At 44.0% G+C, this 72,089-nt stretch overlaps 1 protein-coding gene and 1 long non-coding RNA gene across 10 annotated transcripts; both read left to right on the top strand.

The window, feature by feature from the left end:
* Nucleotides 1-2,018: 2,018 nt before the first annotated feature.
* LOC125450244 (zinc finger protein 623-like) lies at nt 2,019-24,036 on the top strand. 8 transcript variants are annotated; one of them, XR_009446426.1, is made up of 5 exons: nt 2,038-2,080; nt 4,681-4,828; nt 5,260-5,330; nt 18,994-19,124; nt 22,456-24,036. XR_009446426.1 is itself a non-coding variant. In XM_059649608.1 (4 exons), exon 4 carries the CDS (start codon nt 10,364-10,366, stop codon nt 11,156-11,158), a length of 795 nt encoding a protein of 264 aa, XP_059505591.1. In that variant the 5' UTR covers nt 2,038-2,080; nt 4,681-4,828; nt 5,260-5,330; nt 8,969-10,363; the 3' UTR covers nt 11,159-11,242. The 8 variants fall into 8 exon arrangements, 4 of the variants coding, with proteins under 4 accessions (XP_059505590.1, XP_059505591.1, XP_059505592.1 ...); XR_009446425.1 differs by lacking the exon at nt 4,681-4,828 and having other exon boundaries at nt 2,019-2,080; XR_009446428.1 differs by lacking the exon at nt 4,681-4,828 and having other exon boundaries at nt 2,019-2,080; nt 18,994-19,116; nt 22,501-24,036.
* A 2,100-nt stretch (nt 24,037-26,136) lies between these two features.
* LOC132210184 (uncharacterized) lies at nt 26,137-40,556 on the top strand. Of its 2 annotated transcripts, XR_009446430.1 has the most exons (3): nt 26,137-26,646; nt 27,653-29,089; nt 38,016-40,556. It is a non-coding gene; the product is annotated as an uncharacterized LOC132210184 (long non-coding RNA). The 2 variants fall into 2 exon arrangements; XR_009446429.1 differs by having other exon boundaries at nt 26,137-29,089.
* Nucleotides 40,557-72,089: the final 31,533 nt, after the last annotated feature.

Consider the following 72,089-nt stretch of genomic DNA (forward strand, 5'->3'; position numbering starts at 1 on the left):
CAAAGGCTCCGCCACCTCCTCCCTGGCTTCCCAGACAATCCTCGGAAAAATCCCATATGGCCCAGGGCATTTAATCTACTTCACACCTTCTAGAATTGATCACACCTCCTCCTTACTAACCTTAATCCTTTCAATTCTAGTAGCCCGTAACTCAGTCATCTCCTCTACAATATTCTCCTGTTCCTCAGTGAAAACAGATGAGAAATAATCATTTAGCACTTCTCCAATCTCCGTAGGGTCCACACACAACTTCCCACTTCTGTCTTTGACTGGCCCTATTTCTACCCAAGACATCGTCTTATTCCTCACATGCCTAAAGAACGCTTTAGGGTTCTCCTTTATTCTACCTGCCAATGTCTGCTCATGTCCCTTCTTTGCTCTTCTTAACTCTCTCTTTAAATCCTTCGTAGCTAATCTGTAACTCTCCATCGCCTCATCTGAACCATCTTGTCTCATCATCACATATGCCTCCCTCTTCCGCTTAACAAGAGATACAATTTCTTTCGTAAACCACAGTTCCCTTACCTCAATCGCTTCCTCCCTGCCTGACAGGGACATACCTATCAAGGACACGCAATATCTGTTCCTTAAACCGGCTCCGCATTTCGATTGTCCCCATCCCTTGCATTTCGCTAACCCATTCTCTGCCTCCTAAGTCTTGCCTAATCGCATTATAATTGCCCTTCCCCCATCTATGACTCTTGCCCTGTGGCATGTTCCTAACCCTTTCCATTACTAAAGTAAACATAACCGAATTATGGTCACTCTCTCCAAAGTGCTCACCTACCACTAAATCAAACACCTGGCCTGGTTCATTACCAAGTTCCAGATCTAGTGTGACCTCCCCTCTTGTCGGCCCTTCTACATACTGAGTCAGGAAACTCTCCTGCACATATTGGACAAAAACCGATGCATCCGACGTACTAGAGTTATAGCATTTCCATTCAATGTTAGGGAAGTTAATGTCTGCCATAATGACCACCCTGTTCTTTTCACTCCTGCCCAGAATCATTTTGCCAATCCGCTCCTCCACATCCCTGGAACTTTGCGGGGGCCTATAAAAAACTCCCAGCAGTGCGGCCTCTCCTCTCCTGTTTCTGACCTCAGCCCATACCACCTCAGTAGACAAGTCCTCTTCAAAAGTTCTTTCAGCCACCGTTGTACTGTCCTTGGCTAACAAAGCCACACCTCCCCCTCTTTTACCACCTTCCCTGACTTTATTGAAAGATCTAAACCCTGGAACCTGCAACATCCATTCCTGACCCTGCTCTATCCATGTCTCCGAAACGGCCAAAACATCGACGAGAATGACAGACTAAAAGTTTCCATAAAATACAAGCTGTTGTTTTGCCGTACATTAGGAGAATCAGGAGTGGCCCATTTTATTTCCCATCTCGGGATGAACCCTCACCATCACTCACAGAGCAGATGAACAGCAGGAAAACCTGCACTCACCTATCACCTTCCCATCTACCTTCCTCAGCCCCCACTCTGTTTCTGTTTCAGTTCCCGTCCCCTCCCCCGTTTCTGAAGAAGGGTCCTGAACCATCAACTTTCCTACCCCTCTGATGCTGCCCGGCTCGCTGTGTTCCCCCAGCTCCACACTGTCTCATCTGTGACTCCAGCACCTGCAGCTATTGCTGTCACTCTGTGAGCAAGATAATAAAATGTGAGGCTGGATGAACACAGCAGGCCAAGCAGCATCTCAGGAGCACAAAAGCTGACGTTTTGGGCCTAGACCCTTCATCAGAGGGTCTAGGCCCAAAACGTCAGCTTTTGTGCCTCTGATGAAGGGTCTAGGCCCAAAACGTCAGCTTTTGTGCTCCTGAGATGCTGCTTGGCCTGCTGTGTTCATCCAGCCTCACATTTTATTATCTTGGAATTCTCCAGCATCTGCAGTTCCCATTATCTCTCTCTCTGTGAGCGATGTCAGCTTTGGTTCAATAGGAGCACGGGGCGGGGCTTGGAGGGCCCAATGGAAGCGGCCTACCCTCCAACCAATCAGAGCGAGTGAGATGTTTGTCTGTGTGAAAATCACGTGATCGTCTTTGTCCGGGGCACAATATCTCTGCGACTGAAGGTACAGTACACGGGATAAAAAGGAAAGCTGCAAAAAAACGGGAGGGAAATACTTTCGGTATTGACTGAGAGGTTTTAATAGCCGTTGATGCATGTCAGAAAACATAAGTTTTAACATGCCGGCCCCGTGTTTTGCAGCAAACGGAAAAACTGCTGCGGACCTGAGGCTGCGATAGGCAGAGGTAATTGCCACCATCTTTATTAGGGGCAGTGATCTTCGGGACTCATGCCGGATCGCCATATTTATAGGTGGCAACTTGCAGTGGAACGCAAGCGTAACCTTGATAATGAAATGTGAGGCTGGATGAACACAGCAGGCCAAGCAGCATCTGAGGAGCACAAAAGCTGACGTTTCGGGCCCAGACCCTTCATCAGAGAGGGGGATGGGGGGAGGGAACTGGAATAAACAGGGAGAGAGGGGGAGGCGGACCGAAGATGGAGAGTAAAGAAGATAGGTGGAGAGAGTGTAGGTGGGGAGGTAGGGAGGGGATAGGTCAGTCCAGGGAAGACGGACAGGTCAAGGAGGTGGGATGAGGTTAGTAGGTAGCTGGGGGTGCGGCTTGGGGTGGGAGGAAGGGATGGGTGAGAGGAAGAACCGGTTAGGGAGGCAGAGACAGGTTGGACTGGTTTTGGGTTGCAGTGGGTGGGGGGGAAGAGCTGGGCTGGTTGTGTGGTGCAGTGGGGGGAGGGGATGAACTGGGCTGGTTTAGGGATGCAGTGGGGGAAGGGGAGATTTTGAAACTGGTGAAGTCCACATTGATACCATATGGCTGCAGGGTTCCCAGGCGGAATATGAGTTGCTGTTCCTGCAACCTTCGGGTGGCATCATTGTGGCAGTGCAGGAGGCCCATGATGGACATGTCATCAAGAGAATGGGAGGGAGAGTGGAAATGGTTTGCGACTGGGAGGTGCAGTTGTTTGTTGCGAACTGAGCGGAGGTGTTCTGCAAAGCGGTCCCCAAGCCTCCGCTTGGTTTCCCCAATGTAGAGGAAGCCGCACCGGGTACAGTGGATGCAGTATACCACATTGGCAGATGTGCAGGTGAACCTCTGCTTAATGTGGAATGTCATCTTGGGGCGTGGGATGGGGGTGAGGGAGGAGGTGTGGGGACAAGTGTAGCATTTCCTGCGGTTGCAGGGGAAGGTGCCGGGTGTGGTGGGGTTGGAGGGCAGTGTGGAGCGAACAAGGGAGTCACGGAGAGAGTGGTCTCTCCGGAAAGCAGGCAGGGGAGGGGATGGAAAAATGTCTTGGGTGGTGGGGTCGGATTGTAAATGGCGGAAGTGTCGGAGGATAATGCGTTGTATCCGGAGGTTGATAGGGTGGTGTGTGAGAACAAGGGGGATCCTCTTGGGGTGGTTGTGGCGGGGGCGGGGTGTGAGGGATGTGTCGCGGGAGATGCGGGAGACGCGGTCAAGGGCGTTCTCGATCACCGTGGGGGGAAAGTTGCGGTCCTTAAAGAACTTGGACATCTGGGATGTGCGGGAGTGGAATGTCTTATCGTGGGAGCAGATGCGGTGGAGGCGGAGGAATTGGGAATAGGGGATGGAATTTTTGCAGGAGGGTGGGTGGGAGGAGGTGTATTCTAGGTAGCTGTGGGAGTCGGTGGGCTTGAAATGGACATCAGTTGCAAGCTGGTTGCCTGAGATGGAGACTGAGAGGTCCAGGAAGGTGAGGGATGTGCTGGAGATGGCCCAGGTGAACTCAAGGTTGGGGTGGAAGGTGTTGGTGAAGTGGATGAACTGTTCGAGCTCCTCTGGGGAGCAGGAGGCGGCGCCGATACAGTCATCAATGTACCGGAGGAAGAGGTGGGGTTTGGGGCCTGTGTAGGTGCGGAAGAGGGACTGTTCCACGTAACCTACAAAGAGGCAGGCATAGCTGGGGCCCATGCGGGTGCCCATGGCCACCCCCTTAGTCTGTAGGAAGTGGGAGGAGTCAAAAGAGAAGTTGTTGAGTGTGAGGACGAGTTCAGCTAGGCGGATGAGAGTGTCGGTGGAGGGGGTCTGGTCGGGCCTGCGGGACAGGAAGAAGCGGAGGGCCTTGAAGCCATCTCCATGCGGAATGCAGGTGTACAGGGACTGGACGTCCATGGTGAATATGAGGTGTTGGGGGCCAGGGAATTGGAAGTCCTGGAGGAGGTGGAGGGCGTGGGTGGTGTCACGGACGTAGGTGGGGAGTTCCTGGACCAAAGGGGAGAAAATGTAGTCCAGATAGGTGGAGATGAGTTCGGTGGGGCAGGAGCAGGCTGAGACGATGGGTCGACCAGGGCAGGCAGGTTTGTGGATTTTGGGAAGGAGATAGAAACGGGCCGTGCGGGGTTGGGGAACAATGAGGTTGGAGGCTGTGGGTGGGAGGTCCCCTGAGGTGATGAGGTCGTGAATGGTGTTGGAGATGATGGTTTGGTGCTCGGGTGTGGGGTCATGATTGAGGAGGCGGTAGGAGGTGGTGTCGGAGAGTTGGCGTCTGGCCTCGGCGATGTAGAGGTCAGTGATCTCCAGCATCTGCAGTTCCCATTATCTCGCAAGCGTAACCTTTTCTTGCTTGGGAGGGGAGGACTAATACAAGCAAAATGTTAGTTATTGTTTTTCTGGACTTCTTTCCCAGACTGAGACACGGCGTGTATTTCCTGGGAAGGACTTTTGACGCTGGTGGAGTACTGGTTTCAGGCAGTATAATTGCTGCAGTTACACGAGAAATGCTGAAAACGCGTTCAGAGCTTCATGTTCAAAAACAAAGTTGCTGGAAAAGCTCAGTAGGTTTGGTAGCATTTGTGAAAGAAAAAAAATAACGTTTCGGATCCGCTCACCCTTCCTTAGAACGCCATGTTCCCTGTTGCACTGTCACTGTAGGAAGTCCTGCTTTAAATATCTTGATCTATTAAAGCATATCCGTTTGTCCAATGTTCATATGATTGGGATCAAATCACTGAAAGTGCTCTGAGTCCCCTTGTGCTCCCTGGTCATATTTATTAATGTCTGGCTTCCTCAGTCTCTAATAATGGGTGTGTTTTACCTCTGCATCTTTCTGTGTCGGGGAGCAGGGTGATTTGAAGAGGAGGATTTATACATAACTAACAGAAACCAAGAGAAATGTTTGCCTTTTCCAGACAATCTTGCTGTGTTTTCTGGATTTCTATCCAGGGCTGACAGTTAGTTATTTGTCTTTTATGGATTTGTTTTACAGGATATTAATTAAAAATAATTTGCAGACCAGGATCACAAAGCAAGTTCTCCATTAAGCGGAGTGATCAGGATGTGAGTATCATTGACACTTAACTGTGAAAGGAAAGAGGTTTAATCATTCTATCTGTGGGAGAATACTCCTGGCAAGTTTGTAACTTGAAAGCAGAAAATTAAAATTTTTGGTTTCATCACCCCTGGGATAAGTGTTGAGTTCTATACCCTGCAGCTGAGAAAGGAGATATTGGCCTGAGAGGGGCAGATTTATCCAAACAACACCTTGCCTCTTTGAAAGAACTGTCATGTTTAGTCCCAATCGCCCACTTCATGATTTTAATCTATAAATTCTTCATTCTTGAATATCTGCAAACTTCCTTTTGAAATTCCTTATGGGCACAAATTCCAGCTCCCCTTCAGGTGGAATCTTCCATTTCCTGACAACTCCATTGATCCTGAAACTGCTGAAGCCTGTGTTGAGCCCTGAGGGTTATAGATTACTGCATTTAAAGTGAAGATGCTGCTCCCTGAGCTCCCATTGAGCTGCGTTGAAACAGTATGGGAGGCTGAGATCAGACTGGGTGTGACCAGACAATGAAAATGAAAAGGCTGCACTGTGAGTGCTGCTTGGCTAAATGAGAGTGCTTTGGAGTTGGGTGAAACAGAAAGAAAGTGAAACTGAAAGATTGAGTGTGATGCTCAGTCTCAGTTTGGGCAGTTCAGAAAGTCTCTCAGTCCAAACGGACACAGTCAATTGATATTTGATACCATAAAGAATTTTCTTACAGTTTTTAAAGTATATATTAGCTTAAATAAAGTTAGGGACTTTTGATTTATAATAGTAATGTTTGAAATGAAGGGGAAGGGCCTATCTTAATTAAATTCTCTTTAAGGCAGAAACTGGCTTAATCTGGAGGAAAGTCACAACAGAAGACCTCAGATTTGTCGTGTGCTCCTCTTGCAAAATAGAACATAGACCCTTGATGTTGCGTCGATCTGTGAAACCAAACTGACGCCCATCTAACCCACACTAATCCATTATCATCCATATGTTTATCCAATGACCACTTAAATGCCCTTAAACTTGGCGAGTCTACTGCTGTTGCAGGCAGGGCATTGCATGCCCTTATTACTCTCTGAGTAAAGAACCTACCTCTGACATCTGTCCTATATCTATCACCCCTCAATTTAAAGCTATGTCCCCTCGTGCTAGCCATTTCCCTCAGAGGAAAAAGGATCTCAGTGTCCACCCTGTCTAATCCTCATAACATCTTGTATGTCTCTATTAGGTCACCTCTTAACCTTCTTCTAATGAAAACAGCCTCAAGTCCCTCAACTTTTCCTAATAAGACGTTCCCTCAATACCAGGGAATATCCAGGTAAATCTCGTGGTCATCCTTTCCAGTGCTTCCACATCCTTCCTATAACGTGGCAACCAGAAGTCCAAGTGTGGCCGCACCAGAGTTGTGTACAGCTGCAGCATGATGTCATGGCTCTGAAACTCAATTCCTCTACCAATAAAACCTCACACACCGTATGCCTTCTTAACAACCCTGTCAACCTGGGTGGAAGCTTTCAGGGATCTATGTACACGGACCCCGAGATCTCTTTGCTCATCCACACTACCAAGAATCTTACCATTAGCCCAGTACTCTGTATTCCTGTTACTCCTTCCAAAGTGAACCACCTCACACTTTTCCGCATTAAACTCCGGGATATTACCAGTGTTCCTATTGGCTATTTGTGCAGGAAGTGTGTCCATCTGCAGCTCCTGGTGAACTGCTTTTCAGAGCTGGAGCTGTGGGTGCAGTCAGTATGGAGCATTCATGATACTGAGAAGGTTGTGGTAGCATTCCCAACAGATTGGTCACGTAGCAGGTGAAGATTACACAGACAGCAAAGGAATGGGTGACCATCAGACAAGTAAAAGGCTCAGAAAGGAAGTGCTAGAGTCATCCCCCTCAAATAGATATACTGTTTTGGGCACTGTTTGGTGGGGGGAGGGCTGCTGGTGGTGGTGGGGTGGCCACTCGGGAAGCAGCATCAGTCAAGTTCATGGCACAGAGTAACACCGCTGCATAGAAGGGGAGGAAAATGATGAATATGACTGTAGAGACAGGGGATTCGATAGTCAGGGGCACAGAGAGACATGAATCCGGGATGGTATGTTGCCTCCCTGGTGCCAGGATCAGCGATGACATGGAGCAGCTTCAGGACATTCTGGAGTGGGAGCGTGAACATCCGATTGTACCAGTGACATAGGAGGACCTGAAAGCTGAAGATAGGAAGATAAGAGATACACTAAAATACGAGATCTCAAATGTAGTATTGTCAAGCTTACACCCATTGCCACATTGTGGTAGGGAGGAGTTTTGTGTTGTGTTCAGTTGTACAAGCGACCTTTGTTCAGAGCTCAGTTACCGCATGTGTGGGAGAGGCCAGAGTCCACTCCAAACCTGGCTTTCACATGAGGCCTAATTCCCCTCTTAAATACAGCTCAGATTGGAAGAGTGGGCAATGACACTCAAACTTTCCCTGGCTGATCGTCATATTTTTATTCCTTTCGCTAGATGTTATTTACGTGCAATATTGTTGTCATTGTTAGCCACACACCCCAAATCAATATATCCAATCCAGTAAGCGAACAATCGTGGACGATGTTCAGTCCTAAACCCTCCTATAATCCCCTGAGGTTAGCTGGAAAACTACTTTGGGACCTTACATTGCTTTTGACAGTTATATTCCTCCTCAGACATTTGCCAGCTGCACCATTTTTTTGCCAAAAAACCAAAATAGTAGCTTATCAGTAAGAACATTTCAAAATTCTCTACTAACTGTAGTGTGGATTGTTTGGAATTGTGATTAAGTCTTTTAAACTCAACTCTGATATAAAGTAACTACAATTTTGTAATACAGTTGACAAGTTGTGGAAAATCCCTCTCTCACTTCAGCTTAAAAGATCAGACAAACAGTGTTTCTGACTTGCTGTTGCAGTTTACAACCCCAACTATTTGCATGATGTAAATGAATTTTAAACTGAAGTTTCATTTTCTACTCTAAGCGCTTTGCATTATTACTTTCTTGATTTAATAAAGAGCATCTATTCAAATTTCACCCTCGGTGGAATTCAGTCACTTTAGAGCTTTACCAAGCCATTAAGCAAAACTTGTTCAGATTTCATAAAAAACTAAGGCACTAACCATATCTTCACTTTGGATTTTGTAATCTATCTTTGTCACTCTTCAGTTAATCTTTGCATGTAAGAATTTATTCAAATTATCCATATCTACATTTCAATTGTTTTATCTCTCTGCAGCCCTGACTTCTCTCTTTATCATCTTTCTTTGCCCCTTCCTATGTTGTTGGTCTTTTAGAGGTTGTGTTTACACCATTTATTGCTTTGCCTTCCATAATGATGCAGTGAGCCGCTTTTATTGCTGACAAACATTTCCTTGAGGAATTCAACTAACCGTTTCACGTTAATTGATTGTTTGTGTTTCTGGTTACAATTACCTAAACAGTTCAGAATGCTGTAGGATCAGACTCTTGCTTCTACTTTTTATTAAGTAACAAACTTGTGATTGTGGCTGAACCAGGCCTTTAAAAACTTCCTCTTATTAAAATGCTTGTGTTTTGAACTGCCTGTTAACAGAAGCCCAAGTAAATTCCCTAATGTTCCTTCTCAACAGGACTCTTTTTTTTAATGACCCCCACAGGACCTTTCGTGATCTAATCCAGTAAGAGTGTGAGCTGCTACAATGCACGTGCTAGTAAAAGTGGGAATAAGAGGACAGATGAGATGGCTGCTTGGCTGGAGCTATAACTTGATGCCTCAGGAATCTAAACCTTTTGAGACTGTTTGTTTGTTGGTTACTGGGTAAGGTAGGACATGCACAAGCTTGACCAGTAGTCCTGGGCAGAGCTGGGACAGATATTCTTGATGCTTTTGCTTGTTCCACTGGTGAGGATTTAAACTCGTATGACAAGGGAATGGGAACCAAAGTATAGCTTTAGCAGTAAAAGACTCAGATCAGCAAATGGGACGTGAAATTAGTTCATGATGTTGTCGGTGGCTGAAAGATTAAAAGAAAGAAGGATTAATCAAGATCAAATCTCTTTTCATACATCAGTCCTGTGATCCCAGGAATTGGTCTGGTGAACCGTCTTTATGATCATTCAGTAGCCAAAGCATCCCTCCTTTGGAAAGGAGAACAAAGGTGCACTCTACTCCAGGTGTGGTCTCACCAAGGCCCTTAGAGAAAGACATCCCTCTTCCTGTACTCGAATCCTCTCACAATGAAGGCCGAAATATCATTTGCATTCTTCACTACTTGCTGCTGCCAGTTTCCTAAAAGAGAACAGGAGAGAAACACGGAACAAAATGGGGTCAGACACTGGGGTAACATTGTTGAACACACTGTCCCGACTGTATCGGTGCTGGCCATCAAGCACCTATTGAAGCTAGGCCCGTTTTCTGGCACTCGGTGTGTAACCTATATTATGGTGCAATGGATGATCATCTCAACACTTCTTCAAGATTGCAATGGTTCCTGCATCTATCACCATTTCAGATGCTGCCAGATCTGCTGTGTATCTCCATCTTTTTCTGTTTTTATTTCAGATTTCAGGTATTTTGCTGCGTCTTAGTCCTTCAGAAGGATCAGAGGGTATGGGGAGAAAACAGGAATTGGATTCATTTTCAGATGTATAAAATGCCTGTCCTGCATGTCTGTCCAAACTATCTCTTTTTGTAGTTTTGGGCAAACACTGACAGTTTCCCTTCCCTGAAGGACATTTAATGAACCAATTCAGTTTTACTGATAATCCAGCTGTGGCCCTCAGTGTTGGATCCACAATTGACCAGATTAATTTCTGAGTTTCACAATCTTTGTGTGTGTGTTCTTCTTCTGGTTTCTCTCTCTCTACTTTTCTGTTTGAAATTTTGATTGCATTCAGAGAAATCGAACAAAACCACATCCAGATCTGACACTGCAATCTGTTGTCATAACCTAATTATCTCAAGATTTTGAACATTGAAGGAAGAAGCACTGTTCACACCAGGGAGAAATGCGTATTGTCCGTGTGTCAGAGTCTGTGAAGATTCATCTGAAATGTTCAAACACCAGTGCAGTCACAGTGGGGAGAGACTGTGGAAATGTGGGGATTGTGGGAAGGGATTTATTTACCTATCCCAGCTGGAAATGCACCAACGCAGTCACACTGGGGAGAAACTGTTCGGTTGCTTTGATTGTGGGCTGGGATTCACTCAGTCAAACAACCTGCTGAAACACCAGCGAGTTCACAGTGGGAAGAGACCGTTCACCTGCTCTATTCGTGGGAAAGGATTCGCACAGACATCTCACCTGCTGAAACACCAGCGAATTCTCACAGGAGAGAGGCCATTCACTTGCTCTGTATGTAGGAAAGAATTTGCTTTGTCATCCAGCCTGTTGACACATCAGCGAATTCACAATGGGGACAGACTGTTCACCTGCTCTATTCGTGGGAAAGGATTCGATTTGTCAACCAACCTGCTGAGACACCAGCAAGTTCACACCGAAGAGAAATCATTCACCTGTTCTGTGTGTGGGAAAGGATTCACTCAGTCATCCTCTCTGCTGGAACACCAGCAAGTTCACACTGGGAAAAGACCGTTCATCTGTTCTGAATGTGGGAAAGGATTCACTCGCAATTCTAAACTATTGGTACACCAGCGAGTTCACACTGGAGAGAAACCGTTCACATGTTCCGAGTGTGGGAAGGGATTTGCTCACTCAACCAACCTGCTGAGACACCAGCGAGGTCACTCTGGGGACAGACAATTCACTTGTTCTATGTGTGGAAAGGGATTCACTCAATCATCCAAACTGCTAACACACCAGCAAGTTCACCACAACCACATTTGAAGGATTTTGCTTTTAAATCAAGGAACTTTGATCTTTGGCCTGTTTGTACTTGTGTCATTCGTCCCTGCTCAAAACTTGATCTTCTCTTGGGAAACAAGGTAGGGCAGGTGACTGAGGGGTCAGGGGGAGAAATATTTTGGGGCCTATGATCATAGTTCTATTAGTTTTAAAATAGTTATGGAGAAGGATAGACTTGGTCTAAAAGTTAAAGTTTTAAATGTGACTAAGGCTAATTTTGACACTATTATGCCCCTTAAAAGCACAGTAAGACTGCCTATGTATGGGAATGCGCAAGATGGGTGAGATACAAAACAAGTATTTTACATCAGTAATTACTGTGGAAAGGGATATGAAAGCTAGAGAACTTAGAAATGAATGTGTATCTTGAAAAGTTCCATGTTGTAGAGGAGGTTGTGCTGGATGCCTTACAGACCATAAAAGTGGATAAATCCCCAGGACCTCTTCAGGTGTATTCTCCAACTTTGTGGGAAGTTAGGCTTGCGATTGGGCCCCTTGCTCAGATATTTGCACCATTGACAGTTGTAGGTGAGCTGTTGGACGGGAGGTTGGCTAATGTGGTGCCATTGTTTAAGAAAGGTGGTAACATAAAACCAGGGAACAATAAACTTTTGACGTCAGTTGTGGGTAAGCTTTTGGAGGACATTCTGAGGGATAGGATTTACATGTATTTGGAAAGCATGGACTGAATGGGGATAGTCAACATGGCTTTGTCCACAGGAAATTATGTCTTACTAACTTGATTGAGGTTTTTTTTTTGAAGAAGTTACAAAGAAGATTGATGGCAGACTGGTGGATGTTTTCGATATGGATTTCAGTAAGTAAAATTCCGCATGGTAGACTGATTAACAAGGTTAGATCACATGGAATCCAGGGAGAGCTGGCCATTTGGAAAGGCCTTTGACCTGCAGTATGCTGCAAGGATTGGCACTTAGTAACTATAAATCCTACATTCACATCCAAATCATCTTTATAAATGACAGAAAGGAGTGGACCCAGCTCTGATCCTTGCGGCACACCACTGGTCACAGGCCTCCAGTCTACAAAGCAACCCTCCACCAGCACTCTGTCTTCTACCTTCAAGTCAGATCTGTATCCAAATGACTGGTTCTCTCTGTATTCCATGTGATCTGACCTTGCTAATCAGTCTACCATGAGGAGCCTTGTCAACTGCCTTACTGACATCCATATAGAACACATCCACCTCTTTGCCCTAATCAATTCTCTTTGTTCCTTCTTAAAAAAAATCAAGTTAGTGAGACATGATTTCCTACACACACATGCATGTTGCCTATCCCTAATCAGTCCTTCCCTTTCCAAATATTTCAAGTACTATCCCTCAGGATTCCCTCCAACGACTTGCCCACCACTAATATCAGGCTCACTGGCCTATAGTTCCCTGGCTTTTCCTTACCACCTTTCTTAAATAGTGGCATCACACTAACCAACTTCTGGTCCCTCATCTGTGGCTATCGATGATACAAATATCTCAGCAAGGGGCCCAACAATCTCTTGCCTTGTTTCCCTCCGAGTTCTCGGATACACCTGATCAGGTCCCAGGAATTTATCCACTTTTATGCGTTGTAAGCCGTTCAGCATCACTACCTCTGAAATATGGCTAATTTTCAAGATGTTGCTATTTATTTCCCCTCAGTCTATATCTTCCATATCCTTTTCTGTAGTAAATACTGATGCATAATACTTGTTTTATTATATTCCCCATTTCTTGCAATTCCACATATAGGCGGCATTGCTGCTTTTTAAGGGGCCCTATTCTCTCCCTAGTTATCCTTTTGTTCTTAATCTATTTGTAGAATCCCTCTGGATTTTCCTTAACACTATTTGCCTAAGCTACCTCATGTCCCCTTTTTGCCCTCCTAATTTCCCTCTTAAGTATACCATTGTCATTATACTCTTATAAGGATTCGCTCAATCTCTGCTGTCTATAACTGACATGTCCTTCCTTTTTCTTGACCAAAACCTTGATTTCTCTAGTCTTCCAGAACTCCCTACACCTACCAGCCTTGTCCTTCACCCGAACAGGAGTATACTGCCCCTGAACTCTCATTATCTCATTTCTTTTTTTGAAGGCTTCCCACTTTCTAACCTTTCTGTTTTTCCTGCGAACATCTGCCCCAATCAACTTTTGAAAGCTTTTGTGTAATACCATTAAAATTGGCCTTTCTCCAATATAGAACTTTAACTTTCAGACCTGGTCTACTCTTTTCCATCACTATTTTAAAACTAATAGTATTATGGTCACTGCCCCCAAGGTCCTCCCCACTGATACCCTAGTCACCTGTCCTGCTTTATTTGCCAACAGCAGGTCAAGTTTTGCTCTTTCTCTAGTCGGTACATAACATACTGAATCAGAACATTTTCCTGTACAATCTCAGCAAACTCCTCTTCATTCAAGCCTTTTACACCATGGAATTCCCAGTCTGTGTTTGGAAAGTTAAAATCCCTTCCATAACCACCCTGTTATTCTTACAGATAACTGAGATCTTCTTTCAAAATTGTTTGTCACATTCCTGCTGACTATTGGGAGGCCTATAGTATAATGCCAATAAGGTGATCATCCCTTTCTTATTTCTCAGTTCCACCCAAATAACTTCCCTGGATGTGTTCTCAGACATATCCTGCCTAAGTAAAGCCATAATGTTATCCTTGCTCAAAAATGCCACTTTTCACTCCTCTTGCTTTGCTTCCCCTGCTGCTTTTGACTTTCTATCCTTTCTATAGGATCTATATCTGAGAACGTTAAGCTGGCAGCCCTGTCCATCCTTGAGCCTTGTCTCTGTAATTGCAATGATAACCCAGTTCCATGTTTCCAACCTTGCCCTGAGTTCATCTGCATTAGCTGTTAGCCTGTGGCATTGAAATAAATGGTGTTTAGTTTATTAGTCCTTTTGCATTAATCTTAATAACAATTATGTAACTGTAGGGTAGGTTTTGAAAATGATAACGTTTTGTTGTTGTATATCAACACATTCACACTGGGTAAAGACAATCCACCTGCACACTGTATGAAAAGGGATTTCCTGGTTCATTAGGACTGGTTTTCATAGAATTCAGAGTATTCCTGCAGTATGGAAACAGGCCGTGTGGCCCAAGAATTCCACAGAAAACCTCACAGCATGCCACCCAGGCAAATCTCCCCGTAGCCCACCTAATCCACACATCCCTGACCACTCTGGGCAATTTAGCTTGGCCAATCCACCTAACCAACACATGGAAGGAAACCAGAGCACCCAGAGGAAACCCACGCAGCCACAGGGAGAACATACCAACAGCCACACACTCAGTTGCCCAAGGGTGGAATCAAATCTGGGTCCCTTGCATTGTGAGGCAGCAGTGCTAACTGCTGAGCCACTGTGGATAACCACCAATGAGTTCCCAAGAATCTGTAGGTTTTTTTTGTTTTTGTTGCTCGTATTATCTGTATCCAAGTCATGTTATCTGGGCTTGTTTCTCATAATATTTGAAAACACCACATGTCTGGTTACCTGGTTAGGAGAAAAAAACAATATAAGTCAACCTTTTATTAAAACTACTGTGCATTTGAGTCTTTATCTCAAAAGCAGACTAGTTTATTTTGAAAGGCTCTCCATCTCCCCTAACTCCTCCATCCTCACCTCCAACATGTGCGAGGAACCTGTGGTTTTTATTTTTCACTCAATGACAGTCAGTACATTTCATATGAGCAAATGGGAACAGGATCATCCCATAATGCTGGAAACTTAGTGTACTAATGGGACATTATTACAATAATAACCATTACAATTCTTTTCTGAGCCTTTTCAAGTTTTACAACACCCTTCCTTCAGCAGGTAGACTAGAATTACACACCGTGGTTACACCGAAACCGGAATGGGACCTGCATCCTTGTGGGGGGTGGGGGTGCGTTTCCAGTACTGTTGAGGGTCTTGTAAATCACTTAGCAGTGGGCTGAAATCCAGGGAGACTGTTCAAAATAATAAGGGCCAAAAAGAGAAGAAACGAGAGTCTGGAAGGCATTGTCACAGGCCAGTTTAAGGTATAAGGGAGTTTAAGGGTGAATGGTATTTAATACTTGGAGTCAGATGAATAAGGTAGATGATTCGAGGATAGAAATTAATGGGGTCATAAAGACATTGCTGTCACTTGGACATGGTTAGCAGCTCAGTATTCCAGGATACAGGGCCTTCATGCAAGGCAGTGGAGGTGGTAAAGGAGGAGGAGATATTGTTATTGTGTTTGGGAATCTATTACAGCAATAAGGAGGGGTGGCATCTTTGAAAACTCCACAAATAAATAAGGAGGCAAATTTTGAGAAAGTGTAAAAGTGGCAGGATTGTGGTAGCAGGAGCTTTCAACTTCCTCAACATTAATGTAGTCATCACAGTGTGAAGGATTTATCTAAATTTTTAAAATACGTCCAGGACAGCAATTTTTCAGCCACTAAGGAGAAGTCCCAACAAGGAAGGGGAAGGTCCTGGACTTAACTTTAGGTTACAAATTTGAGCAAGTGGTTGAAGTTTCAGTGGGATGGGATTTTGCAGGCAGTTATTATAACTTTTCAATTCAGGATTTGTAAGAAAAGGACAAGGATGGGTCTTAAGTCCTAAACTGATGCTGAAATTATGAAGAAAGTAAATGGAATTTTGGCCTAAATTGCGAGGTATTGGTGTTTGAGGATCGGGACGTCTTGTAACAACTGTATTGGATGTTGGTGAAGCCATACTGGTATATTATTTACAGTTTTGGTGCTTGTATTTAAGAAAGGATATGCTGGCTTTGAATGCAGTGCAATAGAGATTCGCTAAGCTGATTCATGGGATGAAAGGGTTAGCCTATCATGAATAGCTGGAGGAAGGGAATTTGCAGAGGGGAAATACTAAATAATTAAACAGGTGGAGCCCAGTGTTGGGCTCGTATTCACAACTCTGCACTTAAGCAGCGTATGTTCTGACAACTCAGCTAACTTGACCTTCCACAGTCAGTGTTCAAATTCTGCTTTATAAGGTGACGAATGGGTTTTTCACTGACGCCACTGCACTCCAAGGAAGTAAAAGGTAATTGCTTTAGAAAACCCCAAGGTTCCAATGTATTCTTCTCATTCACATTGCAATCCATTTTCAGTACTTGCTCCATGATTTAACATTCAAAATTAATTTTGTGATGTTGTTTCCCTCATCTTTAAGCAGCCTGTATGACTCCAGTCACTCGGTCAAATGGTGAATAAATCTGTTTCAATAAATCAATTCTTTTCAGCTACAGTATAAGAAATGTTCCTTTATTTGCTGAGTCTCTCACAACATTTTCTTTGTTCTGTGTGTTGACAACTTTTGCCAATTCTCATGTTATGGACTACATGTTCAGACACTGGTTAAAAAGATTCTAAGGATCAGAGGTTTCTGGTGCAGTTGTATGACTTACTGCTCAGCGGTACAAAGAAATAAACAGACTTTAAAGATTAGGAAGGAAATGTATTTTTAAGTGAAGACTTCAGTTACCGTGTGCTTGCTTCTTATACAATGGATTTGAAGTCTTCACAGTGCAATGTTCAAACAACAGATACCAAGACCTTGTGAGGGAGTATTTAAGGCATTTGACACATTGAGGGAATTAATTTAGAAACACAAATTGTCCAAAAAAAAAGTGCTGGATAAATGCAGCACGTCTCTTGGTTAGTTATTATAGCTCTTTTTGATTCAGGATTGGAATGGAAAAGGACAGAAATGGGTCTAAAGTCCTTTGCTAGTGCTGCAAATGATAAAGAAAGAAAATAGAATTTGATCTTTAATTGCTACGTAATTGTTAAAAATTGTAACAACTGTGTAGGATGTAGTGAAGCCATTCCTGCAGAGAGAGAGCGAGAGAGAGAAATAGTGCTAAGATCTTGAAACTAACATGATTTTACTTGTCTTAGATATTGCCAGAACTGCTCTGTTTCTGTAGCACTTTCTGTTAAACAGCAAAAAGTTCTTTTCTTGAGAAGAGAAAAGCTTGAGAGGTGACCTGAGAGAAATTGGAGACTTTGCAGGGATTTGAGGCAAAATTGGTGTTGAGGTTGAGAACCCATTAGAGATTTAAGAAATGGTAATGCAGTCTCGAGGCCTCTCCTGCTTCATGACTTAAAATTTGGTGTAGTAATGTTATCATCAAAGACAATAAGGATGACCACGACTTGTCAGTTACTGTGGCATAACATTCTAAGGAGCTGAATGAAGACTCCAGTCTTTTCATTGATGTGGGTTTGAATCCCACTGCTGCAACTGTCCATTGAGCAAGTGGCATTTTCTTCTCCACAGGATTTTGCTGTGTGTAAGAAAAGAGGAGTCAATACACATAATTTGCTGCATGAAGCAAAAAAAAAAGAGATATACTTGAAGTTCTATTAAAGTTATTTTTCAAGGAGCTATACAGACATGTTTGAATGTACAGGAGACATAGAAACAAAATAGGTACAGCAGGGATGAGGAAGAACAGTGGGAGAGAGGGAGGGGAAAACCTATGTTACCTCATCCTCAGCATTTATCCAGAACAGCATTCGGTGAGAGTAACTACTGTACAGTCCTGTGGAAAGTAGGTCCCATGCTCACTTTGAGAAAAACTTCTCATGCTGCATGGTACTATCATGTTGCTAAATTGGATAGTCTTTCAACAGATCTGCTGACTTATTTTTCAGCACCTGTGATGCACTTTGAGCCAATAACACGAACTGAGAGTGCAGAGATTTGAATCACTCCAACATTACAGGAAGATTGAATGTGGGGGACCGGTCAGTGTCAGGGCAGTTAAATCTGGACGTAACAAAGAATGAATAGGGTTTCAACAGCAGATGAGCTGAGATGTGGATGGAGTCAGGTGAGTTTACTGAGATGGAAACAGTTGGTTTGGTGATGATGTGGTTGAAAGCTCATCTTAGTGTGAAGTATTTCATCAGAATTGTGAACAGTCTGGTTCAGCTTCACGCAGTTACTGGACAGAAGGTTGCAGTCAGTGTAGAAGCTTTCTCAGTATTGAATTGGAGGAAATTGCTGTTCATCCTGCACTGGATTCAGACAAGTCAGGGTGATGTGTGACTTGGAGGCGGTCCTCATGGTGATGGCATTCCATATAGATCTTGCACACTGGACGTTCACAATAGTGAAGATTAAGAGTTTGTGACATGATGTCAAAGTCCTGATTTGAGATGTGGATTTATTCAATACCTGTGTTTCACCTCTTTCTCCATATTCTTTCTTTGTCTGTCCACTCACCAGAGGCCAGAGTCTTGTATAAGTCCAGACCAGGTGGCAGGTTCTGTTCCCTGATCGACATAGTGAACCACTTGGCTTTTGTGGTCACTTTTTTTTTAGTGTCATTAATCTTACAAACTACCAGATTCATTACCAGCTGATTTCATAGGCAGTCTGGTGTTTGTACGGACTCTCGCTTACTCGCATTGTTCTGCTTTAAATTGATTTCACGGTGCATTCAAAGGGAAACTGACACAAGTCATAATCCCAGGGTCTTATGGGCCCCTCAGTTTATTGTAAACAGAACATTATCAGATTTTGAACATGGAAGGAGAAAGCATTATTCACAGTGTGAAACCATACACGTATTGTGTGTGTGGACACCAGTTTTAATTAACTACCAGGACTGACACAATGCAAGTCTTGATTGTGGGGAGGGATTCACTTGGTTAACTACAATCCTGGCACACTGCTCACACTGACGAGAGACCTTTTAAATGTCCAAACTGTGGGAAGTGCTTTAAATGTTCTGGGCAACTGATGAATCATCAATATGTTCACACCGCTGAGAGACCATTTGTGTGTTTTTTGTAGACATGTGTTCAGATGATCATCTCACCTCCATATACACCAACGAATTCACACTGGAGAGAGGCCATTCGTCTGCTCTGAGGGTGGGAAGGGATTCACTCATTTATCTCATTTGCTGACACAGAAGTGAGTTTGTAAGTAGCTGTTGGATGTTTGGATTTTGCTTTCAATCACAACCAGTACTGAACCGTTTCAACGGAGTCTTTTCACTGGTGTGAATAACTCCAGTTCTCAGTTTTTATATTTAGCATAAGAGTCAAGTCAAACAGTTTTCTGTGTGACCTGCAGTATGTTTTTATTTATGATATCTCTAATACAATTTTGTTCTCATTGAACATCTCTCCCACTCCACCATGTATCCTCCATCCTCACCTACAACAACAACTGAGGAGCTCAAACAGCTTCATTGTCTCACTCATGGTGACAATCGATCCATTGCCTCTGCTGCTTCCGATGAGGCCAAGGGGCTCCTAAAGTTCGCCCCCTGACTGAGCCCAGAATCTACATGTTTCTCTCCTACATTGTTATAGCCAGTGTGTTATCAGCCCCTCTCAACTGGCTGCCAACCTTTTCTCCTAACTGTCTCCCTTCCTTGTGTGCTTTTTTATCTGCTTGCCCCAACTTCTGAACCTTCTGTATTCCTTGTGACTGTCAATTTGGACTTTTCTCCTTGACACCTATCATAGGTGCTTTTCTTCTTATCTTAAATTCTATTTGACATACAAGCAGCCCTGAATGTTTGCCCTTCCTTTCCTTTTTGAGTGTACTTGAGCCATCTTATCTTTGAAAGTAGCCCTTATTATTATTTATACTTTGTCCCATCAACCTGCCACTCCAGCCATTGCTGTCCAGCTTTGACCTTGCTCTGTCGAAGACAACTCTCCATCACCTGAGCTTTCTTATTCTGGACTAATGCTGGTTATTATCTGACATTATTCTGCACCTTCGTACATGTGATCACGGTCTCCTGAATGATCTGCCACTGGCACTTGATCTACTTGGCCCCCATCATTCCCAAGAAGTAGGACCAAACGAGCGCTCTCTCTTTTTGAACTGAATGCACTGTTTTCGGAAATTTATTGTGCATACAATCCAGAAAAACTTACCGTCACTGCCTGGTACTCTACCAATATTTCAGTCTGTATTTGAAAAACTGAGGCCTCAAAGAACACTATAGAACAGGAACAGTCCCTTTAGCTCACAAGCCTCCATTAACACATGATTTTCTAATCATGAAATCTCTTTCTTTCCCCTGCACAGTTTGTATCTCTCTATTCTCTATTACTCTCTATTCCCTGCCAGTTCGTGAATCCATCAAGATGTGCTTTAAGCATTGTGATTGTATCTGTTTATCCCACTTCCTTTGGCAATGCATTCTTGGCACATACTGTCCTGTGTGTAAAAAACTTACCTTTCACACCTCCTGTATGTTTTTCCCTTATACCTTAAACTTATGTCCCCCACACAAACTGTCATTTCTACTCTAGATGCCAACTATCCATGTCTGTCTCAGTTTTGTAAATTTCTACCTGGTTGCCCCTCAGCCTCTGATGTTCAAAAGAAAATAAACCAAATTTATCCAACATCTCCTCATAACTAATATCCTCCAAACAAGGTGACATCCTGGTAACCTGTTTCCGTACCCTTTGCAAAGCCACACGTCCTTATGGTGGTTTGGCGAGTAGAACTGTACGCAGCATTGCAAATGTAGCCGCACTAAAGTTCTGGTGAGCTGCAACATGCCCAATTTTTATGCACTTTGCCCTGACCATCATCTCCACTACGGTTGCCATTTTCAGGGAACTGTGAAACTGTATACCTAGATACTGCTGTATGATTGTGCTTCTCAGAATTCTGCCATTTACTGTGCACTTACCTCCTTCATTAGACCGTCCAAAATGCATCACCTCACATTTGTCTGGATTAAATGCCACCTGCCATTTTTCCATACAAGTCTCCAGTCAATCTATATCCTGCTGTATCCTCTGGCATTCCTCCTCACTCCTCACAGCTCCCCAGATATTTGTCATTCAAATATTTAGTAATTTGATCACCTACATTCTCCTCCAATTTTTTTAATAATAAATATGTTAACAACAGGGGTCTGATTCCTACAGAAAGGCACTGGTCACAGATCTATAGCTACTCTTCATCTTCTATGACAAAGCCAGTTCTGTACCCAACTCACAGTGTAACCTAGGTTACTTAAACTTCTCTATCAGCCTGCCATGAGGGACCTTGTCAACGGCCTTGCTAAACTTCATGTGGATAGCATGCATCTCGGCTTCCTGCAGACGAGGTCATGCCTCACAAACTGGATTGAGTTTTTTGAACAACTGACGAAGATGATTGAAGGCAGCACAGTGGATGTTGTCTGCATGTACTCTACCGAAGCATTTGACTGGAGATCTGTGACCAGTGATGTTCCACAAGGTTTGTAATTTTTATAAAAGATTTGGATGAAAATCTAAGTTGCCTGTTTAATAGGTTTGCTAATGCAGTGAAAATTGGTGCAGCTGAGGATCATGAGGTTGGTTGTCAGAGGACACAGCAGAATGTAGATCAATCGGAAAGTTGGATGGAGAAATGGCAGATGGACTTTAATTCAGAGAAGAGTGAAGTAATGCAGTTTGGGAGGCTAAATGCAAGAGGAAAGTATACAGTAAATGACAGGACCGTTAAGAGCATTGGTATAAAGGGGGATCTTGGGGTCCAATTCCATGTAGCTCCCTGAACACAGTTGGATAAGGTGGTAAAGAAAGTTGAGTGGACCAGTGCACTGTCATCAGTGTACGGTAGAGATTTGAAGACAAGCTTTATTTTTGTCTTTTGTTTTTGGTCTGGATTGAGAGTCGAGCTTGCTGCCTGACCAGGTATACAGGTAAACCTCTTCATTTCAGAGGGGAATGTCAAGGCTGAGAGAATGAAGAAGAAAATGTGAAACAAAGTTGGGGTTCCGACACAGCCCAGTTTCACGTCATTCTTTAGCCTGGACCTCTCAGATGTGATGCTGTTAATCTGTGCAATACAGGGCAATGAAAGGAGCAGTTGGCCCTTGAAGCATTGATGAACAAAGCTTTTTAGGCCATCTCCTTTGTCAGCTTTCTGTTTATAAATTGATGATTTTTGTGCTTTCCCTTCCACAAGGCATCTGTTTCTTTCTCCAAACACAAATCTTGAATTAGAATGACCGTTGGTGCTTTTAAAAGGGACACTTGTCCAAACCATCAGCAATATATCCAGATTACCAAACTGCAGACAGTTATAGGTGTGTTAACATCAGTTGAAACAAATCTAATATTGTCAGACTGTTAATTTTGGAAGTGATCAATAACAGCAGAATTCAAATCTTTCATAAGATACGGAAATCTCTGGCTGGGCCATCATTAGTCGCCCTGGAGAAGGTGGTGGTGAGTTTCCTCCTTGAACAATAAAGGTTATTGAGGTTCGCTTATGTATCACTAGGTTGAAGGACTGAATGACTGAATGAATCCCTTCCCGCACATGCAGATGAATGGCCATTCTCTGGTGTGAACTCGCTGGTGAGCAGAGAGAGGATAAACACCTGAAACTACTCCCACAGGAAGTACAGCCGAATGGCTTCTCCTGCGTGTGAATGAGCCGGTGATACTCGATTGTGGACGAAATGAAGAATCCCTTTCTACACACAGTGCAAGTGAACGGTTTTTTGCCAGTGTGCAGACAGGGTGGATGACTGCCAAAAATCTATCTCATAGGAAGTGCAGCTGAACAGCTTTTCTCCAGGGTAAACTCGCTGGGTCTCAGCAAGCTGGATGATTGACTGTAACCCTTCCCACATACAGAGCAGATGAATGGCTTTTCCCCAGCGTGAACTCGCTGGTGTCCAATGAGGGCAGATGCATGTCTGAACTTCTTTCCATAGGAAGTGCAGCCAAATAGTTTCTGCTCCGTATAAGTTTGCTGGTGTGATTGAAGGCCAGATGAATGAGGGAATCTCTTCCCATGCACAGAACAACAGAATGGCTTCTCCCCCGTATGAACTAGCTGGTGTATATTCGGGTCAGATGAAGATATGAGCCTTTTAACACAGTAAATTCAGCTGAAGGGCCTCTCCTTAGTGCGAATCCATTGATGTCACATGAGCCAGGATGTCTGTGTAAATCTCTTCCCACCCTCTGAACAGGTGAACAGTCTCTCCCCAGTGTGAATTCTCTGGTGTGACATGAGGTTGTTTGTTTTGATTAAGTTCCTTCCCACACACACAGCAGGTAAATGGCTTCTTCCTGGTGTGAATTCATTGATAGATTTCCAGCTGGGATGGGTAATTGAATCTTTTTACTACACTCCTCATATTTCCACAGTTTCGCCACAGTACTGTCACCTTTGTATCACTTCGGAATGGTTGATCAACTGAAGCCTTGACAGCACACTGATCGAGCACAGTATCTCCCCACTGAATGGTGTAAATGTTTTCCCAACCTGCTTGATTGGTTCAATTTCTCTCCACTGGAAATTCACTGGAATGCTCCCACTTGGGACATGTAACAGGGTAAATCTTTTGTGCAGTCCACTCACTGCAACACTCTCTCAGCTGAATTTGTGTGTATCACCTACATACAGGTCAAACATTTCTCCTTCCATATTCAGAGGCTGAAGGTACTCAGGTCCTTGTAAATTGCATGAGTCAACCAGACTCAGCAGGAATTTTGATTTGTGTTTAATATCTGCAAATCCTTCTTTTCTAATATCCTGCAAAAGGAGTTTACAAAAGACATTTACTGTCATTGCAGGCTAGAAATTCAGAACAGACAAGTCGATTATTCAACTCTCTTATTTCTCAAATCTGTAAATTCCTGGCTCTATCCTCCTTCCAGTGGAAATCCAGATCTATCCCCCCCTCTCTCTTCTCCTCTTCCAGTTTTCTCCCTTTCTCCGTCCTCTCCTCTCTGGATAAAGTTCCCAACTCCTGTCTGCTGACTGAAAATCAAACCAATGAGTCTGAGTGATAATGGGAACTGCAGATGCTGGAGAATTCCAAGATAATAAAATGTGAGGCTGGATGAACACAGCAGGCCCAGCAGCATCTCAGGAGCACAAAAGCTGACGTTTCAGGCCTATACCCGAAACGTCAGCTTGTGTGCTCCTGAGATGCTGCTTGGCCTGCTGTGTTCATCCAGCCTCACATTTTATTACCAATGAGTCTGATTCGGGGTTTGAGTCTCCAGCAGGTGTTGGTCAATCCTCCCCACACACCTCTAGGGTTTCTTTCCTAGTCACAACCTCATCGATTTCTCCCCAAGTCGGACATGGCTTCCCTTTACGAAGATGGTGGCCAAGTATCTGGAGAGAATTCCCGTCCCCAACCGAGCCAAGATGGCGGTTAGTGATCCGTGGGCCTGGTACTCGGGTCCCCAGGCCTCCCTCACGCGATTATAAACTGCCCAGGCAACAACCCCCGATGGTTTCTATTCCTACCCTGCCTCGAGAGCAGGACAGGGATTTTGTTGCTTGGGCCTGGAGAGCTTCTCAAAATGTGACTCCTCTCCTCCGATTTGGCACCACCTCCGATCTGCTGCAATGCCCGCACTGCACATGTTCCGGGTCACAACTCGGCCCATGTGATTGGTCTCGAGCTGCTGTCAATGTGAAGGTTGGGTGGGAGGACACAGGAGTGACCAACAAAGCACGGGCGATCCTCCAACCAATCGGAGTGAATGACGGGCGAGAGTTTATGTAGCTCTTCCTCATTGGCTGAAACTCGTTCGAAGTGTCACAGTGCTGGGGTGGAGCCAATGTAACCCACACTCGGTGAACTGAACAACACTGCGTGACACCAGGGCAACCGCTGCCAGAGTATTCTGTGCAGTATTGTTCTCCTTATCTAAGGAATGATAGACTGTCTTTGTAGACACAGTGCTATGGAGATATACCAGACTGATTCCGGGAAGCGGGTTTCCTCATTCAGAGAGGAGTGAATCTGTGGAGTTCAATTACCAACGAAAGTGGTTGTGGCAAAATATTGAACGTTGTGAAGAAGGTTTAGCTTATTGTTTAGAGGGACAAAGGGATCAAAGGGTGTTGAACGTGAGAGGGTACTGAGTTTTAGATCAGCAATATCAGCATGAATGGCAGAACAGTCTCAAGGGCGAAAGAGCGATCTGTTCCTGAAGAAGGTCTGAGGTTCCGAGAGCTTGTGTTTTCAAATAAACCTGTTGGACTAATAAGCTGGTGTTGTGTGATTTCTGACCTTGTCCACCCTAGTCCAACACTGGCACCTGATGTTCTTATTTCCTAAGACTCTATATCACTATTCTTAATTTCCCTCCGAGTCATGGCTAGGCCACATTTCTCATTTCATTTTTGTGCCAGAAAGGAATGAACGACTGTTGCAGTTCCCAATATTTTCTTTAAGTGTTTTCACTAGCCTATCCACTTCTATCCCCTTAAGTCATACTCCCCAATTTATTATGGCCGGTTTGTGTGCCATGCCATCATGGTTTCCTCTTTTTAAATTCAGGATCTTTGTCTCAGAAGCAACTCTGCCACTCTCCAACTTAGAGCCACAGAGTTGCACAGCATGGAATCAGAATCTTTGGTCCAATGCGTCCAAGCCAACCAGGTATCCTAATTAATGTGGTCCCATTTAATACCATTTGGCCCACACCCCTGCAAACTCTTCCTGTTCACGCACCCATCTAGATACCTTTTAAATGTTGTAATTGTACCAGCCCCTACCACTTCCTCTGGTAGCTCATTCCATACACGCACTACCCTCGACATGAAAAAAAATGCCCCTTAGGTTCCTTTTACATCTTTCTGCAATAAATTAACAAAATTATCTTATTTATAGATTCAGACTTGAAATATTGAAAAAGTAAATATTATGTATACATTGTCTATGAATAGGAAGGGAACAGAGGGATGTAAGATAACACAGTTTTAATATGGAAGGGCAAAACCTGTCAGCGCATGCTTGGAGGACTGAAGAGCCTGCTTCTGTGCTGTATCGTTTTTTTGTACTGCACCGTTCTCCATCTGCTGCATCACAGTAAACTTTTTATTGATTGAGGGTTTTCAATGGCAGGGCCTCTACCCAGCAGTCCCCGCGCTGATAAAGGTCCCTGATGAACATTACAGGACAGCACTGCGCAAGCGTCATGCCGTTGAATTCTTTGGAATGTGTGCGCTGAGAGTAATGGCGACGGGGAAAGACGTTCTTTTGTCACATTCGCAGTCGGTAAAGGTTGAAAGTGCGACGGGAGCGATGGAAGCCACAGTGGCCCGGGAGGGGTTTCTAAACACCTCTGGAAGGCAATGAAAACTAAAAATGAATCTACAGGTGCTGCATTTCCAGATCCAGGCCCTTGCCCAGAAAGCGGTTCCAGTTTAGTGGTCGCCATCTTGACTGGGTTCCTATCGTGAGTGGGGTTCTAACGGTCTCAGCTGGGTCCTAGCGCCAGGCGTGTAACCGTAATTAACAATGGGGTTTTTAGCAGCATCACCCATTCCCAGCCACAGCTGACCTATGCAGCCTCGAGTTGCCATGGGCCTTGGATACATTCAGTTGAGTGGCTGTGGCTGCAACTCCTGATACGTAGAAGAGCTGAACTTCTCGTTTTGTGTCACTTCAGCCCTGATTTCTCATCTGTGGCTGCTCAACGTGGAGAAGAGTTGGTGAGTCAGGGAATTCTGGCTAAAACAGCATTCTGTAATACTTGGGTAAACCCATAGGAGTGGGACATGTATTATTACTGAGCATTCTTATTTAAGAAACTGGAACAGTCATCAGCCCAGCGAGCTTTCTCTATCATTCTGGTAAGATCATGGCTGATCAGATTGTTACTTTAATTCTACTTTCCTGCCTGCCCTCCATGAGAAGTGTCTTCCATGCCCAGCTGTCCCTGGGCACACACTGCTGACCATTACATTTGATACCTTCCACAATGGTAACATGTCAGCATAAGGGGAGGCAATCATCTCGTGGTATTCTCACTGGCCTGTTAATCCAGAGACGTAGGTGTTGTTCTGGGGACCTGGGTTTGAATCTTGCCACGGCAGATGGTGGAAATTGATTTAAATAAATAGCTAGAATTAAGAGTCTAATGATGACCGTGAATCCATTGTCGATTGTTGGAAAAATCATCTGGCTCACTAAAGTTCTTCAGGGATGGAAATTGCCATCCTGACCTGGTCTGGCCTACATGTGACTCGAGGCCCACAGCAATGTGTTTGACTCGTAACTGCCGTCTGGGCAATTAGGGATGGGCAATAAGTGTTGGCCTAGCCAGCGGTGCCCTCATCCCAGGAAGGAATATGGAGTAAAAAAACATGTCTCATTGACACTGGGAATTTCCTCATGACTTTGTTCTTTATTTTTGCTTTTATTAGTTTGAGTGGAAAGAACATTCTGTCACAGAAATATTACAGTGTGGAAGGAGACCTTTTGACCAGCCATGTCTGCACTGGCTCTTCACAATATCAATCTGACTGACTGAGAAGCTAGAATTATTTGCTCCAAATTGCCATCAATGGACTGATCATGATTCTGGCATTGAGGTTGTTGACTTGCTCACCGAGCTGGCTTGTTTTTGTTTTCAAGGTGAGCAAGTCAACAATCTCACCCACGACCTGAGCTACAAATCGTTGCAAAATACTGACATTCTGTATTTCTTTTACAAAGGATTGGGAGAAGCGGATTTGTGAATGGCAAATGCAAAGTAAACATCACTAGTCAGGATCTGATTATCATCAGCTTTTCAATGTGGAAATAGAAATGCTTGCCTCTTCTGTCTGTTGGGGAAAACTTCATCGTGAGACACAGAAACACCCAAATGAGAATGTTACCGTGCACTGACTGTGTAAAGAGCTTTAACCAATTACGATGCCTGAATAAGCATTCCACCATTCTCAACCCAGAGAAATTACACGTTTTTTAATGTAAAAGAGGTTTCAGCAAATCATCCAACCTGGAGAGACACAAAGACACCAGCACCATGGACAAACCATGGAAATGTGAGAACTGTGGGAAGAGATTCAGTTGGCCATCCCAGCTGGAAATACATGGACGCACTCACACGGGGGACAGGCCGTTCACCTGCTCCAAGTGTGGAAGAGGATTCAGAGAGTCAACCAACCTGCTTGCTCACCAGCGGGTTCACACTAATGACAGACCTTTTAAATGTTCAGACTGTGGAAAGTGCTACAAATGTTCTGGGGACCTGATGTCCCATAAACGTGTTCACACCAATGAGAAACCTTTCAGGTGCTCTCACTGCAAGACTGGATTCAGAAAATCACCTGAACTCTGTGTACATCAGCGCACCCACACTGGGGAGAGGCCATATACCTGCTCTGCATGCAGGAAGGGATTCATTAATTCATCCAACCTGTTGAGACACCAGCGAGTTCATTCTGCGAAGAGAACTTTTAAATGTTCTGACTGTGAGGAGACTTTTAAAAGTAGCAATAACCTGCTGAGACACCAACGCACTCACACTGGAGAGAAGCCATTCACCTGCTCTGTGTGTAGGAAAGCATTTACATGATCATCGACCCTAGTCACACACCAGCGAATTCACACTGGGGAGCAACCATTCACCTGCTCCGTGTGTGTAAAGAAATTCACATGTGCATCTCACCTTCTGAAACACGAACGCACTCCTACAGAGGACAGGCCATTTATTTGCTCTGTTTGTGGGAAGGGATTCACTGAGTCATCCAATCTGCTGCAACATCAGCGAGTTCACAACTGACTGGGAGTCAGATTCTGACAGTATTGCTGCTGGTCGTTACAGCCAGGACTGAACTAGCAAGTTGATCTTGAGGAGAGCAAGAAGTGCGTTCCAGCCATTTTCTTCCATGGCACAGAAATCCTAGCCCTTGATCAGAAAACCCTTTACAATTGTGTATAAAGTCAGAAATAACAATGATGAAAGCTGGAAATGTGCTGTCAAATCAAAATTGGTGTAGAACGATGACCTTTCCTGGCTGGAAGTTAATGGGCACATTTCTGCTTTCCCTACATTAGTAAACACAAAACTGGAACAAAACCTTCCATTGCTAATATGGCATCTCTCAGCCTTCTCTTTTCCAAGGAAAAGATCTTCAGGCTTTCCTAGTGAGTATAACCTATTCCTTCATGTGATATTTGTGGTTGAACTTTTACTTTCCTAGCCTTTGCGAATTACGACACATTCAGAAATGTTTCAGATCTGAGGGATTCAGATCGGAATATTTATATTTACATCATTCTCTCTGTGTCTGTTGGCTTAACCACTTAACCATAGGAGTTTGCTGTTAGACTGTTGTCGATCAACCAACAAGCATTCATTAGCGAAGCACATTCCACTAAAAAAGAAAACCAATTTTCCTCTTGCATCTTTTAGATCTTCCTGCTGTTTTATCCCGGTAACATTTTAAATCAAACCCATACACATCAGTGAATAAAGTTTATATTTTTAAAAATGCGGAACTGAATGTCACTGATGCACACAGAGGAAATACAAACATAACTGCTGAGAATGAGAAGAGCTCAGCAAAACAAACACCTGGAAAGTAAGGACATCCCCAACTTGACTGTGAGCACACAGCTCATGAAAGATTAAAAATAGAACAGAATTATTGAATGAAACACCTCCCAGTACTCTGTGTACTTAACTATCTAGTGAACTCTTAATATTTGCGAACTATGCTTAGTCACTTAGAAGTGAAAAGTTTTAAAAGCTCAGTTAATTATCACTAAACAATTGAGTATTAAAACTCTAAGAAATGGGAGAATTTAAGAAATAGTGGAAAACGCCAATTATAATTTATTTTCCCATTAATTTGGAAGGATTGGGAAAGAAATTTTTTTCCAACTCCCATACTCAGTGTTCATGACACTCTTGTTTAGTTGGAGGACTGAGCATGAACAGCCGTTCCTCCAACCTTTTGGGGTGTCTGAGGAGTGGGACTGGATCTGGAGCTCCCCTGTTGGCTGAAACTCTGCCTCACTTGGAAACTGTTTGTGATTTTAAACCCTGTGCGGCTGGAGCAGACATTTCAAAGCTTTGTTTACACTTTAAACCAGGCAGATTGCCTGTGATTGGCATTGACCTGAAAAATTAACCACCTAATGGCTGATGCCTATATTTTTTTGAGTTGAAACAGGTACGGCATCTGTATATGTTTTGCCTGTCAACAAATAACAGGGTCTTGTGTACTAACACACATGGATTCCAGTGCATGCAAATGGACCACACTGTGAGCTGGACTGACAACTCTAAATTGATTGTCAGTGTAATTCTTAGCAATTAGCAACTGTAATTCATAACTATGAAATACTTTGAAAATGTTGTCAAATTGCAGAATTACATCTAATGCTGTCGTTTGCATTTTACAAGCATGGACTAGTTGAGTATGGTCAGTACCTTGCCATTGCAAACATTCAAAAGGAAATGCTGTTTGATACGATCAGCCAGTCTTTGGGATTATGGCAGACATGCCTAGCATCACACATATCCCATATTACACATTTATGTGATTGGCAGAACATTTTTTGGTTGGACAGCAGCATTCCAGTACTGTTGAACACCAATCCTGTAATTCTGAATGGCAGTAGCAGTTTGAATCAGCTGGTTTCATTTAATGCTCAAAAATTTAAGATACCTTGCCATTTCAGAGTAATCTGAGGGACACAGGGCACTTCTGAGTTTGGAATGTGATAGCTTCTCGTTTGTCATTTGGTGTAAGTTTGGACAGAGATTTGCTGCTAAGCACATTTGGAGATGAACAGTGTTCATTGAGGTCTGTTTCTGATAATATTGGATAAATCTCATCCCAGTTATAGGGATTAATATCCTCAATAAAAGTCAAATCATTCAAATATGTTAAACATACAGTGTGTTTAAACTGCTACTACAATTGTAGTACAATTGATTTGCTGTCAACACAAGGCCTATCTGCTCTAGTAGTGCAAGAAGTGATTGGGAAAGGTTTTCCAGTTGGTTACTTTTCAGACCTAGTCAACCCCATAGATTGACAAATACCTCCGTGTACTCAACATATGTTCAGTATTCACTGTTTATTTCAGGACAGAGTACCTCAAAGTTTAATTCAGTAAATCTTCACATCCCATATCCTGCCATGACATTATTAACGTGGGGCCAAGTTAACTCAGAAATAATGCAACAGCGGAAGAAATGCAACATTTGTACATCTCTAAACACTTAAACTCCAGTCAGATGGTTGACAGGGAGCTGTTGATATGGTCAAGATCAATGTCTTGCCTGCCGCGCTCATCATCAAGCTCTCCACTCCTGTTCACTCTCTTGTCACTGCTCAAGACAATTTGGCCAAATCAGATTGTTCCCATGACTGGGATCCCACTCCCTTTCGCTACTCATCAGACTCAGGATCATCAGATCTGTTTCTTCAACCCTCCAAAAAACCTCCGCATGGTCCCTGGTACAGGCAGTGGAAAAGATGGTGTTACACATTTTAATGCAGCAGGGACAACCACCCAATCTTTATATTAATGGACGGTAAAGTAACATTTAAACCATTAAAAGGAGCTCACCGGTGAGACCAAACAGGAAAGTCCACATGATAAAATTAAAGATCAAAGTACAGGGGATCTCGGATAACTTGATAAGTTGGATCCAAAATTGGCTGACTGATGAGACAGTGGGTGATGGGAGGAGGCTGTTTGTGTGACTGGAGGCCAGTGTCCAGTGGTGTACCATTGGGATTAATGCTGGGTCCCTTGCATAATCTTAGCCCGCCTCATTTCCAAAAACCAAGTCTAGTCGTACATCCTTTCTTGCTGGACTGAAAACATATTTTGGATTAAAATCCTCATTTACAGCATTGTGGGTGTCTCCAAACCAAACGCACATGAGCTCACTGCCACCATGTCAAGGTCATTTGAGGACAGGCAGCAAAACTTAGCCCAGTTAATAAAGTGCAAATCCATGAATGAATAAAACAATGCTATTGAACAGTTCCCTGAAAATATTTAGGAATTCTTGTCATTTACACTTATTTCCGTACTATTTGGTTCTAAGTTACATTGATTGCCATCCCAATTCACTCTCACATCATAGCTAACAATCTCACCAATGGGAATATCTTTACCCACCATCCCGTGCAGTAGTGAATGTCTCATCCTCACCTTAGCAAGTTTCTTCTTCCTTGGAATGAATTTCTGCAGTGTCTCTTGAATTATCCCAAGAAACCTGTGCCATTATGCTCCATTGGTTCCCTTTCATCAAGAATGTGTTACTTCCTGAAAGGATGACAATAAATTGTTTAAAGTTGATTTCTTACCAAACCACGGACTGCTCACCTTAAAATTTGCTTCATGCCCTGCCAAGTCATCTTTGATCATAACATCCATCACAGGGAATACGTTATAAGTTAATTGGTGCGCAGTTACCTGCATTCTCTGTCTATACCCATTTGAATAAAGGATTTAAATTTCTTTGTTTCCCAATCTCTGAATCTTCCCCAAATCTAGGGAATTTTCAAATCCAAAACCAAAACCAACACATCAACTCTCTGGTCATTTCCTTTAAATTCCAGGATACCGTCCATCAGGACTCAGCGTGTCTCAGCATGTAGTTCCGACAATTCACTCAATATGTTTCTCTGGTGATTGTAATTTTCTTCAGTTCCTCCATTTCCTGATTAATTCCTGCTTATTGAATAAGGCCAATGAAAAATACCCGTTCAATTCACCTGCCAACTGTTTGTTTTCTATTAGTAATTCGTCAGACTTTTCTCCTTTAGTACAGATGCTTCCTTTATGAACTTTGTTTTAAATATGCAGAGAAACTGCTAAACTGTCTTCGTATTTTGGCTAACTTTGTCTCCTACTTTTTTTTTCTCTCCTTATTAATCTTGTAGTCATTCTTTGCCATTTTATACCTTCTGCTTTGTCTAATCTGCCACCCATACTTCAGCAATTGTATGCTTCTTCTTTGTAGTTGACGTCATCTTAAATGCATTTTATAGTTACCTGCAGATGATGTAATATTTCCTCCATTTTTTCCCAGTTTCCTATCCTCCAATGTCATGAATCCTTCAATATCCTGCTCCAAATCCATGTCAGCCTGTCACCATATCTGTGTGATGATTACTGGAGCATACTTATTGACTTGGAACTTTTCTTTCTCACTCAAATGTATCTGATGGGTGTATACTGATGTATCCCCTTAATTATTTGCCATTGTATCTCAACCGACCTCTGAAGCTAAATTGCCACTTCACTCTAGCTCTGATTTCACACCCACATGACTGCCCTAATTTAAGTTTAAAATAATAGTCTGATACCCACTCCTGTCCCCGAAAATGGTTGTAAAATTCCATCAGATTAGGGTCACTGCTACCTCTGAGTGCCTTTACTGTGAGATTGTTAATTAAACCTCTGTCATTGCACAACATCAAGTCCAGTACAACTGGCTCTCTGGTCAGCTCTAGAATATGATGTTCAAAGCGACTATTTTGAGAACATTTTATGAACTCTTCATCAAGGCTACATTAGCGCATCTGGTTTTTCCAGTTTAGGTGCAGTTTAAATTCCTCATTTCCCACCATGCTGGTGCTGGTGCTGGTGCTGGTGCAAGTCCCACACAGCCCTGAACCCACTTGTTCTCACCAGCCTTTGATCCACACATTCATTTCTCTAATCTGATTTGAATGTTTGGGGATGGGGGAGGTTATGAGAGCCACATGCAGTCCCAGAATTCCCTGCATCTTATTACAGAATCGAAGGACAGAATTTGACCCCCAGTGTCTGTGCATGAGCACCACATCGTGTCCCAATCCTTCATCGTTTCCATTCACGTAATTGTCCAATTCTCTTCTAAAGGGGCTGAATGAACCTGACAATGCATTCTCCCACTTGCAATGGGAAAGGTGTTTCACCCTCCTCATATGAGAATTCCTTTGTTAGTCTCATTGAACTGGTATCCTCTGCTTCTGATTTCACCAACACAGTGAACAATGTCTCACTATCGACTCTGTTCCGATATCTCAGGATTCTGCACACACAAATCAGATCTCAAGTTAACTTTCCTTCTCCAAGGAGAAAAGCCTCATGCCACCAATAAAAGCAAAATGTTGCAGACGTTGCATAATTGGAAACAAAGAATACAGGACTACATTCTCAGGGTTTGAAATGTTAACTATTCTTCCTCATCAGATGCTACCAGACCTGCTGTATTTGTCCGATTGCTGTTTTAGATTAAAATTTACAATGTTCACAGGGGTTTGTTTTATTGAAATGAAATCTCCGTACTGCTTTGATTATCTACAGTTCTTTTGTACCAGTGCACCAGTCTTCCTTCTATCCAGTTGCTGCATCCTTTATTTTCATTTCAAATTCATTGTAACTTGTGATATTTAACACCCAGTTCTGGCCACCTTCTGGCCAGACTGCCTGTGATGTCACTGTCAAACCATCGAAGCTGCATTTTGCGCTTCAACTTCAGTCCATTTGTGTATCTGACTCTATGACAGTCCATAAACCTCACTCTCTCAGGTCTGAGACCTTCCCTTGTTCTTGTTTGCAAATACTACCTTTTTCACACTGTTTGAATTCTCACATTTCTTATGTGTGCCAATCATCTAAATCCTGTACCATCACTTTGGGTGTGATAACATACTGGCTGTGTGTTAGAAGGATTTCCTCATGCTGAGGAAATACTACATTCTTTTTGGTTCCAACAAGAATTGACTGAGAAAGAGAGAGAAAAGAACACCTCCAGTGACATAAAATCAGGTGAGATGAAATATCGCCAGACATTCATTTCTCCACATATGTGTCTGTGTGACATAGTAACAGTATCTGCCAGATTTGCTGCTTCACTGGTCGTGAATACTTGGTGCTTATCAAAATAAGTTTATAAATTTGAAAGACTGCTATTTGAATTATTTCATGATGGTAATTTCCCATAACTTCTCAAAATGTTTCTCTAACTTCAACTAAAGCTGAGTTTCCTGACATACGCAATGCAGAAAGCTCTACTCGTGCAGACTTTGTGAAAACCCTACTAGTTACAAAACGAAATGCGGTGGGGCCCAAGTAAGCTTGAAGATTAACAACCGGTTGGTAAGAATTCATTGGCAGTACAAGCTGGTGTACTGCACGTGTGTGTTTTGCGCATGTACACTAATGGAGGTTTCAGGGGGGTATCAGTAAATGTCACCCTCAATTCATAAGCTTTAGAGACGAGCAGATAAGCATTCATTGTTGTCACTTAGAAAATTTCCTACATTGCAGACTGTTCTCCTGGGAAGTTGGTGTATACTGTCAGAGCATGCCAAAATACTTTGTAACATGGGAGTCCAAATCACTTTTAGTCATTTAATCTGTGCAACTACCTTCTTAAATGAGGTAAAGCACGTCTTGGCTCCATCCTTGTTAATTTAGATACAAAGCATAGATTCTTGGGTAAATCAGTTCCCTCAATGGAATCATTATTACCCTTCAGGGTATTACCTGTTTCTTCCTTCTCTATTCTCACCTTTTCCTTGACAAACTCATGTTCTCCAATTTCTTTATCTCTTTGGAGTTTGATTTTTAAAATCCACCTCCTTTTGCATTTCTCCTTGCTTTTCTGTCTCCATTATTCCCTGTTCACTTTGCCTTCTAATTTCATTACTCTCTATTTTTCATTTTCTATAATTTCAGGTATTTATATTTTTCTCCAAGTCCTGTCTCTTTTCATTTATAACTATATATCAGCCAATTCCAACTGTGATATCCTGCTTCAAAGTTTCCTTTCTTCCAATTCTAAATGTTGTAAAATGACTTGAAGTTTCTCATCCTCACAAGATCCTACTTGTACTTCTACCTTCAATTTATTTGCTAATTCTCTTGGTTTAGTTTTCAAAGATTTTAGATTGATCAGTGAATTATCTTTCACTTCCGGAAAACTCTTAGCCACATCTAAACCATTGTTAGGTTTTGTGCAACGAACATGCCCACTACACTCTGCTTTATGCCCTGGAACTATTCTGTAGCTGTTATTTGGACAAGAAAGGCACAGATACTTTTTAAAGCTAAGGAACTCCAAAATCCCATCAAGAGACCCCATGACCCACATGTTATGATCCCAGCTGAAGTCATTGTTAGACAAGCCAGGCAGAAATCTAATAGATTAACAATGTTATCTCTCACTAAAACATAAGCATATAGTGCTGCAGATTTTGCTTTAACAATTAAATAGAAACTAGCTAGCAAAAGAGATGAATATAAAATAGAATAAAACAAACCATTTACTTATAGTACAATTTGAAAAAAAAAATTTTTAAAAACACAGTAAACATATAACTACACAAATTGCAAAAACCCAGTCATAAATTAAAAAGAAACAAAATAGCTTTTGTACATTACCCAATACAGCACTCATTGAAACATAGTAACTGGGAGCAGGAATAGACCATTCAGCATTTGAGCCTGCCTTGCCATTCATTGTGATCGTGACAGATCCTCATCTCAGTACACCATTCCTGCTTTTGCCCTGCACTTCTTGACACCTTTAAAATCTAAAAAAAATCCATCTGCTTGTTGAATATGTTCAGACTTGGCTTCACAGCCTTCTACGGGAGAAAATTCTACAGGTTCACTACCCTTTCAATGAATAAGTGTTTTTCATTTCAGTTCAAAATGGCCTAGCCTGTATCCAAGAGTTATGAAGTACTCACACCAGAGCCTCTGTGTCTGCACCTTTGCAGGTTTAACACACTTTTGGCTTTAATGCTTTAATGCTAGAGCTTCTTCCTGGAGCTAGTATATACTCGAGCTTAAATATGCTCAGCAGCTTTAAGGTTTAGTTACAACATGTCTGGTGTGGGGCAAACTCTAACTCCTCATTCTAAGGTTATCTAGTTCACGATATCTCCTTCACTATTTAGAGAACTGAACTGCAGGGAATTCCTATTCCAATAACCTCAGAAGTCCACTCAAAACTCAAAGTGAAAGTGAAAGCTGAAGTCTCTCTCTGAGCTATGGGCATTTTGCTCAACTGTTTAAAAGAAAGTTTTGTAAATATCAAACCTTGAGGCTCCATTATTTTCCTTATCGGGTTAGAAAATAATCTAAGAAGAACAAAAAATCCGTTAGTGGTGCACGCAAAGATATCCAATTTACAGCCAGGCCTCAAAAACCTGTTTTAAAATAAACCGCGGTGGCTACAGTAATACGAGATAATTATTAATTTCAGATGCACAGGAAACACACTGCTTACTAACCAAAATCCAAAGAAAAATTGCAATAAATGGAACTTGAGGAGATCTGTCTAATCCAAGTTCCCCACTGAGAAGGCGATAGTTTTCCTGTTGTTGAACTGTTGCAGACAAGGTGGTGAAGGTACAACCATAATGCGTTCTGACAAAGATTTATAGAATTTTCATCAGCAACAATTCAGGAACAGCAACTTATGTCCAAATCAGAATGTGACTTGAAGGGAATTTGGAGATAATGTTTACACAGACCTGCCGCTCTTGGCTTTCCAACTTGTGGAGGTGACAGGTTCCATCAAACATCACATTGAGATGCAAATGTAGAAATCTTTCCTTGCTAACTTCTCAACTTCTCTTGTTTCGGCCAAAACCTGGTGGTAGGTTGCATTTCCTGATGGACACTTATGTAAGTTGGTAAAATCTGGCAGCTTTCAGACTCTCCCTTTCACCTGCTGACCCCATGAAAGAGCAGCTTTATTCAGCTCAATTTCACAATTTTGCTTTGTATTTTTGTTTAAAAAACCAGAAGTTGCTGGAAAGGCTCAGCAAATCTGACAACTTCTGTGAAGAAAAATCAAAGTTAACATTTCAGGTCTGGTGACCCGGATGTTCAGAGGAAGGGTCACTGGACCCAAAACATTAACTTTGATTTATCTTCACAGACGCTGCCAGACTTGCTGATCTTTCCCAGCAGCTTCCAGTTTTGTTCCTGATTTACAGCATCCAGTGTTCTTTCAGTTTTTATTTTGTATTTTTGTTGTTTCTCTCTCTCTCTCTCTCTCCCTCTCTCATTCCCTTTTTTCAATTCATTTCACCAGATATTAGATGGAGAATATGTACAAGTGGAAAACTCAAATATCACATCAGGATCTGACAGTGATGCTTGATTCCTGGAAACAGAAAGCACCCCATTCACAGAGTGAAGAAACTGCAACACGTTGTGGATGTGGATGAGGCTACAGTTGATCATCTGGATTGAGAAAACACAAGCAGAGTCACACTGGGGAGAAACCATGTAAATGTAGGGACTGTGAGAATGTATTCAATTATTCATATGAGCTGGAATATCATTGACGCAGTCATCCAGGAGAGAGGTTGTTCTGTTGCAGTGAATGTGGTGAAGCATTTGTTCATTTATCCACCTTGCTGATGGCCTAGCAGGTTCACACTGGAGAGAGGCCATTTAACTTTTCTGTGTGTGGGAAGAGGTGCATATTTTTACTTGCAAAATTGAGACAGTGTCATTGCTGTGACTGGGATAAGAGTTTTAAATGTCCATGTGGACTGAGGGAGAACCAGCACATTCCCATTGGGTACTCCCCATTCCAAAGCTCTTACTGCAGCAAGAAATTCAGGCGATCATCCAGCCTGTCGATACATCAGTGAATTCACACTGGGGGGAGAGCTTTCACATGCTCTTGTGTGTGGGAAGGGATTCATTAATTCGTTCAAGCTGCTAGTACCCCAGTATCTACACTGGCGAGAAATCTTTCAAATGCCTAGGTTGCAGGAACTATGAAAAGAAATTTGGACAAGTGCTCGAAAGAACATAGTTTCAGGCTGATTGAGGAGGCAGCGGTGGAGAGGGTGAAGTTTGAAACCCAGTCATGTCACTGCAGACAGGTCGCCATGACAACACTGACAAACATTCCGTTCCACATTGTTTCACACAAGTGGCTAGAATGTCAGAGTAAAATCTTAAATAATGGGGAAGGTTATTATCTGAAATGTGCAGCCAGAGAGGGTGGTAGAGGCAGATTTACTGGAGATTTACAAGAGGAGATTGTCACTCGGTGAATTTCTCAGTCAGGTGGTCACCCAAGTGTTACAGGAAGAAGCTGAAGGATTGATAATTGCTGATTTGAGACTCAGGCACCAGCACCACCATCAGCTTCCAACTCCCCACTCCCTCAATAATAAACCCTCCAGTGCAGACTGTTAACTGGTATCAATTTCCCTCTGCATCTTACAATTGGGGCACTGTCGAATGGAGGTTAGTGCTTGTTCAGCAATTCCATGTAACTACCGCAGTGCAAGTTCTGTTCTGCAGCCTCTGAGCTGAATGGCCTGAAAAAGTTCCTGTTGCCCTGCCCTTACTTGGCCTGTTTGGGCCCACGACCTTTTGGAAAGTTGCTCAGTGGCGAAGTGTGAAAATATTGCCCACTTGAATTGAGTTTTGTGTCCTACAGAAAGGAGTCTGGAGGTGTGGTGTCATGATGCAATGATAAACAGCCTCGCTCTCCATCTCAGCAAAACAAAAGAACTAAGCATTGACTTCAGGAAGAAGGGAGGAGAACACATTCCCATCTAAGTCAACAGAGCAGAAATTGAGAGTTAAGTTTCCAGGAGTGATGATAATCAACAAACTGGTCTGGACTTACCAGTTAGATGTGACTGTCAAGAAGGCACAACGACGTCTCTTCTTCTGCAGGCAGCTTAGGAAATTTGCCAAGGTCATAAGGACCATCACCAACTTTTACAGATGCACCACTGAAAGCATACTGCCCGGGTTCAAAATGCCCTGGTACGGCAACTGCTCTGCCCAGGACTGTACAAACTGTAGAAGACTGTGCGCAGGCCACACCATCATGGAAGCCAACCTTCCACCCATGGACTACATGCCTACAAAGTAAGGCTACCAACATCATAAAAGACCCCTCCCACTGTGTAATGCTCTCCCACAACCTCTTCCGTCAGGCAGAAAATACAGTAGCTTGAACAAACACCAGCAGGTTCAAGAACAGCTTTTTCCCAGACATTATTAGACTGATGAATGGACTATCTAACTTCAAATCATGTTAAAATGCTGATCTTGCTCTGCATATCTCCTGTGTGACGTAAGCTACACACCTCAAACTGTCCCAGCATCCTTTGACCTGTTTTTCCTTGCTTACTATGATTTGCCTGCAGTGGTCACAAGACAAAGTTTTACACCGTACACATGGCAGTCAATAAATAATGTCAAATCTTGAGGTGTTCTCTCGTCTAGTCAGGGCTGTCCTCACCGTAGTCCTCCCTCCAGTCTGATTGCTAGGTTTCACCTCTGAGCCCTTCACCAACTGCTGTCTTGCTGCTGATCTTGACCTCAGGCATTTTCTTGCTGCTAACCACCATTTCTCTAGGTGTAGTCACCGTGTGCCTCAAAGTCTGAATATCAGTTTCTGAGAGCTTGGGACAGACTGGACAGGACATAATACCATTTAAGACAAGCGCCGTTGTTTACTATAAACCCATGTGCAGTGGCATCTGATGGGCAGAATAGTCTACTCCCGTGTTGCTATGACTTGTAATGTTTTTTTAATGTACTTTTCTTTATCCTGGTATTTAACAAAATAAAACAGAGAAATCCTAGAAAGATACTAGAAGTCAAGATAATAAAATGTGAGGTTGGATGAACACAGCAGGCCAAGCAGCATCCCAGGAGCACAAAAGCTGACGTTTCGGGCCTAGACCCTTCATCAGAGCTCTGATGAAGGGTCTAGGCCCGAAACGTCAGCTTTTGTGCTCCTGGGATGCTGCTTGGCCTGCTGTGTTCAATCTCCAGCATCTGCAGTTCCCATTATCTAAGATACTAGAAGTCCTTGCTCACCTGGCAGATGAAATGCCAATTGTATCATCGTGTCTGAGGTTAACATTCTCCTCCATCTATTTTAATACAGACTTCGAACAGGTCTATTTTAAAAGTTAGCACCAGGCATGGTTACCTTGTGAGGGCAACAGTCAATTTCAGATTAGAAATTTCAACCTGTTTACTTTTAGGCTGGAACAGTTCACAGTTTGACACCAGTATCTGAACTGACACACATTTCCAGGATTCAGTAACGTTGTTCCTGACTTGAAACAGACATATAAAGTAGCTTCTGTTCTGTGTCTAGGAGTTGGAACCGTTAAAAAGTACAGCTGGAAAACATTTCCAGCACACCTCACTGTTAACCCACGTGGGGACTTTTCTGTGAGAACAGAGAGATGGGAAAGAGCAATGTGCTATTTGTCCCTCTCAGTGTGACCCTGAGGAGTGTGTCGAGGCTAAGGTTCTGTTCCTACCAATGATCCCTCTCCAGATTACCCTTTGAGCTCCAGCAGATGATGTTAAACACTGATTTGGGAAAGAATATCAACAACAATCTTTTTAATTCAGTAAAACTGAAGTATTAACCATGTATCTAGAATACCAAGAATTGTCAATATGAGCAAAAGCAAAACCCAGTGATCAGAACATTATTTACTCCAGGAGTGACTAACTGCAGGATCTAAACCCCCGCAGTCACTGACGAACTCACAAGTGTCTTAGTTGGTGAGATGACTGAGTGACCATTGGCCCACACACGAAGCAGGTGATCCACTTCTCACCAGTGTCTGCGGGTTTTTGTGGACAGCAAGTCCATTTTGCTTTTAAGACTTTGTTCACAGAATATTGAGGAGTTTTCTTATCAAGATGAGCAAGTCACTGTATAATGAGGTAAATGACTGATTTGAATCCTTTGCCACACACAGAACCGATGATGGCTCTCTCCCTGCTGTATGAATTTGCAGATGGACCGTGAATTCCCATGATCCTCTCCAGCCTTTCCCATGGTGAGAACACCTGAATGGTCTCTTGTCAGTGTGAGCACCTTGGCAAGTCAGCTCCACAGAACACATACACACACACACCACACCCTGCAATCAGATATTTAAAAGCTCTTTTGGCAATGCACACTTGGTATTAAACAAATTTCTGTTTAATTTGGGAATCAGCAGTTGTGGGGATAAGGCAGGAAAGTACAGTTGAAGATTATCTGGAACAACCAAAGTTGCTGGAAAAGCTCAGGATGTCTGGCAGCATCTATAAAGGAAAAAAAAGAGTCAGTGTTTCGGGTCCGGTGACCCTTCCTCAGAACTGGGTGAGAACGCAGAGGAATAAAGCTGAGGCCTTTGCTGTACAGAACGTTCAGCATCAGAGAGCAGAAGGTTAGGCAGTATGGTGAATACCCGACAGGAGGTGGAGTTGGGGGAGGAGATGGAGGCTGAGGGACGGGGAGGAGAGGAAGTTTCCAAAGGCTTATGGGTATCTCTGAGTGGTTGCATCTTGTGGGCCTTGATGCCTGAAAGGAAAAGAAGAAGTTTCTTATTAGCACAACGAATGAGCCGGATGATGAAGTGGAACTACAGAGTGGTGCAGCCCTGAGACAGTGTGATGCAATGCTATTGGAAAGAAAGGTTGAGAGTGAATATGTGGCACCACATGGCAGTGAGTGTGGATCTCTGGGTGCGGCAACAGCAGCTATCTATGGAACGTTGAACATCTCAGAGATCTATGACAGTGGGAAGATTCAAAACATTAGGGATAAAACTTCAGCTGGAATCCACGTGAGGGAAGTCTGAGCTGGAGGTAGTCACTGAAGAATGTGATATGTCCGTGCGAGGAGGTTTGAGCAAATACTTGGGCAAACACCAGGAGTGACAGTGAAATTAATGTTGGTGGACAAGAAGAAAGATCGGAACAGACATCCCATTAGAGAGAGGAGCAGAAATTCTTCAAGATGGACATGCCTGGAAGAGATGTGGCAGTGAGTTAAATACTAAATAAAAACTGAAAGAACTGCAGATGCTGTGAAGCAAGAACAAAAACAAAGTTCTGAGGAAGGGTCACTGGACCCAAAACATTAACTCTGTTTTTTCCTTCACAGATGCTGCCAGACCTATTGGGCTTGTCTGAGATAATGGGAACTGCAGATGCTGGAGAATCTGAGATAACAAAGACTGGAGCTGGATGAACACCGCAGGCCACGCAGCATATTAGGAGCACAAAAGCTGATGTTTCGGGCCTAGACCCTTCATCAGAGAGGGGGATGGGGAGAGAATTCTGAAATAAATAGGGAGAGAGGGGGAGGCAACCGAAGATGGATAGAGGAGAAGATAGGTGGAGAGGAGATTATGGGTGGGGAGGTAGGGAGGGGATAGGTCAGTCCAGGGAGGACGGACAGGCCAAGGGTGCAGGATGATTTTAGTAGGTAGGAAATGGAGGTGCGGCTTGAGTTGGAAGGAGGGTATAGGTGAGAGGAAGAACAGTTTAGGGAGGCGGGGACGAGCTGGGCTGGTTTTGGGATGCAGTGGGGGAGGGGAGATTTTGAAGCTGGTGAAGTTCACAGTGATACCATTGGGCTGCAGGGTTCCCAAGCGGAATATGAGTTGCTGTTCCTGCAACCTTCAGGTGGCATCGTTATGGCACTGCAGGAGGCCCATGATGGCCATCTGAGGAATGGGAGGGGGACTTAAAATGGTTCGCGACTGGGAGGTGCAGTTCTTTATTGCGAACCGAGCATAGATTTCTGCAGAGCGGTCCCCAAGCCTCCGCTTGGTTTCCCCAATGTAGAGGTAGCCACAACGGGTACAGCGGATGCAGCACATTGGCGGATGTGCAGGTGAACATCTGCTTAATGTGGAAAGTCATCTTGGGGCCTGGGAGGGCGTAAGGGAGGAGGTGTGGGGGCAATTGGAGCATTTCCTGCGGTTGCAGGCGTAAGTGCTGGATGTGGTGGTGTTGGAGGGGAGTGTGGAGCAGACAAGTGAGTCATGGAGAGAGTGGTCTCTCGGGAAGGCAGACAAGGGTGGGGATGGAAAAATGTCTTTGTTGGTGGGGTCGGATTGCAGATCGCGGAAGTGTCGGAGGATGATGCGTTGTATCCGGAGGTTGGTGGGATGGTATGTGCGGTCTAGGGGGATTCTCTTTTGGCAGTTATTGTGGGGACGGGATGTGAGGGATGAGTTGTGGGAAAAGTGGTAGACATGGATGAGGGTGTTCTCGAACACTGCGGGGTGGGGGGGTGTAGGGGGGCGGGAGTGAAGTTGCAGTCCTTGAAGGACGGGGACAACTAGGAAGTACGGCAGTGGAATGCCTCATCCTGGGAGCAGATGTGGCGGAAGTGCAGGAATTGTGAAGAGGGAATGGAATTTTTGCAGGAAAGTGGGTGGGAGGAGGTGTATTCTAGGTAGCTGTGCGCTTGAAATAGACATTTGTTTCTAGGTGGTTGCCTGAAATAGAGACAGAAGGGTCTAGGAAGGTGAGGGATGTGTTGGAGATGGCCCAGGTGAACTTGAGGTTGGGGCGGAAGGTGTTGGTGAAGTGGATGAACTGTTCAAGTTCCTCTGGGGAGCAAGAGGCGGCGCCGATGCAGTCATCAATGTAACGCGGGAAGAGGTGGGGTTTAGGGCCAGTGTAAGTGTGGAAGAGGGACTATTCCACATAACCTACAAAGAGGCAGGCATAGCTTGGGCCCATGCGGGTACACATGGCCACCCCCTTTGTAGGAAGTGGGAGGAATCAAAAGAGAAGTTGTTGAGGGTGAGGTTGAGTTCGGCTAGGCGGATGAGGGTGTTGGTGGAGGGGGATTGGTCGGGTCTGCAGTACAGGAACAAGCGGGGCGGCCTATAAGCCATTTGTATGGGGAATGCAGATGTATAGGGTCTGGACGCCCATAGTGAAAATGAGGTGTTGGGGACCGGGGAATTGGAAGTTCTGGAGGAGGTGGAGGGACTGGGTGGTGTCATGGATGTCGGTGGGGAGTTCCCGGACCAAGGGGGAGAAAATGGAGTCCAGATAGGTGGAGATGAGTTTTGTGGGACAGGGGCAGGCAGGTTTGTGGATTTTGGGAAAGAGATAGAAGTGGGCGGTGTGGGGTTGGGGAACAATGAGGTTGGAGGCTGTGAGTGGGAGGTCACCTGAGGTGATGAGGTTGTGAATGGTTTGGGAGATGATAACCCAGTCTGTTCTCCTGGCAACGGCCTGCAAACCCATCCCCATGCTGATCCCCTAGAAAAGGCATGTGAACCCTTCATTATTCTGATCTCCTGCCAATGGCCTGTGAACCCATCCCCACGCTGTTATCCTAACAGTAACCTGTGAACCCATCCCCCTCTATTATCCTAACAGTGACCTGTGAACCCATCCCCACTCTGTCATCCTGCAGTGACCTGTGAACCCTTCACCACTCTGTTATCCTAACAGTGACCTGCGAACCCATCCCCACTCTGTCATCCTAACAGTGACCTATAATCCCAACCCCACTCTGTCATCCTCACAGTGACCTGAGATCCCATCCACAATCTGTTCGCACACGAACAGCCAGTTAATCCCTCCCCACTCTGTTCTCCAATCAACGGCCTCTGAACCCACCCCACTCTCTTTCATAGCAAAATCCTGTGAACACATTCACACTCCATTTCCTCAGCAAGTACCTGTGAAATTATTCCATTCGGACACCCTCACAGTGGCCTGTGAGCCCATCCTGTCTATGTTACCCTCTCTCTGACCAGTGAGCCATCCGCAATCGTTTCTCACAGCAACAACAAGTAAACCCATCCCCTCTCTTCTCTAACAGCAAAACCCTGTGAACGTGCCCCCACTCTGTTAACTTAGTAACGGCCTATCAACACATCTCCACTGTTCTGCAAGCAACAGCCTGTGAACGCATCCTTCCTCAGTTCCCCTACCAACATGCTGCGAACTGGAACCCACAATATTCTTGCTATAGTCTACAAAACCATCCCGACACTGTTCCCTTAGTAACGGCCTGTGAAAGCATTCACACTTCCTTCATGCTATGACTTATGTCGTCGTGTGAACTCATGTTCATTCTTTTCCACAAGCTACAGGGTGCAAAACATCCCAATCTCTTCCCCTGGCAATGACTAATGAACCAATGCCCACCCTTTTCTCATCACAATAGTTGTTTTTGCGGGGACGGGGCGTGAGGGATGAGTTGTAGGAAATGCGTGACACATGGTCGAGGGCGTTCTTGACCACTGCGGGGGTGACTTGTGGCACTTGAAAAACGAGGACATCTGAGATGTATCGGAGTGGAATGCCTCATCCTGGGAGCAGATGCAGTGGAGGCATTGCGATTATGGGATGGCATTTTTGCAGGAAGGTGGGTGATAGGAGGTGTATGCTAGGTAGCTGTGGGAGTCAGTGGGCTTGAAATAGATATTGGATTCTAGTGGTTGCCCAAGATGGAGACAGAGAGGTCGAGGAAGGTGAGGGAGGTGTTGAGACATCAATCGCCTCAACCTCTCCACCCTCTCACCCACCACAACCTCACCCCCGCAGAACTTGCCGACCTCCGCTCCCTCCGCTCCAACCCCAACCTCACCATAAAACCACCAGGCCTTCCAGTCGCGAACCATTTCAACTCCCCCTCCCATTTTTTAGATGACATGTCCATCCTGGGCCTCCTGCAGTGCCACAACGATACCACACGAAGGTTGCAGGAACAGCAACTCATATTCTGCTTGGAAACTCTGCAGCCCAATGGTATCAATGTGGATTTCACAAGTTTCAAAATCTCCCCTCCCCGTACCGCATCCCAAAACCAGCCCAGCTCATCCCTGCCTCCCTAACATGTCCTCTCCAACCTGTCCTTCCTCTCACCTATCCCCTCTTCCCATCTCAAGCTGCATCCCCATTCCCTACCTACTAACCTCATCCTACCCCCTTGACCTGTCCGTCCTCCCTGGACTGACCTATCTCCTCCCTGCCTCCCCACCTACACTCACCTTTATTGGCTCCATCCCTGCCTCTTTAACTTGTCAGTCTACTCTCCACCTATCTTCTCCTCTATCCATCTTTGATCCACCTCCCCCTCTCCATATTTATTTCAGATCCCCCTTCCCCTCCCCCATTTCTGATAAAGGGTCGAGGCCCGAAAACTCAGCTTTCCTGCTCCAAAGATGCTGCTTGGCCTGCTGTGTTCATCCAGCTTCACATCGTGTTATCTTCTAAAGTCAGTGAGTTTACATTCACTTTTGCCCTGACAATAAAGTAAGGGACATCAAGGCACTTTCCCACTTTCTCACTGACATTTCATCATGAAAAACTGGGCATTATCTGATTAACAAAAACTATGTTAACGGTGGGTAATCTCAGCGCAGTGTCAGTTACTGCATATAGAATCTGTACGTGTATGCTTTGTTTCTGTCTCCCTGTGTGTGTGTTTCTCTGTGTTGGTCTATATGTGGCTGTGTTTGGCTGTATGTGTGTATGTTTCTGTGTATTTGTGTGTTAGTGTGTCTGTGTGGATGTCAGTATCGGATTGTATGTCTGTGCCTCAGTGTGTGCCTCTGTGTCTATCAATGTTTTTGTTTATTTTTGTTTTTCTGTGTGTATAAATGTGGCTGTGTGTCTCTAGGTCTGTGTATGTTTGTGTCAGTGTATAAATATGCCTGTGTGTCTCTGTAACTGTGTGTGTGAGTGTGAAAGAGATAATGGGAACTGCAGATGCTGGAGAATCTGAGATAACAAACACTGGAGCTGGATGAACACAGCAGGCCAAGCAGCATCTTAGGAGCACAAAAGCTGATGTTTCGGGCCTAGAACCTTCATCAGAAAAGGGGAGATGGGGAGACGATTCTGAAACAAATAGGAAGAGGGGGAGGCAGACTGAAGACGGACAGAGGAGAAGATAGGAGGAGAGGACAGTATGGGTGGGGAGGTGGGGAGGGTATAGGTCAGTCCGGGGAGGACGGACAGGTCAAGGGGATGGGATGAGGTTAGCAGGTAGGAAATGGAGGTGCGGCTTGAGGTGGGAGGAGGGGATTGGTGAGAGGAAGAACAGGTTAGGCAGCTGGGGGGGAGCTGGGCTGGTTTTGGGATGCAGTGGGGGAAGGGGAGATATTGAAGCTGGTGAAACCCCCATTAATGCCATTGGGCTGCAGGGTTCCCAAGTGGAATATGAGTTGTTGTTTAGTGTTTCTGAGTGTGTGCATTAGTATCTGTCTCTCTGTTTGTGTGTGTCTCTGTGCCTGTGTCTCTGTGCAATGGGCTATCTCTTGTCTTGGGGGTGAATCCATTAAAATGTGTTTTGCCACCACTCCTCTTTCATTCTGTCTCTCCCTCTTTTGTTTAAAGTTATACACCTGTCCTGTTAATGTGTGTCTCTGTGTGTTCGCATCTGTATTTCTATATCTGGCTGCAGTGGGACTCCCTGGGGGGGAATTTGAACAAATGAATCATGAATGAATAAAAAAATTATGAATCAAAGACTCATTCTCTCGCTCCCTCTTGCCTCCCCACGACACTACACAAGCCACCGATTTTCTTTTTCGCTTCACAAGGCATCACAGTCTCTGAACCTCTCTGGTTGCAGTTGTTTTGTTCTTCAACCAATGTCTTTGGAGATACAGAGAAGTTTTGTCCGGTAGATGTTGTCCCTAAGATATGAGCAGAATGAGGCATGAATAAACCCACTGCGTATCTCACTCCCTCCACATTTGAATTTTTTCCCGCTTAGGATCTGGGAGAGTAGATTCCAAAACATGACAAATTGCAGCAAGTGCATTAAGATTCACCATGCCTCCTCACAAAACTGTTTACTCGAAGGTACCTGAATACAATTGCAAAGGGAATACTCTATTAACTGTGTATAATGTCAGGACAATGCCCAAAGGCAAACCATTTCCACATTTGCAGAGGGAACACAAACATTTCTGAACATTAGCATATTTATTCTGACCAGTCTCAGTACATTTGCAATCCTGTCTACACCAGCACACTCTGTATGTGTGTTGCTGTTGCTGTGAGCTAGCTCCTCTCTCTTTCTCTCTGACTGAACCTCTGATGCTTTTCACCCATCACCATCCCCTGTGTAGTGGCGGGGGACGCCAGCAGATGTCGGTATTGTATCACTTTAACCAAAAGGGACCAGTCAGTGGTGAGACGGGGGCTTTTTCTCCCTCTCTCTATCTCTGAGCTCGCACATCCTCTCTCTCTCTCCTTCTCTATATCCCTTTCTCACCCTCTCCATTTCTCTCCATCTCCCCCCTCACCCACTCTCTCACCATCTCTCCCCTTTCTTCCACCCTCATTTCTCTCCACATTTCTCGCTCTTTCTCTCTCTGTCTCCCTCTCTGTCTCGTCCCTTGGCTCTGGGCCACCATTCGGAAAGCTCATGTTTGATGTGATTGTGTTTGAACGCCACCTCCCTGCCGGAAGGAAGGTGATAAATCTAAAACGAGAAGCAAATTGAGACTATGAACAAAGACAGCAAGCATTAGAAGATATAGAGTGTCAGTGAGCAGCTAATTGTTGAGAATGTGATGCTTGAGAGTCCTGTCCACTTTCCTTCCATCACTTCATTGAACATTGGGAGACAACTGACTGGATGTAAATTCACTCGACTGGGTTTTTTTTCTTCTTTTTGCGCTCAGAACGTTGCCGGGCAATTGCCCACATTTCTGGGTAGATGACAATGCTGTAGATATACTGGCATAGATTGGCTCGTGTCCAGGCCAGTTCTGGAACATGACCCTTCAGTGTTATTGCTGGAGGGTTGTCAGCGCCTACAGCTTTTGTCATATCCAGTTCCTTCAGCTGTTTCCCGATATTCCATGGAGTGAGTCAAATTAGTTCAAGATTAACATCAATGACATTGAGGTTTTCAGGAAGAGGCCACAACAAGAAGATACAAAAGGTATACCTGTGTGATCTGCCTGTACTGCATGTAAAACAAAACTTTTCACTGTATCGCGGTACATGCGACAGTAATATATCAAACCAAATCAAACAGGTGGGTCATCAACTCAAAACTTCTGTTTGAGGATGGAAGCAAACAGTACTGCCTTGTCAGTGGAATGATGTCCTGTGTTCCCTTAGCATTGCCTCTGGGAATATTTATGGAGATGCGTCTTCCTGTTATGGCTCTAATTGCCCACCTCCATTCACAATCCCCCTTGGCAGACCTGCATAGCTCAGACCTGGTCTGCTGTTTGGGTCGTCTCTGAGCTGTGCCAATCACAAGCTGCTTTCACTGTTTATTCTTAAGTAACTCCTATGTTTAATATCACCAGATTGACACACTGAGTCCTTGACCATGGCAATGGCATGTGGACCCACACCGAGATGTTTCCCACAGCAGTGTCCATTGTTCGTAACCCACACAGAGATGACTTTCAGCCCCACAACAACACTGTTCCCCTGGAAAATGCCAAGGATCCTACACCCACTTTGTTCCCCAACCACTGGCCTGCTGCACCCCAACTACACTAATCCTTTAACAACAGGCGTGGCCTTCACCCAAACCCTAGCACCATCCTATTCCCCAATCCACACTGTTCCCCCAGCAATGGGAGGTGAGAGAAGATTTAGATGAAGTGAGCCATGGAGGCTGTCAAAAGCTGAGAGAGAGGGAGATTGGGAAGGGAAGAGTGTGAAGGAGAATGCGGGAGAGAGGGTCCATGAAAAAAGAGGAGAGTAAAAAGAATGAGGAGAGAGAGGGACATGATGAGATTCGAAGGGACATATGGAGGAAGATGGAACAAGGGAGAGGCCAGGTCAGAATGGGTGACCCACAGGTGAAAGCAAGGACAGAGTGACTTAAAACCAAATCCTGAGCTTGACCCCATTCCCCACCCCTTCCCTGAGGGCAGGACCTGGGGCTGGGTCTGTCTCTCTCCAGCTCAGCTTCTACAACACAAAGAGAAACAACAATATTCTTTGCTAGAGATAATGGGAACTGCAGATGCTGGAGATTCCAAGATAATAAAATGTGAGGCTGGATGAACACAGCAGGCCAAGCAGCATCTCAGGAGCACAAAAGCTGACGTTTCGGGCCTAGACCCTTCATCAGAGAGGGGGATGGGGGGAGGGAACTGGAATAAATAGGGAGAGAGGGGGAGGCGGACCGAAGATGGAGAGTAAAGAAGATAGGTGGAGAAGGTGTGGGTGGGGAGGTAGGGAGGGGATAGGTCAGTCCAGGGAAGACGGACAGGTCAAGCAGGTGGGATGAGGTTAGTAGGTAGCTGGGGGTGCGGCTTGGGGTGGGAGGAAGGGATGGGTGAGAGGAAGAACCGGTTAGGGAGGCAGAGATAGGTTGGACTGGTTTTGGGATGCAGTGGGTGGGGGGGAAGAGCTGGGCTGGTTGTGTGGTGCAGTGGGGGGAGGGGATGAACTGGGCTGGTTTAGGGATGCAGTGGGGGAAGGGGAGATTTCTCACACACCACCCTACCAACCTCCGGATACAACGCATTATCCTCCGACACTTCCGCCATTTACAATCCGACCCCACCACCCAAGACATTTTTCCATCCCCACCCCTGTCTGCTTTCCGGAGAGACCACTCTCTCCTTGACTCCCTTGTTCGCTCCACACTGCCCTCCAACCCCACCACACCCGGCACCTTCCCCTGCAACCGCAGGAAATGCTACACTTGTCCCCACACCTCCTCCCTCACCCCCATCCCAGGCCCCAAGATGACATTCCACATTAAGCAGAGGTTCACCTGCACATCTGCCAATGTGGTATACTGCATCCACTGTACCCGGTGCGGCTTTCTCTACATTGGGGAAACCAAGCGGAGGCTTGGGGACCGCTTTGCAGAACACCTCCGCTCAGTTCGCAACAAACAACTGCACCTCCCAGTCACAAACCATTTCCACTCCCCCTCCCATTCTCTTGATGACATGTCCATCATGGGCCTCCTGCAGTGCCACAATGATGCCACCCGAAGGTTGCAGGAACAGCAACTCATATTCCGCCTGGGAACCCTGCAGCCATATGGTATCAATGTGGACTTCACCAGTTTCAAAATCTCCCCTTCCCCCACTGCATCCCTAAACCAGCCCAGTTCATCCCCTCCCCCCACTGCACCACACAACCAGCCCAGCTCTTCCCCCCCACCCACTGCATCCCAAAACCAGTCCAACCTGTCTCTGCCTCCCTAACCGGTTCTTCCTCTCACCCATCCCTTCCTCCCACCCCAAGCCGCACCCCCAGCTACCTACTAACCTCATCCCACCTGCTTGACCTGTCCGTCTTCCCTGGACTGACCTATCCCCTCCCTACCTCCCCACCCACACCTTCTCCACCTATCTTCTTTACTCTCCATCTTCGGTCCGCCTCCCCCTCTCTCCCTATTTATTCCAGTTCCCTCCCCCCATCCCCCTCTCTGATGAAGGGTCTAGGCCCGAAACGTCAGCTTTTGTGCTCCTGAGATGCTGCTTGGCCTGCTGTGTTCATCCAGCCTCACATTTTATTATCTAATATTCTTTGCTATGCTGCTTGGCACTTTTTAATGAATATCTTGATTAAATTACAAATTGAAGTTATGGATGCAGTCAGTGGAATGGTGCCTTTTCTCTTCGGCCTGTGAGTTGAGAGAAACATTGACATGTTTCCCTGTAACCCCCTGTGGGATAAGGTTGGATAAACCAGCACTACCCTCAGTCTGTTACCATAGCGACAGGCTGCTTCATTGCTGAAACATTGAACTGAAATGAGAAAATCCTGGATGGATTGATTAATGAGTGAATTTGATTGATTGATGAATTTGGGTAAAGGGATATTTCAGCACATTCTTCAGCTGCTGCCTGAACTTAGTCTGGGTCACGGCATAAATCGCGGTGTTTGTGCAGCAACTGAGGAGCTGCAGCATGAAGCCCAATTCCTGCACAAAGTCATGTAGATAAATAGAGTCATACCCAATCATCCACATTCGGCCCCAAATAGAATACACCATTAACATTGACCATAACAGGATGAAATTGGCTGAGATCACAAACAGTAAAATGATGGATTTTTTTCGATTTCTCATTTCTGTGTCACACTGACCGTCCCCATTGGTGTGAGCCCGGAGTCTCCTGCGGGCTCTGCTGGTCACTAAAATGTGTCTGACAGTGAAAACATTGAGCAGCAGAATCAGGAGAAATGGGAGAGTCGGGGTTAGAATGTGGTGGAGGAACTCGATTGTGACCCAGGCACGAGAGGAATAAACACCGTCTGTTACCTCACAAAACCAGCGGGGGTTCGCCAGCCAATAGCGAGCTGTGAGCATAAAATACCAGAAAATGTTCTTTAAACAGCTCAGCACAGTCACTGTTCCCAGAACCACAGCCGCCGTTTTCTCACTGCAATATTTACTTTTCAGCTTCTGGCAACAAATGGCCACAAATCGATCAAAGGTGAAAGTGACGGTGAACCAGACAGAACAGTCAGTGGCTGCATAAAGCAGGACGGCGTGGATATTACACATGGGGATGTACCACAGGAAATAAAACTGTTCCAGATAAACAATGGGAATGTGCCTCAATATCAGGTCGAGGATAATGACCAGTAGATCCGTCACTGCCATGGCCCCCAGGTAACATCTGACACATGGAGACAATCCACAATCTTTGTAAAGCAGGACGTAGATCGTCACTACATTAACTGTGAGGAAAAAAATAAATTACACATCAGTCTGGAGGCAAAGTTACCAGTTTAATTGAAGACCCAGTCACATTTTGAAATGTATCACCGATATATTGAAAAGAAAATGAAGCTGAAATAACAAATAGTAATGTCTCATTTTTTCTCATAAGAAATGTAATATAAAACACAAGAAACTCTCCCTCCCTGAAGACACAAACAGACATCCATAAGAACAGATGGTTTCTAAAACATTCCCATACACTCGATCGGTCGAGAGCAGGCATAGGTCACTTCTTTACAGTTCCTCATACAGAGGGTGAAGACGTTGCAGTCCTGAAGGATTCTCTCCCAGTTTCTTGAAGACAAACAGAGTTTGGAAATTTCTGTCTTTGAGCCTAAACTGTGGTAAATTTTCGATTTATGTTTTTGTGAAGAAACATGAACACAGGAAAAATGTACTCACCCCTTTAACTGCCTGAGGAGATTTTGAAACAGTGTATCCTTCTACCTGGAATGGGATCTTTTCCCTCGGGATCTTATCTTTTGTTCAATTAAGTGACATCTAATCGTTCACAAATAATGTTGGTTACAAAATGTTCCGGGGAATGTCCGTTACAGAATGTTCCAGGGAATGTCGGTTACAGAATGTGATGGAGTCACAAACATCCACATCACAAAGGCCCTTCTGTCCATCAGTTTTGGTGAGACCCACTCAGCCTCGCGGTGGAAATCTCTCCCCAATCTCAACACAATTGGCAAACACAAATTAAAGGCATTGCCAGATCAGCTGAAGTGGTCAGTTATCTCACATTCTCAATCCACCTCACAGAACCAGCCCAGACACCACAAACCCAGATGGAATATCTGTTCAGCATGTAGCACTGTGCAGACCAGGCTAGTGTCCTGCTCAATACAACCCGGCAATCTGTACAGAGTGGGGCACTGTGCAGGCCTCACCAGTCAAATAGATATCAGTCCAGCACGGGGAGCTGTGCAGACCACACCAGTGCATTGATCTATAAACCCGGACCAGGTATCTCTCCAGCACGGGGGGCTGTGAAGTGAACACCACTGAACTGATCTGTAAACCCAGAGCAGTTACCCTCCCAGCGTGTAGATCTGTACAGACCACCCCAGTGCAGTGCTCGGTAACACTGTGTTAAATCGCTGCCCAGCCTGGGGAAACTTGCAGCCCATGCTGGAAGTGACAGGATGTGCGGCTCCCATCCATTTACAGCTCCATATCTCCAATTTGCCATCACAAGGGGTGCCATGGGTGTGAGAATCACTGCCAGAGAGAGATGGTGGGGAATCAGTTTAAATACGACCAAATAGAATGAATTGGATATATAGACAGAGAGGGGGAGATTGAGAGACAGTGTCATGGAAGGATGTGTTCACATGTCTTAGGACAGTTTTTCAGGAATGATGTGTGAATAGGATATTGCTGTGAGTTCAGATAATGGAGAGTTTTGAATGAGCATTTTGTTCTGCATTTGTGACTGAGAGTGTGGTGAGCACAGTCTTTGGCTCATTGGGCTGAATCTAACAATAATTTGTCTCAGTGATATTTTAATTGAGTGCGACAGAGGGATAGTCTGCAGGAGGCCGAGCTAATTTTCTGATGCTACCTTATCAAACTCCCCTCATTATTTACCTGCCTCAGCACACAGCATTCCTCTCATTCAATGCCAGCCTGATTTTCTTGGGAAAATCAAGGCCAGAATTTATAGGCCTTCTGGAGAGAGGAGGGCCCATCAAAACACCAAGTGACAGTGTGGTGGGTGGGAATATCACTCACTAGGCTGTGGTGTGGCAGATGGTGTTTAATTGGGATAAATGTAAAGTGTTGCATTTTGGTAAAAGAAACAAGGCAGGGCTTACGCAACTAAAGTCGGACCTTTGGTAGTGTTAATAGAACAGTGACGCATAGAGACAGGGTGGTTAAGAAAAGCATTTAGTATGCTGCCCTCATTGCTCAGACCTTTGTGTTTATGAGCCCAGATGTCATGTTGAGATTCCACAGGGCGTCGGTGAAGCGCCTTCTGGAGCAAGGTCATTTTCCCAGGATATGAGAGTCCAAAATTAGAACGCACAAGTTTAAGGTGAGAGAGGAACATTATATAAAAAAAGAACTTAGAGGCATCCCTTTCACACAGAAGATGATGATTTTATGCAACAAAGCATCAGAGAAAGTTGTGGAGGCTGGTAAAGCAACATTTAAAAGGCATCTGGATGGGTATTTGATTCAGAAGGGGTTAGAGGGATATGGGCCAAATGCAGCCACATGGGACTAGATTAATTTAGGATATCCAACTGCAGCAATTTTTCCACACAGCACCCACAGCCAAGAATGAAATTCATCATTAAGATTATCTGAAAAGGTGGTGTTGATAAAGAGACAAAAGTTAACCAGGCTAAGAGTAAATCTCTCCTCCTCCTCACTATGTGTTCGGCAAAACTTGAGCACCAAATTGAGAGGGTAGATGAGGTTTATTGTTGCATCTGAAAGACAGCATTTTTGACTGCATCGTTCTACTCAATGTTAGTCTATATTTAGTGATTGTCTTTTAAACTCTCAAGGGTCAATACAACCTCCAGCTGATGATCTGAAAAGAAATGGCCCTAACAATGTCCTGCTGAGCTCAGTAACACCTCAACAACCAGCTACACGCCACAGGAGGAGGCCATGCAACTTTTCTAGGCTCCTGCACAGGAACAGGGAGCCCTGGTTAGCTTCAAGGAAATACAGAATAGAAACAACTATTTATTTTCAGGTTGTAAAGCTGTATTTAGTGGATCAGTGTGAGGTCATCAACAATTTACAATCTATATTAACGATTTGGATGAAGGGCTGATTGGTTTGGAGTTCAATTTGCTGGTACACCAGGATACTCATTCAATAAGATGTCAAGTAGATACTGAGCATCTACAATGGGGTATAGACAAGGCGATGTTAGTGAGCAAACATTCGGGGAAGAAAATAAAACAGTACAATGTGGGTTATAGGAAGTTTTTGTTTTGTGGAAGGATAAAACGACAGTTAATTATATGACTAGAGAGAAAATGCAGAGCTTGGTGCGACTGAGAGATTTGCCTGTCCTGGTACATGAATCATATACAGTTAGACTGAAGATGCAGCAAGTGATTTGGAAAGGAAATGCAATGATATTGTTTCTTGCAAGGGTGTCAGGTATGATCTTAAGGATGCCTCTGCACAGGGCATTGCTGAGACCTCATCTGATACACGGTGTGTAGTTATGATGCCCTAAAATAGAAAGAAAACACAACTGCCTTGGAAACTTTTCAAAGATGTTTCTCTTTACTCAGTCCAGGGATGAAGGCATGATGTGTTGGAGGGTTAACAGCTTAGGCCTGAGAATGAGAAATGTTCTTATTGACCATATAAGAACTCAAGCAGCGTGTAGCTGGTGAATATCTGATGGATACTTCCTCTTGTATGGGAGAATAAAACTGGGGTGTAATTTAAAAAAAAAGATTGGTTCTGAGGAAGGGTCACTGGATCTGAAACATTAACTCTGATTTTAGTTGATAGATGCTGCTAGACCTGCTACACTTTTGCAGAAATTCCTGCATTTCCTTAAGAATAAGATGCAATCATTTCAACCCAGATATTGTGCAACATTAAATACATAATTTTTCAATTATACAGGCAAATATGAACATATCTTTAAATCAAGTGGGGCATTTGTTGCTAAGAAAATGGCTCTGATGCAGCAATGATGCACCTACGTGGGTCAGAGAATGTGATGGAAACATACAGTTCCGACAATGTTTAAACAGATCTGACATGGTCCAGTCTTGTTGCGGATAACATTAATGTGTGATTCAACTCAGAGACGGAAAAAAATGTAATCTGCCTGAAAAGTAACAGCCTATTGCTCCCTCTCCCTTTCCTTGTTCCTCATCATAGCAATGTATGTGAGCCGAACACCTGTTTTTACCACTTGTGGAGGATTTCTGACAAGGATTCATTGGAATCGCCCGTTGCCTGAGGCAAAAAGAATTCAGCCAAATCTAGCTGTTCCAGGAAGTAATCCCATTGCCAGCCACTTGTGTGAGCAGAATAATGACAGAATCAAAATAACATTTGGGAAGGTAAAGCAGGGCAAGACTTATACACTTAATAGGAGGGTCCTGGGGAGTTTGAATCACACGTAGGCAGGATAGCATGTTTGGAATACTTGCCTTAATTATTCAGAGCATTGAGTATGATCGTTGGGATGGTTCATTGCGCCTGTACAGAATGTTGGTGAGACCACTTAAAGAATATGACATACAGTGTGGTTGGCTCTGCTAAAGGGAGGATGTTGTTAAACTTAACAGAATGTAGAAAATATGCACAAGGATGTTCCAGGATTAGGGTGCTTGAGCTATAGGGAGAGGCCGAACAAGTTGAGGCTTTTTCCCTGGAGTGACGGAAGCTGTGGGGTGACATTTTAGATGTTTACAATATCATGAGGGGCATGGATAGTCTGAAGAGCCAAGGTCTGTTTCCCAGGATAGGGGAGTCTGAAAGTAAACGGCACAGGTTGAAGGTGAGAGGGGAAAGATTTAAAAAGGATCTTAGGGGCAACCTTTTCATGCAGAATCTGATGAGTGTCTGGAAAATGCTGTCAGAAGAAGTGGTGAAAGTCGGTACGATTACACATTTAAAAGGCATCTGGATGGCTACATGAATAGGAAGGGTTGCCAGGGACATGGGCCAAACGTTGGCAAATGGGAATAGATCAGATTAGGATATCTGCTCAGTGTGGACAAATTGAACTAAATGGTTTGTTTCTGTGCTGTATGACATTTTTGTTTCTGTGAGAGGATGAGGAGAAATTCTGAAAGGGCCTTTGGAGTGAAAATTTTCATCCCCAGAAGTCTATGTTGCCTCTCTGTTTACGTTTATTCAAAGCTGAGTTAGTGAACTGTTTGAAAGAGAAATATTTGAAAGAGAAGTGAGCCACATATGACAGGATCCAGACAAGAAAGTGGGCCTGAGACCACAACCAGATCAGCCATTATCTTACTGCCTGGTGGAGGCTCAAAGTGTCTAATGACCCACTTGTGCTCCTCAGTCCTATGTCCATATGTTCCATTCAGCCCCTCAAACCTGCGAGACAGGAGCAGTTGGAGGTCTCTGACTACTATCACCTGGTGCACAGAAACAAAGGAGACTATTCAGCCCCTCAAGAATGTTGCAAATGGTTTGGGATGATTTTGGGAAATGTCATTGGAAAAGCTGGATATGAAAGATTCACCTCATCTCTGTTTACAGAGAATCACCTCTCTGCAACTTGTGCTTCATTGTTGGTCATGCTGCAGACCCAGATTAAATGTGAGTTCAGCTGTCATAACTTACCTGGAGATGGGTCATAAAATCTTCCGGTTTCCCAGATTGCAACATTCAGCAGCAGACCTCCAGGGAAATAACAGCCATTAACTCTCCAATAACACAATATGAGAAGAGTAGAAACAGGAGCAGGTTGTTTTCCACTCACTACAAACACCCACCAAACACACACACACACACACACACACACACACACACACACACACCCCATCCACCAAAGCCTGCTTTGACCATCAATGAGGAATGAGGTCATGGCTGAGCCAATCTAGATCTCAAATCATCTTAAATATCCAAATCTTCATGGCCCTCAAGTCTCAAAATGATCAAAATCCAGCCACCTTGCCTTTAAATACTTTCAGCAATCTAACTCTCCTAATTTTCTACAATAAAGAATTCCTGACATTCACTAGCCTCTGCTTGAAGAAAACATTCCCTGCTCCTACACCATTGATATTGATATGTACAAAAGAGGTGAACACACTGGCTCAGGTAACAGGTATTGACTCTTATAAGAAAACAATATTTAACTGAGGTTGGTGTCAATGAGCCTGAACAAATATGAACTTTATGGGAATCAGCTGTGAACTCCGCACTCGTTGGAGTCTTTCACGGCACACAGAAAGAATTTGTGGTCGGTGGATGTCAATCCTGGGACACCTCTTCAGGAGATCCTCAGAGTATCTTCCTCAGCACAGACATCTGCTGCTTTGTCAGTGTCTTTCCCCAGAATAAGATCAGAAGTGAGGATGGTTGCTGAAGATTACACAAAGTTCATAACAATTTGTCACCCCTCGGGTATTGAAGCAGTCTGTGTCCATGTGCAGCAAGACCTGGGCAACATCCAAGCTTGTGTTCTTAAATTCTGCCTAATATTCATGTAACATTACCACTAGACACTGTACATTTCCACAGGACAAAGAGGAGCTCATTCAGTAACTCAAGCTCACTTCACAGAAATATGAGAACGTCATTCATCCCATCGAAAATCTTGGACAAGAAGATGGAGAGACCATTCAATCCCTCCAGCCGATTACACAGGAAGAAGAGGAGTACGTTTTAGGTACCAGACCAGACACCCTCAAAAATATTTTAGGAAGGTAGCCTAGACCCTAACAATTTCTTATTTTAAAGGCAAATGTGAGGTGCTATGTTCCAGACGCAATGCAATTGGCCAAACTACTTGATATTAAGCAAAATACAATTTATTCTAACACTGTAGTTAAAATACAAACAAAGAAAGAAGAATTTAGAATAATTTAACTTTATTGGAAAATGTAATGGAAAAATAGTGACAGTAACTGCTACTAATTAACTGTTCCAGTATAGTAACATCCCATAAACACATCCCTTGGCAAAATAGAAAATTCAGACAAAGATTCTTGTGTGCAGTTCTCCAATCCAGGAGGGAAAACAAATCCAGTGAAAATTCAGACAGAGTAGCAGCCAGGAGACATTCAATGAAATATCCAACTTTGTTGAGACCCCAATAGCTTCTGATGTCATTGTAAAACCAAAACCCAGAAATCCTAATCTGAGAGAGCTGGTCACACTCATTCAATTGGCATTAAAAAAACACAAGTCCTGCCAAGCTATTTCCTCAAGTGGTCTCAACTAGAAAGTTTTCACTTCGCTCAATCTCTCCCTTCAAAGAAACCATGATAAAACAACATCTTAAAGTTATGCCATTGTCACACGAGTTAGCACATCGAATTGTTAAACAGGAACCAGGGGTAACCCAATCAGGCCCTTGGCCCTGTCGAATTGAATGAGGAAGGAACCATTCATCCCCTTGAGTCACTTACACAGGAACAGGATGAGGCCATTCAGCCCCTTGAGGCACTTGTATGAGGACAGAATGAGGTAATTGATGCTCCGACTGCACAGATAGACTGCTCCACATTGTTCTTTGTGCCTCTATTGCTTGCGGAACACATGTGGTACTTTAACATGGTTTCCGAGCAGTGAGAAGGGAAGGTAAATGTTTTGTGGAAAGTCTAAATCAGGCATCTTCCATCTCCTAGATGATGGATTGGTGTCCCTTATGGAGGTCAGAAACTGGTGGGAATGGCAAGTTTCAGAAGGAAGTTTTTCTAGGGCGGAGGTAGCTATTACGAGGGCAACACAGTTTTAAAGTGAGTTGAGGTACATATATGGGAGACATCAGAGGTAGGTTCTTTACACAGAGAATGGTAGGGGTGAGGAATGCATTGACGGTGAGTGTAGTGGAGTTGGGCTTAGTAGGGGCATTTAAGCGGCTATTAGATAAGCATATGGATGACAGTATAAGGTAGGGGTGAAGGTTAGATAGACCTTAGGTTTGGAGTGAAAGTTTGGCACAACATCGTAGGCTGAAGGGCCTGTACTGTGCTGTAAAGTTCTATGTTCTAAGAAGGTATTGAGGCTGTTGTGGGGATTGTGAACAACATGATGTTTACTGCAGGGTCACATATTAATGTGGGGAGAGTTCATTCAAAGCCTGTGCCTCTCTCTCAATCACCGTGGGGCTCCACAGAGGCATATAAACTATTAGGAATGCCGTATCCTGGGTAATGTATGGAATTTATCACCCTATTAATTTTTTTTAACATAAGTGAGCGCTGCAAACTCTCAATTTTTAATGCAATCATCTCGTATTCTCTCAGAGCGACACAGATTAAACTCTCATTGTCTTCATTCTCTCCTCATGGTACCATCATCTTGGAGATCAGACAGGTGGTACACATTTGTTTTGTCCATGGCAAGGAGATTATTCTTTACAAAGAAGATTATATCTGTACACAGTGCCCCAAATGCTCTCCCATCAAGGCACTACACTTGCAGGATGTTTGCTTCACTTATGTATTTGAATCACCTTACAATGAAGGACAACATACCATACACTGCCCTCGATGATGATACCCCCGTGTGTACTATTGTTGCTGATTCATGATCAAGGACATGCAGGTCCTCTTGGGCAACAACACCTCCCATCTTTGACCTACTAACCTCATCCCACCTCCTTGACCTGTCCGTCTTCCCTGGACTGACCTATCCCCTCCCTACCTCCCCACCTATACTCTCCTCTCCACCTATCTTCTTTACTCTCCATCTTCGGTCTGCCTCCCCCTCTCTCCCTATTTATTCCAGTTCCCTCTCCCCATCCCCCTCTCTGATGAAGGGTCTAGGCCCGAAACGTCAGCTTTTGTGCTCCTGAGATGCTGCTTGGCCTGCTGTGTTCATCCAGCCTCACATTTTATTATCACCTCCCATCTTTGCATTGTTTCATCAAAACAAAATGAGCTACAAGCTATTGCAGGCCACATCCAAATTGTTTGTATGCCTTGCAAATCGCTGTGAGCCGAATGGTACATGCAATATCCCTTGAGTAATGGCCTTCAGTCTGGATAAAGTGCTATTCTCTGCATTGTCACAACTAAACAATTCTCAGTTCACATAGCATATTCCCCTTTAACACTCAAACTTTTCTTTCTTTCACATATGTGTAACCATGCCAAAAGTATTCTGTAAATTCAAATACACCACTCCCATTGGTTCTCATTTGTGGATGCCTCAACTGCTATACACATATCACTCAGTCATACATATGCTGTACAAAGGACCAAAATGCACAGGAATTGCTGAAACAAATAGGGAAATACATCTAATTCTGTCAATAATATCGTTTTCTCTATTTTTGCATCTCCTGTCCATATTGTCTCTCGTTTTCTCTCTCTCTCTATCATATATACATGCCACATATCTAGTTAATAAATCCTCCAATTGTTCTCTCTGTCTCATCTCCCAAACCTCCCCCTTCCAGTTTAAAACTCTCGCTCACTTTTGTATGTGGCATGAGTTTCTATGATTAATGTAACTACAAAGACATGAGGGAGGAACTTGCCAGAGTTAGTTGGAAAGGAAGTTTAGCAAGGAAGACAGTGAAGCAGCAGTGGCAGGCGTTTGTGGGGAAAAATTGGATGCACATCTGAGATTTGTGGATGCTCCAATTAACACAAACTCCACAGGTTTATCAAAGATGATTCCCTTTCCTGAATCTAAGTTGACTCCACCAAGTCACACAATGATTCCCAACTGTCTAGTTTTCACAGTTCTTATTAAAGGTTCCAACATTTTCCTTATGACTGACATCAAGTTGTTCAATATCTCACTTCTTTTTTGTTTTTGCTCTCACCCCTGTTTACAACAGCTACTTTCTAGTCTGCAGGAACCAGAACTCTACCTTTTATTACAACTTTTGCAAGACTTTTGAATCAGCACGTGAGCAGGAAACATTTGGAGAGATATGTGCCAAGCCCAGGTAGGTGGGACGAGGTTGTTTGGGGTTATGTTTGACATGGACTGGTTGGGCTGAAGCGCTGGATGACTCTGTAACTCTTTCACTAGCTCTATTACCACCTCCTGAATACTCTGGGATAGAGGTGCAGGAACATACCAAGCTTCAATTCAATTAGTTTTTTGAGTAATTCCTCTTTATTACTTCTAAAGTCCCACAGTTTTACACTTTCATCAGTCACTCTGTCCCATAGTATTTCTGGAAGATTTTCTGTACCTTGCTCTGTTGAGACAGAAGTAATGCATTCTGCGCAGCAGCGGGTTGGTTGTCTTCAAGAGAAAAGAGATGGTCTCTGTTAGCAAGTCAATACATCGGAGCACTGCACTTAGGAGATGAGGGACATGGCACCCACACGTGCTCTTCGGTCCTATTTCCCTACGTTCCATTCTGCCCCTCAAACCTGCTGCACAGGAACATTTGGAGACCACTTACTCCTGCTACCCAGTGAATCAAAACAGAGGAGACGATTCAGCCTCTGAAGCCTGTCATCCACGGTTTAGTGTGAGATGGAAAATATTCTTGGGAAAAAAGAGTCGGCGCTGGCCTGACACAGGCTCCCTCATTTCTCTTTACTCAAGTTTTCCCTGTCTCCATTTGTTGGTTATGGGATACACATTCACTGTGAATACAGCAGCAGCCCCACCCCGCCCCCCACCATACTGCACCCAGAGATCATTCACAAAATTGTCTGGTCCCTCTGACTGCAACATTCCTGAAAATAACTTCCAGGAAAATAATAGCTGCTAACTTTTCAATAACAAAGTTCGAGAACATGAGAAAGAGGAGTCAGTTATTCAGCCCCCCAAACATTCCTTTCCTTACAATAGATCAGGACAGATCTGCTCTCGGCCTCATCTCCTCTGTCATGCCCAATTGCTGGTAGCCCTCAATTCTCTGATGTGTCAAAATCCATCAACAACCCCTCCCCCTACCGCCAAACATTTCAGTGATCTAGCTCCCGAACGCTTTGGAACAGAGAATCCTCAAATATCACTACCCTCTGTGAGATAAAAACACTCCCCACACATACACTGTGACCTACTGGCATGCACAGAAGTTATGAACACAAGCTAACGATAAGTGGCACTGAAGGCGACACAGTATTTGCCTGAGAATGGTGTCACAGAGTCCGAAAAAAATGAAGTTAATGGAAATGTGTTTTAAACTCCCCACTGGTTGGAGTCATCTGGGGCACAAAGGAAGATGTTTGTGATTGGTGGACATCAATCCTCTCAGTCCCAGGATATCTCTGCAGGAGATCCTCAGTGTAGCTTCCATGGCATAAACATCTTCAGCTGCTTCATCAAAGTCTTTTCCCCCATCAGAAGATCAGAAGTGGGGATGATCACACACTGTTTAGAACAATTTGTCATACTCAGTTCCTGAAGCAGTCTGTACATGTGGAGCAAGACCTGAACAACATTTAAGCTTATGCTCTTGAAGTGTTGGTAATATTCATGTAACAGTATTGCTATACACTGCTCATTTCACAGTAATAAAAAAAAAGAATTCACATAGCAGCTCAAACTGTTTTCACAGAAATAAGAGGAAGTCATTCAGTCCATCAAAGCTATTGGATAATAAGAGGCACAGCCCATTCACTCCCTTTACACAGGAAGACAAGGAGTCTCATCAGCACATCAAGCAGTTAAACAGGTACCAAGGTCACACAGTCAGGTCCTTGAGCCTCTTCCCTGGGACCAGGAATAGGCCATTCAGAACCTCAAGCCACATAAACAGAAACAAGAGGATGTCATTGATGCTCCAACATGACAAACCAATGAAGCAGGGAATGCACGAATAGACTGCTCCATGTTGTTCCTGCCCCCCACCGCTTTCATTGCTAATGGTACACACATGTTACTTTAGTTTTGACTGCTGACAGTGAGGAGGGACAGTGGATGGTTTGTGCCAAGTCTCACGGAGGCATCTTCTGTCTCCCAGACAGACTGGAGGTTAGAAGCTGGTGGGAATGGCTAACTCTTTCAGTCGCAGGGCATTATGGCTGCTGACAGATTTGTGAACAACATGATGTACAGTGCAGTGTCACACACCAACTGCAACATAATGTGGTGAGAGATCATTTAGAGCCTGGAGCGCTCTCTCAACTAATACGGTGCTCCACAGAGGTCTGTAAACTATCAGGAAACATGTTTCATGGAAAAATAAAACAACAAACAATTTGTCACACAATCAATGCCTTTTTGGACATAATAAGTATTAATCTATAACACTGAATGTTAAATGCAATCAACTCTTATTCTATCACAGCACAACAGATTAAACACTCATTTCTTTTACACTCTCCACAAGATACCATCATCCCAGGGATCAGGCTGGTGAAACTCCTTCATATTGTCTCTGTGGCAAGGAGATCATCCCTTATTAAGGAAAGAAAATCTGTACACAGTGCTGCAAATACTGCCTCAGCAATACTCTACAAATGCAGGAAAGTGTTTGTACGACCATACTTGAATAATTTTACAATGAAAGACAACATACCATTTTCTGCCATGATTCCTTGTTACCCTGTATGTATTCTTTTAGTGACTCATGAACAGGGACTTCCAGGTCATTTTCGACAATAGCCATGCCCAACCTCTCACCTTCTCATAAATACAAATGGGAAGGTTGATATTTGTTGCTCCTGTCCAAACAAATGACTTGCCTTGTGAATGGCTGTTCTCCAAGCACTGACACATGTGATACACCTTGAGTAATGACCTTAGTCCAGAGCAGGACCCGACTCTCTGTATTCTCTCCAACTTTAACCCATGCTATATTTTCCCCCCTCAGCCATGGACTCCAATTTTTTCATTCACCTCTGTGCAACGATGTCAAAGTTCTTCTGAAAAATTCAAACGCACCATTCTCAATGGTTCTCATTTGTTGATGTTACAACCAACACCCTCCACAAACCCCAGCAGGTTTATCAAAAATAATTTGTCTTTCCTGAATCTAGGCCGACTCTGTGAGATCATATCAATATTCTCCAACAATCTAATTATCAAATTCTTTTCAAAAAATATCAAATACTTACCTCACAACTGACATCAAGTTATCTCTGATTTAGTTTTCTGTTTGCTTCCACTACGGATTCTGTGTAATCCAAGATGGTGGATGCAATAACATTGCGGCTGTTGGAGCTGCCCCTTTTATTGAGGTATTTTTCACTGATGAAGGTGATTTCCTTGATTTCTTGGAGCGGTAATTACTGTGTTATATACTGTTGCACTGTTTCGGAACTTTGAAACAAAATGATCAAAACAGAGGTACCTCAAAAATGGGAGGAACTGAGAGACCAGGGACCACATGGGAGGTGATAAAAATAGCACTGAACCTGCACATCTGACTGACCAGGAAGTCAACTTTCCCAGCTGATGCCCTGTGCTCTTTATTTTAAAGTATCTCTGGACATCAGAGTTGGGCAGAAATGGCTAGCACGAGCGGTCATAGTTTTAAGCTGGTTGGAGGAAAGTATAGAGGGGATGTCAGAGGCGGGTTCTTTACACAGAGAGTTGTGAGAGCATGGAATGCGTTGCCAGCAGCAGTTGTGGAAGCAAGGTCATTGGGGACATTTAACAGACTGCTGGACATGCATATGGTCACAGAAATTTGAGGGTGCATACATGAGGGTCAATGATCGGCACAACATCGTGGGCTGAAGGGCCTGTTCTGTGCTGTACTGTTCTATGTTCTATGTTCTAAAATGAACAAAGCAAAATTCACAGCTGACCTTGGAGAAACCTTGGTATAGGGGAAGAGTTAATTGTTATTTTTGTCTAAACACATTCTGCTGTAAGTCTACAATCGTGAGTAATGTGATTTTCTTGTTATGTTTTATTGAGATCTGTCTCCAGATTAAACTTTTCAAAAATCATTTAACATATGTACCAAGTTAGCCTAGTGCAGTGATTTTAGAGTAGTCAGACCGTGCTATTATTTTGGTCTACAGACAGTTAAGGTGCAGTACACGCCTTTAGTAGTGTGATGTACTCTTCCTGTTGGATGTGGGAGATTATGGAGAATTTTAGGGAGAATGTGATTGAAGAATGTGTCTGCTGGAAGAGCGCTTGGTTACGAATCCTATCTGATCATATGGATCGGTTAGAGCGGCAGCTGGAAGCAATGAGGAATTTACAGGAGCTGGGGAATGTGATGGGTGCTGTTTCAGGTGGTAGAAAAACTGCAGGTAAAGTCAGGTCAACAGGTTACTTCTACAAAATGTAAGAGGTAGTGCAGGTAAAGACAGGTAGTGCTGTAGTCTCCTGTGGCAATCTCCATCTCAAAGAAGTATGCAGATTTGGACAATGCAGGCATGATCGACTCTTGGGAGAATGTAGGCCTCACAGCAAAGTTTCTGTTCCAAGACTGGCTCAACTGTAATAAGGGTTACGTCAGATTCCAAGTGATCAATTGTGATGGGAAACTCTCAAGTCAGAGACAGAGACAGGCATTTCTGCAGCTGGCTGCGAGACAACAGCAGAGTGTGTTGCCGAAAGCCTGCTAGGGTCAAGGAAGCCTTGGGAGGGTATAGAATATTCCATCAGCAGGAGGTTGTTGTTCACATTCAAACTAACAACACAGGGTGTGAAATAGGCAGGAAAGTAGGTCTGCAAGCATAGTAATATCTGAATCACTCTCTATGCCATGAGCTAGTCAGGATAGGAATAGGAGAATAGAGCAAATGAACATTGGGCTGAGGAACTGGTACGGGGTGGGGGCAAGGATACATATTTATGGATCTTTGGAATCTCTTCTGGTGGAGAAGTAACCTTTACTAGGAGGACAATTGCACCTGAACTGCAAGAGGTGTAATATTCTGGCAGGGTGAATTATTAGAGCCATCCGGCAGGATTTAAATTCGTAAGATTGTGGGTGGTTGGTGTAGGGTGGAGGGACCCAGAGACATAGAGAAAAAAGGGAGCAGTCTGAGGCTGATGCAGTGAGAAAAAAAAAGCAAGTCAAATAGGCAAGGCATGCGGAAGCGAAGCAGAGAAGGAGGTCGGATTGATAAGTTAAACTACAATTATTTCAGTGCACGAGGCCCAACAGTGTCGCAGATGAAATCAGGGCATAGTTGGTGACATGGGATTGTGTTATCATAGCTATTAGAAATGTGGCTCTGGGATGGACATGACTGGGGCACCTTAACATTCCAAGGAATAGATGCTATTAGACAGACAGAAAATGGATCAAGAGAGTAGGGGATAACAAAGTGTGGAGCTGGATGAACACAGCAGGCTGAGCAGCAACTTAGGAGCACAAAAGCTGACGTTTTCGGCCTAGACCCTTCATCAGAAACTGAAACGTCCGCTTTTGTGCTCCTGAGATGCTGCTCGGCCTGCTGTGTTCATTCAGCTCCACACTTTGTTATCTCGGATTCTCCAGCGTCCGCAGTTCCCATTATCTCTGAAGAGAGTAGGGGACGTGGGCTATTGGCGTTTTTGATTTGGGATTACATTCCAGTTGTACTTGGGGAGAATATTCCAAGGAGTACGTCCACTGAAGATATTTGGGTGGAAATGAGAAATAAGAAAGGGATGATCACCTTATTGGGATTGTCCTGTAGACCCTCCTAATAGTCAGTGGGAAATTGAGAAGTAAGTCTGTAAGGATATCACAGATATCTGGAGGAATAATAGGATGGTCATGGAAAGGGATTTTAACTTTTCATACATAGACTGTGACTTCCATAGTGTTAAGGGTTCGGGTAGAGAGGAATTATTTTGTGTGTGTGCAAGAAAATTTACTTATTCAGTATGTGGATTTGCCTCCATAAGAAGGTACAAAACTAGACCTACTCTTGGGAAATAAGGCAGGGAAAGTGATAGAGTTGTCAGTGGGGGAGCACTTTGAAACCAAAATCATGATTCTATTAATTTTAAAACATTTATGGAAAAGTGATCTAGCTGATCTAAAAGCTAAAGTTCTAACTTTCAGCAAGGTCGACTTGAATGTTATCAGCAATGACGTTTCAAAATTTGATGGGGTTTGGATATTTGCAGGTAAAGGGATGGTTTACAATGGGGACTCTTCAAGAATTACACAATGAGAGTGCAGAGTCAGTATGTTTTGTTTGTGTAAAAGACAGTGCTGGTAGATGTAGGGAATGCTGGATGACCAGAGAAGCTGAGATTCAGATCAAGAAAAAGAAGGAAGCATATGTCAGGCATAGGCAGCAGGGATCGAGTGAATCCTGAAAGGAGTGTAAGGGCAGTTGGAGTATGCTTCAGAAGGAGATCAGGAGGGCAACAAGGGGACATGAGATAACTTTAGTAAATAGGGTTAAGGAAAAGCCAACGGATTTCTGCAAATACACTAAGGTCAAAAGAGTAATAAGGAGAGAATAGGGTCCCTTAAAGCTCAGCAAGATCACCTATGTGTAGAACCACAGGAAATGAGAGAGTTGCTAAATGAAAAAAATTGCATCAGTGCTTTCTGTTGAAAAACAAATGTACCCGAGGGAACTCAGGGGACTAAATAACAAAATCTTGAAAATTGCCCATGCTACGGAGGAGGTGGTGCTGGCCCATTAAAATGCATAAATGCGGATAAATTACTGAGATCTGATCAGGTATGTCCTACATGTTTATGGGAAACTGGGGAAGTTATTGATGGGCCCCTTGCTGAACTATTTGTGTCATCGATAGCTACCCGTGAGGTTTTGGAAGACTGGAATTTGACTAACGTAGTGCCACTATTTAAGAAAAGTGGTAAAGAAATGCAAGGGAACGAAAAACTGGTGATCATGAGATCAGTGATGGGCAAGTTGTTGGTGGGGATTCTCAAGGACAGGATTTATATGTGTTTGGAAAGGGAATGACTGATTGGGAATAGTCAACATGGCTTCGTGCATGGGAATTTGTGTCTTAATAACTTAGTTCAGTGTTTTTGCAGAAGTGACAAAAATGATTGATGGAGGCGGGTGTTAGATGTTGTCTATATAGACTACAGTAAGACATTTCACATGGCAGACTAGTTATCAATGTCAGATAACATGGAATACAGGAAGAAATAACAATTTGAATACAAAATTGACTCAAAGAAAGAAGACAAAGCATGGCGATTAGATTCCCTACAGTGTGGAAACAGGCCCTTCAGCCCAACAAGTCCACACTGCCCCTTGAAGCATCCCACCCAGACACATCCCCCAATAACCCACACACCCCTGAACACCATGGGCAATTTAGCATGGCTGATCCACCGAGCCTGCACATCTTTGGACTGTGGGAGGAAACCCATGCAGACACGGGGAGAATGTGCAAATTCCACGCAAACAGTTACCTGAGGCTGGAATTGGACCCAGGTTCCTGGCGCTGTGAGGCTGCAGTGCTAATCACTGAGCCACCGTGCTGCCCGAGCATTGTGTTTAGAAATGCAAACCTGTGACTATTGGTTTGCTACAAGGATCACTTTTGGGTCCATTGCTTTTTGCCATTCTATAATTTCAATTTTAATACAGGAGTTATGGTTGGTAAGTTTTCAGATTACACTAAAATTGGTGATGTAATAAATAATGAAGAAAGTTATCTCAGAATAAAACAGAACCTTGAAGAGATGGGCTCGTGGGCTGAGGAATGGCAGCTTAATTTAGATAAATGTGAGGTGCTACATGTTGATAAGGCAAATCAGGGAAACACGTGGTAAGGTGCTGGGTAGTGTTACTGAACAAAGAGACCTTAGGGTGTAGGTTCATAGCTCCCCGAAAGTGGAGACGCAAATCGACAGGATAGTGAAGGAGAAGGCTGCTATGTTTTCCTTTCTTGGTAATTGCATTGTGTACAGGAGTTTGGAGGTATTACAGTCATATTACAGCTGTATAGGACATTGGTTAGGTCACTGTTGGAATACTGTGTTTAGTTCTGGTCTGCCTGCTACAAGATGGGTGTTGTTAAACTTGAAACGATTCAGAAAAAAATTGCAAGGATATTGTCGGCGCCTGGAGGGTTTGAGCTATAGGCAGAGGCTGAATAGGCTGGAGCTATTTTCCCTGGAGAATTGGAAGCTAAGATGTGATCTTATAAAAGTTTGCAAAATCATGAGTAGAATAGATAGTGTGAATAGTCAATGTCTTTTTTTTCCCAGGGTAAGGGAGTCCGAAACAAGAGGGCGTAAGTTTTAGGAAAGAGGGAAAAGATTTAAAAAAGAGCCTAAGGGGCAATATTTTAAGGCAGAAGGTGGTGCATGTAAGGAATAAGTTGCCAGAGGAAGTGATGGAGGCTGGTACCATATCAGCATTTAAAAATGCATTTGGATGGGGAGACGAATAGGAAGGGTTTATGGGGATATGGGCCAAATGCTGGCAAATGGGACTAGATTAACTTAGGTTAGCTGGACATCATGGATCAGTTGTATAGAAGGATTTCTTTCGATGCTGCACATTTTTATCTCTCTATCACTTTTCTCCATCCTGTTTTAAATGCTTTCGGTCACAATAGATACTTTCCACTCTGCAAGATAATTTCCAAAGTCTAAGACGGCATGGTGGCTCAGTGGTTAGCACTACAGCCTCACAGCACCAGGGACTTGGGTTCGATTCCAGGCTTGGGCGACTGTGTGGAGTTCGCACATTCTCCCCGTGTCTGTGTCGGTTTCCTCCGGGTGCTCCGGTTTCCTTCCACAGTCCAAAGATGTGCAGGCTTGGTGGATTGGGCATGTTAAGTTGCCCGTCATGTTCAGGGGTGAGTGGGTTATAGAGATATGGGTTTAGGTGGGATTCTTCAAGGGGCAGTGTGGACTTGTTGGGCCAAAGGGCCTATTCCCACACTGGAGGGAATCTAATCTAAGGAGCTCTAAAGAACTTGGACCTTCCTCAATATTCAGGGATATGGCTCATCAAATCATGGAATTTATAGTACAGAGCGATGTCATTGACCCATTGCGTTTGTGTACTGGCTTCTGAAACAGCTATCCAGCAAGCTCAATTCTCCAGCCTTATCTCCATCGCCCTCTAAATTCATCAGGCATCTGGTGCAACAACTTACCAACCTTCAACAAAACAACTGTTCTGAGAGCTTCCTCTTTCTGCTAATTTC

This window comes from Stegostoma tigrinum, chromosome 11, assembly GCF_030684315.1.
Source record: "Stegostoma tigrinum isolate sSteTig4 chromosome 11, sSteTig4.hap1, whole genome shotgun sequence".
Lineage (NCBI taxonomy): Eukaryota > Metazoa > Chordata > Chondrichthyes > Orectolobiformes > Stegostomatidae > Stegostoma > Stegostoma tigrinum.

What these genes read in the sequence shown, in the direction of transcription:
- LOC125450244 (XM_059649607.1), top strand. Translation starts at nt 10,364, where the DNA reads ATGTTCAAACACCAGTGCAGTCACAGTGGGGAGAGACTGTGGAAATGT.